This window comes from Herpailurus yagouaroundi, unplaced genomic scaffold, assembly GCF_014898765.1.
Source record: "Herpailurus yagouaroundi ecotype Mexico unplaced genomic scaffold, PumYag 218, whole genome shotgun sequence".
NCBI classification, from domain to species: Eukaryota; Metazoa; Chordata; class Mammalia; order Carnivora; family Felidae; genus Herpailurus; species Herpailurus yagouaroundi.
Genome location: NW_024412449.1, coordinates 7,103,470 through 7,175,558, shown reverse-complemented (window position 1 = coordinate 7,175,558; position 72,089 = coordinate 7,103,470). Strand labels below are relative to the sequence as shown.

General features: G+C 39.8%; 2 protein-coding genes across 3 annotated transcripts in view; one reads left to right on the top strand and one right to left on the bottom strand.

Moving 5' to 3' along the window:
* Positions 1 to 9,160, bottom strand: part of ZNF214 (zinc finger protein 214) — a 16,681-nt gene extending 7,521 nt beyond the window's left edge. Inside the window, exons 1-3 of one of the 2 annotated variants that reach the window (XM_040457005.1) lie at positions 8,908 to 9,160; positions 8,472 to 8,530; positions 7,789 to 7,877 (exon numbers count right to left, since the gene is read on the bottom strand). In XM_040457005.1, coding sequence (XP_040312939.1) covers positions 7,789 to 7,877; positions 8,472 to 8,488 — 106 coding nt within the window. In that variant the 5' untranslated portion in view covers positions 8,489 to 8,530; positions 8,908 to 9,160. The remainder of the gene's footprint in view (positions 1 to 7,788; positions 7,878 to 8,471; positions 8,531 to 8,907) is intronic. The other variant, XM_040457006.1, reaches the window with a different exon arrangement.
* Positions 9,161 to 20,692: 11,532 nt separating this feature from the next.
* Positions 20,693 to 60,784, top strand: NLRP14 (NLR family pyrin domain containing 14). The gene is made up of 11 exons (XM_040457004.1): positions 20,693 to 21,003; positions 21,776 to 21,847; positions 25,541 to 27,134; positions 30,495 to 30,665; positions 33,337 to 33,504; positions 43,732 to 43,902; positions 44,296 to 44,466; positions 46,250 to 46,420; positions 48,548 to 48,718; positions 58,781 to 58,951; positions 60,347 to 60,784. Exons 1-11 carry the CDS (start codon positions 20,712 to 20,714, stop codon positions 60,480 to 60,482), a joined length of 3,288 nt encoding a protein of 1,095 aa, XP_040312938.1. The 5' UTR covers positions 20,693 to 20,711; the 3' UTR covers positions 60,483 to 60,784.
* Positions 60,785 to 72,089: the final 11,305 nt, after the last annotated feature.

The following is a 72,089-nucleotide window of genomic DNA, read 5'->3' as shown; positions in this document are numbered from 1 at the left end:
TAAGAATTAGAAGTAAAAACAAAAAAAAAGTAATTATTTGCATATGTTATTGCAATCTATGTAGAAAAATGAACAGTATTCAAATAACCACAAACTAAATAGAGAGCTCAGCGTAATTGTATCAGCAATCAACTACTAGAAAATAGAGGGTATAGAGGTACCTGGGTGGCTCAGTAGTTTAAGCATCTGACTTCAGCTCAGGTCATGATCTAGCAGTTTGTGAGTTCGAGCCCGCATTGGGCTCTGTGTTGACAGCTTGGAGCCTAGAGCCTGCTTCAGATTCTGTGTCTCCCTCTCTCACTGCCCCTCCCCCGCTCGTGCTGGCTGGTTCTCTCAAAAATAAATAAACGTTAAAAAAAAATAGTATCATTCACAAAAAAGCAAAACAAAAACAAAAAACCACTATCTTAACCAAGAACATAAAGAAATCTTTGAAGAAAATTTTTAAATTCCAATAAACAGAAAGAAGATGATCTAAATAAAGAAGAAGCATACTTCCATGTTCTTGGATGGGCTGAATTAAATTCAATATACCCCCAAATTTCCAGCTGGATTTTTTAAGGAACACAATATACTTTTTCCCCTAAAATTTACAGGGAAGGAAAAGAAGTCTATAAAGACTTAAGTAAACCAAGCAGGAAGACTTGCCCTACCAGATAGTGACATACCACGAAACTACAACATTAAATCAAAACTAAAAAAAGACCAGTAGAACAGCATGGAAGACTCAGAGACTGTGTTTGTTTATATATGAAAACACATTAACAATAAAGATGGCATTAAACATAAAAGAGGAAAGAATGGATTATTTACTATATGGTGTTGTGAAAACTGATTAACTATATGAGAAAACATAAACATGGATTCCAACTTAGTATCATATACAATGTGAACACTAGATAGATTAAAAAAGGGAAATCAATAAAGAAAATTGTGGAACTGAAAAACATTTACTACTATGAAATGAATCCAAGAGCCAGTTCTTTGGAAGAAAAATATTAACAATAAAATAGATAAATTACCAGATTGCTAGCCAAAGGGGGAAAAAAGGAGTGAGCATAAATAGAAAAAAGTTAGAACTAACATTGGGGAAGTAGGAACAGATACAAATTTAACTGAATGTGGGGCGCCTGGGTGGCTCAGTCGGTTAAGTGTCCGACTCTCAGTTTCAGCTCAGGTCATGATCTCACAGTTTCGTGGGTTCGAGCCTTGCATCAGACTCTGTGCTGGCAGTGCACAGCCTGCTTGGGATTCTCTCTCTCTCTCCCTCTCTGCCCCTCCCCCACTCATGCTGTCTCTGTCTCTCTCAAAATAAATAAACTTGAAAACTTAAAATTAACTGAATGTTAGGTGGGCACTTTCTACAGCTCTTTTAAAAATTCATCTTAATAGAAATAGGAAATATATTTTTTTCCTAGAAAACCATTCAACAAGTCCTAAAGAAAAAACCCCTGAACAGATCAGCTATATGAAAGAAATTGCTCAAGTTACCAAAGAACTATAGCCTTCAAAAATAACTGACCCAAATGTTTTCTAACATAAATTCTCTCAAATTTTCAAGGAACAGAATATTCAAAGTTATTAAATTATTCCAAATCATATAGAAAAACTATCAAAACTTTTAAGACATTGAGGAAAACATTGAGAAAGTAAAAGTCAGAAAACTATAGATCTATACTGTGTTACTAATGAATATTGATATAAACTTCAAGGATAAAGTAAAATATAAGGCTAATAAAATCCAGCAACAACTATATTTATAACATACTGCCATGCTGCCAGTATTATCTTATTTTTTTACAGTTTCTCTGGAATTCAGGAATGGCTTGGCTGGGCAGTTCTAATTCAGATCCCTCAGGAGATTGTTGAGTTGTCGACAGGAGCAGCAATTCCTTTTTTTAGAGGCTTGCTTGATTCGGCTGGAGGATTCATTTTCAGGGTGGCTCACTCACAAGGCTGGCAGGCTGGTTGTGACTATTGATGGAAGATCTTAGTTTCTTTGCATTTGTTCACATGGCCTAGGCTACCTCTCAATGTAGAGGCAAGCAAAAGCTGCGTCCTTTCTATGACTTAGCTTTGGAAGTCACATAGCGTCACTTCTGCAGTACTCCACTGCTTGAGGTAATCATAAACCCCAGCCAGATTTGAGAAGAGGGGACACAAATCCTACTTTTTGGTGGTAAGAGTGTAAGTCACATTGTAAGATGAGCATGAAGAGTCCAATATGTTACAGGTGTGGTCATCTTTAGAAAATGCAGACGCAACCTGCTACAATATCAAAGCAAATTGTAGCATGACAGAATGGTGCTTTATTCCAAAAGGTAAACAAAGGAAGGCCCAAATGAAGAAAATATTAACTTTAAACTGTCATAACAATGTTAAATAAGAAAAGCCATATATTTTAATCAGTGCCAAAAAGGTACTTCTTAAAATTCGGTATGGATCCTTCATTTAAAACTACAAACAAATCAAGTTAGCAAAATAAAAATAAAGACATGCAAATATATCTCAAATCCAAAAGTAAAACAAGGCATACCCACTAAGACTGGAAACTTGACAGAGATACTGCAAATTCACTATATTTAAACCACTGATGAAACCACTTCCCAAAGCAAGTAGAGGGTATGGTATATGGGAAACCAAAGAAAATCAACTGAAAATTATTAGTAATTATAAGGGAAGTCAATTCTAATACTAGGTTTGTACCCTAGAAAACAAACACATGTATGCCAGAAGATACATACAACAAGTTTTTCAGTATATCAAAAAGACTGGAAGCAAAACAAAAGGCCCAACAACAGCAGGATGGATAAATAAGTTGTTGGTCATACTGTGAAAGCATACACAACAGTTAAAAAAAACTTTAGGTACATGAATCAACATGGATACACTGTAAAAATCTAACATTATACTAAAGAAGCTATTCACAGAATAGTTATATAGAGTCCATTTATATAAAACTAAAAAAAAATAGGTAAGGAATAATAAACATAACATTTAAGATAGCAGTTGCCTCTCTAGGAAAAGGAGGGAATGAAATTAAAAGTATTTGCTGGTCTAAGAGCCCCTGGGTGGCTCAGTCTTAGGTTAAGCGCGTCTAACTTCGCCTCAGGTCATGATCTCGCGGTTTGTGTGTTCGAGCCCCGCATCGGGTTCTGTGCTGACAGCTCAGAGCCTGGAGACTGTTTCAGATTCTGTGTCTCCCTCTCTCTGCCCCTTCCCCACTTGCACTCTGTTTCTCTGACTCAAAAACAAACAAACATTAAAAAAAATTAAAAGTATTTTCTGGTCTAGATGGTGGGCATTCATGTTATTATATTTTAATTTATACATATATGTTTTAGTATATTCTTTTGCATGTATGAATGCATCACAATAAAAGTTCAAATTAAGTAACCATGTGAAGTTCAGACATATAGTCATTAAAAGTTATTTGTAAAATGACATTTACAATACCAATTAAAAAATAAAATTCCTGGGATGCCTGGCTGACTTAGCTGGTTAAGTGTCTGACTCTTGATTTTAGTTCAGGTCATGATCTCGTGGTTTGTAAGTTTAAGCCCAGCACCAGGCTCTGTGCTAACAGTATAGAGCCTGCTTGGGATTCTGTCTCCCTTTCTCTGCCCCTCCCCTGCTCACAATCTCTCTCTCTCTCTCTCTCTCTCAAAAATAAACAAAAACATTAAAAAAATATAAATTCCTAAAAGCTTAACAAAAATACTTAGAACCTAGATAAATGTAGCTTTTAAATTTAGAAAGCACTCCTCAATCTTAGGTAGGAGAAATAAACATAATTTTGTTCTCATTAAACTTATCTACATTTTCAATGATACTTACAGGTTTGGGGGTGGGTCTGAGAAACTGATTTTCAAATACTTTTGTGGGAGAAAGAAAAACCATTATTAAAAAGAAATGACACCCAAAAAACAAAGAATCCAGTGAAGAAATGGGCAAAAGACATGAACAGACACTTTTCCAAAGAAGACATCCAGATGGCTAAAAGACACATGAAAACATGCTCAACATACTCACCATCAGGGAAATACAAATCAAAACCATAATCAGTTACCACCTCATACCTATCACAGAGGCTAAAACTAACAACTCAGGCAACAACAGATGTTGGCGAGGATGCGGAAAAAGAGGATCCCTTTTGCACTGCTGGTGGGAATGCAAACTGGAACAGCCACTCTGGAGACGAGTGTGGAGGTTCCTCAAAAAATTAAAAACAGAACTACCCTACAACCCAGCAATTGCACTACTAGATATTTAACCAAAGGATACAGTAGTGCTGTTTCGAACCGGCACATGCACCCAAATGTTTATAGCAGCACTATCAACAATAGCCAAAGTATGGAAAGAGTCCAAATGACCATCAATAGATAAATGGATAAAGAAGATGTGGGGTGTGTGTGTGTGTGTGTGTGTGTGTGTGTGTATGTGTATAATGGAATATTACCTGACAATCAAAAAGAATGAAATCTTGCCATTTGCAACTACGTGGATGGAACTAGAGTTTATTGTGCTAAGCAAAATTAGAGAAAGACAAATATCATATGACTTCACTCATATGTGGAATTTAAGATACAAAACATATGAACATAAAGGAAAAGAAGCAAAAGTAATATAAAAACAGGGAGAGGGACAAAACATAAGAGACTCTTTTTTTTTTTTTTTAAACGTTTATTTATTTTTTTGGGACAGAGAGAGACAGAGCATGAACGGGGGAGGGGCAGAGAGAGAGGGAGACACAGAATCAGAAACAGGGTCCAGGCTCTGAGCCATCAGCCCAGAGCCCGACGCGGGGCTCGAACTCACGGACTGCGAGATCGTGACCTGGCTGAAGTCGGACGCTTAACCGACTGCGCCACCCAGGCGCCCCAAGAGACTCTTAAATATAGAGAACAAACTGAGGGTTGCTGGAGGAAGTGTGGGTGGAGGAATGGGCTAAATGGGCAAGGGGCATTAGGGAGTACACTTGTTGGGATGAGCACTGCATATTATATGTAGGGGATGAATCACTGGATTCTACTCCTGAAATCATTATTGCACTATATCATAACTAACTTGGATGTAAAGTAAAAAAAAAAAAAAAAAAAAAAAAAGAATTAAAATAAAAAAATGAGAGGAGACTAACCCAGTGGCATATTAAAACTCTGTAACTCTGTAATTATAACATCATGAGGTTGACAAAGGAATAGACAAGATCAATACAAAAGAATAGAAATCTGGAAGTGGACCCAAATATAGCAGAGAATTCAAACATGATAAAGGTAATATCAAATTTGTGGGGATAAGATGGCTCATATATGGTGCCGGGATATCTGACTAGCCATTGGCCAAAAAAATATATTAAACTAGATTCCCTGCTCAATTCTTATGTTTTAGCGACTAGAAATAGTTGTACATTATATTGTAAATAATAACTAACATAATAGCAACCAATTCTTACTGATTCTATTTGTCCACCACTGTGCTGGGTTTTACATATTTGACCTTATTTAACCTTCTTAACCCTACTAAGTTCTATTTCCCCACTTCAGAGATGAGAAACTGGTTAGGTAATGCAATCTAATTCACATAACTGAGAAGTGGCAGAAGCATGAAACAAGCTTAGATAGTGGACCCAGAGTCTGTATTTTGACCAATATGCTATATTAAAAAAACATACTGAAAGGTTAATATATTCAATATCTAAAACTTATAAGTAACTTTTACTTCCTTTTTTCCCAAAATGGGCTATCTTCCTTCCTTTTATCCTTAAATGAGGAAAAAGAAAGGCTAAATTCCTCTTCATTGCCCATTAAACGCACTATATATATACAGGAACAAAATTAAATACACGTCGATAGCAGAATTGAGAGATGGATCCATGAAACAGGACAGACCCAAAAGTGATCTGTGTGTACAACTGTGTATGTGTGTGTATATGTAATGAAGTTAGTAATCTGGTATATAAACAAGTAGCACTACAACCAATGGAGAAAGTAAACGTTGTAAGAAAAATAAGAAAGTGGGAGGTGGGAAAGAATGTTTAAGTCCTATCATTTCTCACACCAAAATAAATACCTGAAAGGCTTCAGAGTTAAACTTTTAAAATACTTGAAACTATAAGAATATAATTGAGGAAAATGAAAGTAATTATGTATTAGATTTGAGGGTGAAGAAGAGCTCTCAGAGCATAAAATTGTATTAATGAAAAGAAATAAGATTTCACTCTATACAGATTTGAAACTTACATGAACAAATAAGTCCCAAAAGGCAAATGACAAAAGGGAGAAATATAGCAATTAGCAAATGGTTTGTATCTTTTACATACAAAGAATACTTTTCATCAAATAGAAACAAAAAATTCAGTAGGAAAAAAAAGTAATGCATGTCAAGAGGCATACATTATTTATGTCAAAGAAAGAATGCAAATGACCAGTAAATGCATGTAAAAAATGGTCAACCTTTCTAAAGATTAAATGGATGCAATTAAAGGCAAAATCTTAAATACTCAAAACTGGTAAAGGTTCAGAGAGAGAGGATCTTTCATCAAATGGTTACAGAAGTTAATTCATGTAGTATTTCTAAAAAAGAACTTGTTTTTCAAAAGCCTAAAATATAGACATTATATTCTTTGGCTCTGTTATCCTATTTCTCCAAGCATATCTTGAAAGACATAAAGAGAGATACACTTAATAAATTATGTATAAAAATATTTAATAGAAAATGTTTATAAACAGCAAAATATTGAGAATTACTTTAACTTTTCCCCAAAAAAGAAAATTTAAATAAAGTACATATAGCTGGAAGGGAACATATATACCTAGAGTACAGTACACATACCTGGAATGGAATACTAGATAGTCTTAAAAACTCATATTACCAAAAAACATTTGAAAAATGTCAATTATATGTTAAATGAAAAAAATTATACAAAAACTGGCCATCCATAATTCAACAAATATTCAATGAGTGCTTACTCATGCCATGCACAGTTCTATGTACTGAAAATGTTCTCTGCCTTCATGGAGCCTATTTCTCATGTTTAAATTTTTTTTTATATATACTAATCTACATATATGCATGTTAGATTACCTATGTGTCTACTTTTGTACGTATGTGTACATATTAGTGTTTTTACAGGTTAGTATGTATTTGTATCGAATATTAGATAAAAGACTCTAAGTAAATAGATCCAAATGTCAGTAATGGCTGCCTCTGGTTGATGTGCAGGGGACTGAGTGGTGCACAAGAATAAGTAACCAATTAAACATAAATAGCATAGCTTTCCACAATGTGACCTCACCTTATACATGCATGCTTAGGTTCTACTGTAACTAGCTCTGTTTTCTTAGTTTTCCCCTCAATTTCTGCCTGAGACTAATGATCTTCCCATCTAGAATACTACCTTCCTGTTCATGATTTTTTCAAACCTGAGTTTCTATTCCTGTCTTTTAAGTGCCACTCATTCTAACACGTTAATGTTTGCTAACTTGAGAAATTATTATTAACCTCATATGGTTTATCTCCTCAGTGTTCAGAAAAAAATTCTTATATTTCTTGATCTCAGAGCATCAAGAACGGTACAAATTTTACAGTAGACCTGAATGACTGGCTGAATAAATGAGTAAATGTTGGGAAAAGACACCGGGTGGGAATAGGAGGTTTGGAAGTTTCTCAGCCAAATGAGGAACATTTTCTACTCTGGTTCATCCATCCCCACTGCCACTTCCACTATTCCCACCACCTATGGATAATTCCAGGGGTATTTTATAAATAAGAAAAGACATTCCTACTCACCTGGGATCAGACTATGAAGAAAATAGTGAACATTGCTTCCTCCTTTATGCTCCTCTTTTAGGGAAGGGTGGAGCTTTGAGGAGTCTGAGCTGAGGGAGAAGAAAGGAGGAATGAAAGACTGGGCATGCCTTGCAATCATCCCCACATACTAACTGGGTGTGACCCCCAAACCTCCTAGAAAGAGGCCAGAAAGAACACAAGAACGTTTCTGTTCCTTTTCAAGGGCCAGATAGGAGAGTTATGAGAATTGGAACCAGGACTTAATTTCTGAACCTTTAAAAATTTCAAACGTACAATTCTTGTTTGGGCATGAAAACAGAATTTGATCTCACAGTCCCTCCAGGGATGCAGATGCTCTCTAATGTAATTTAACCTCTCTGAGCCCCAAGGCTTTCCTAATTAATTATTAACAAAAATAGTAAAATAATAGAAATAGGGCACATATTTTCTATTCTTAAAGTATTTTTCTTATTTTGTTCAATCAGTAAAGTAGAAAGATAATTCCATTGCTCTTCTCTACTTAATACACAGAAATACTGGATTTACTATCAGAGTTCCTAGAATCTTACAGAATGGTCCCAGATCTAGCGTTCCCTGGACCTCATCAGTCTCTGTCACTAACCACTTGTAGAACTTTGAAAATGACCAAAATTCTAGACCTCCCAGGGCCTCACTTTCCTCACCTGCAAAATGGGGGCATGAGCCTTTGCTACCCGGGTCCTGCCTTGGTGATCACAGGTCCCTGGGGAAAATGATAAACAGTTAAGAGCCCTCTTTCTCTAGAAAGAAAAAAAACGATTCGTGGACGGCCCGAGAGCAGCATAGCTTTCGGCTCTCCCAACGCGCCACGGGCTGCCCGAGTGTTTTTGGATTCAGACACACAAATGGTTCTCAAGGAGAGGGATCTGCTCGCATCAGGGCCACGGATCTGCGTGGCCTCTGCTCCTGCAGCGCAGATGCGCGCGGCCTCCGTTCCACGTCCAGACCCCCGACTCGAGCTCCGCCCCAACACCTTCCAGTCCCAAGCACCCCGGTCCCGGGGTCAAAGCTGCCTCTGTCCTCCTCTCTCCTTCCCCTTAGTCGGTTTTAATTTGGGGAGGGCGACTGTGAAGGACCCACCTACACTGGTGTCTTCGGGATTTCTAAGCCGGGAGCTTCTCGGCCCCACACCCTCCCTTTTCTGCCACTTTTTCTTCAGCCACAGCTCTCCCCGCTTCTGGCTCGGTGCTCCCGACAATCCGCGTCACTAGTGGAACCTCTGAGGGGGCACAGGACCGGCCAAAACAGTCTGTCTACACAAACAATGGCCGCAGCCCCGCTAGACCGAAAAGGAAGCCCCGGGCCTCCAAATAGACACTCGGAGTGTTTCCATGGAGACGGGAGGGGCGGGGCGGGAAAGGAAAGGAAAGCGCCGGAGAACGTGGCTCCTGATTGGACAAAAGGCCCGGGACTCAGTTCGGCGGTCCGTCGCCGGCGTTCGGGCACCGGAGAGCTGAGTTCTCCGAACTCTGAGTGGAGAATAGGACCGAGTCACCGCCCGCCCCCCGCCCCGATGCTAACGAAATAGGGCTACTCTAGGTGCTTTTAGGGACTCTGGAAGGGGGGGGGGGGGGGGGGGGGCTGGGGATTCAGGGAATGGAGCGGCCAGCCTCGAAGAATTCTGGGACCCTCACAACCCGCCAGTGCGGAACTCCCCAACAGGAACCTGGGGAAACCCTTGCTGTCACTTCGCCTTTGGGGGGAAAGAGGTGGTTGCTCCCGCTGTCCTGAGCCCTCGGCAGAATAGGCACCCCACTAGCTCTGGCCCGAGCATTGTCCTTAAACTCCAGGTTGGAGTCGCGCAGCCACAAAGAGGACCTTTTAAATTCCAGGTTATGGTTGCCCAGGACCCGCTTGGCTTCTGCTGTCTCGGTAGAGGGGTCGCGCTTTCCTCCTTCCTCCCTCTTCTCTTTCTGCCAAGTCCCGGGCTCTCTGGAGAGTCCTGGCAGAGAGGAGAAAGACAAGGTGGGGACCAAGGTGGAGCCGTGGGAAGGAGTTCTAGAAAGAGATCCAATCACCTGCTCTTCTATTATCTTGTTCAATGTTCTCTTAGGAAAATATTTTCATTTCCTTAGGCGCTTCTCCTCAAGCTTGGGCTGGATCAGTAGTATTCAAATGTTGGTCAAGGAACGTTTTTTAGGGTAGTCTTTAAAAGCAAGGGACTCGTTGGATTCTATTCTGACCACACCACCCACTCAGGATGTGATCTTGGCTGAATAACAACCTTTTTGTGTCATCATTAAAATAGGCAGCATAATAATTTTTTTTACCGGCTTGTTGTTAGAATTAACTGAGTTAGTGTCGTCAAAATGCTTAAACTGGTCCCTGGCACATAGGAAGTACTCTATAAATGTTAAACTATGTATTTACAGTTCAACGTTTAGCAGAAGTGGGTGGTCCAGGGCCTACCCGTCTGGCCTCCACTAGGAAATGAACACCTGAATTTCTTATGACTCAAGATCACCTTTTGAAAATCATTGTGTGGACCCCCTCTGGCTTACACATTCAGAAGTTATATGGCACAGAGCTTAAGAACTTGGGTTTTGCTGTCTAAAAGAACTGACTTTAAACTCCGTGGTGTTACCCATTAAGTGATGTTGGGCAAGTTATTTAATCTTTCACCCCCAGTTTTCTCATGTGTAAGATGAAAATTTTAATAAGATTTTAGTTAAGATCCTGAATGCATAGACATTGACCAGTAAGAGCGAGCACTGAGGTGGGCTGCTCTCCCACACTGCTTCCAACTGGTAGAGTATTAGTCCTGATTGTTAAGGAATAGTGGGATAATCCATGCAATTTGCTTTTCAGCATTCCTGGCACATAAAAACATCAAATGTTAGCTGGCAATGTCACTCTTTATAGTCTCATTTTTAAAGTGCACTTTTAGGGGCACCCGGGTGGCTCAGTCGGTTAAGGGTTTGACTTTGGCTCAGGTCATGATTTCACAATTCGTGTGTTCAAGCCCTGTGTTGGGCTCTGTACTGACAGCTCAGATCCTGGAGCCTGCTTCAGATTCTGTATCTCCCACTCTCCGCCCTTCCCCTGCTCACACTCTGTGTGTGTGTGTCTCTCTCTCAAAAATAAATAAACATTAAACAATTGAAAAAACAAAAGGATTCAGAGTCTGTATCACTCAGGCCCCCTCCATCTGAAGAAACAGTTCAAGAAAGCATTCTAAACAAATAGCAAATAAAGATGGAAATAAATCAGAAAAATTATGGGAAAGGAAGCAGAGGAATTCATGATGTAAAATAAATATGAACCTAAAGTGACATATAATGCAATATATTATCAACCCATGTGCTTAAGGTGAATGGACTGAATTTTCTTATATAAAGGGAGAGACAGACTGGGTCAAGCAACAAAATCCAGGCATATGCTGTTTACAATAAACACCTGTGAGGTTGGTCGAAAAGCTACCAGGCAAACAAAAAGCAGAAATTTCAGTATTACAGAAAACTAATTGAAATTTCAGAATCAAAGAGATGGATCTTATACATTGATAAAAGGCACAATTTACGAGGAAGCATAATAGTATCAAACCTGCTAAATACATAAGGCAAAAATTTATAAATTCTGAGGACTTGATAAATACAATTCTGTGGGAAAATTCAGCACATTTGTGTCAGAATTAGATCTAGGAGAGAAAAGATAAGGTCCTACAGAAATTGAGTGGTATAATTAAAAATCTTGATTTAAGAGGCGTATAGAAACTTCTATCCCTAGAATAAAGAACATATTTTTGTGTCCATAGAAAATTAACAAAAATGAATTATGAGCTTTGTCGTCCTCATCCATAGATGATGCACGTGCTTTTAATTGCCTTTATTATTTTCCCACCTTATTAGTGCAGTTTTACTAAGAATAGTGTCTCTCCTTCCAGCTGCAGGGGCATGAGGAGACATATTAACATTTTTTCTAAGATGCTTTTTTGCTAGTAGTTATTAAGAAGTTCTGCATTTTCCATTTTATTATTGTGCACTTTAAGACAAAGAAGCCCCAAAAAATTAAACTGTAGCAAAATAGAGAAACAACAAAGCCGAATTATCTTTAATGATAATGCAATAAAGGCAAGTGATGCTCTTCCTCACAAAGGTGGCTTTTCATGACAAGGCTAAACCAAAAGGGAAAAGAAACAAAAAGGGTTGCACTGAAATGTATGACACTGGGGTGCCTGTGTGGCTCAGTCGGTTAAGCATGGGACTCCTGATTTCACCTCAGGCATGATCTCATGGTTTGTGAGTTCGAGCCCCAAATGGGTCTCTGCACTGACAGTGCAGAGCCTGCTTGGGATTCTCTCTTTCCCTCTCTCTATGCTCCACCCACCTCTCAAAATAAATAAATTAACTTTAAAAAAATCTTAAAATGTATGTATATTATACTTAAGCGCTTATGTAAAATTAAATATATCAGGTATATGTAAATTAAATGAAAATGGGGGGAAAAAGTCGAATTCACTTTTACTAAGGCACAGTTTGGGACCCTCAGCTTCCGAAAGTTATTTTAACCATCTCAGGTTATTTTCCATGTAATAAATGTGTTCTATTTAATGGTTTTATAAGCATGTTGGAAATGGTTTTGGAACCCAAACCTGTTAACACTGCTAGCTTCTCCTAAGATGTATGTACTTGCGAACTTTGGATGTTTTATTCCCATCTAGAAAAGGTCCAGAAAACCGTGAGGCACGAAGCAGGTGCTCAGTAATTATATGGTTTACTGGATGGGTGAGTAAAGTGATGCTGCCTATTGGGAGTCATCCTGTCTGGGAAAGGTCATCTGCAGCCAGGGTCCAACTCTCAGACCCCCCTGGCGCACGTGTTCTTGGTTAACCGGAAAGGGAAGGAGTCACGCGCCCGCACGGGTGCTGCGCTCAGAGGACACTAATCAATCGCACACTATTCTCTGGGAGGAGCTGTGCCTACCAGGCGAGTCTGAGGCTCCTGTGGGCGTGGGCGCGTGGGCGCAGTGCCCCCTCCGCCAGCCAATGGGAAAAGCGGTTCACTGGCCCGGTGGAGAAGTGTCCGCGCCTGGCGCAGCCCTCCACGTGTTTGCTCCAGCGCGCAGCTGCGTAGGGACCTCGCGCATAAAAAGTCCGAGTGAGCTCCCATTTCTTATCAAGCAGCAGGTACCTGTTGAGGCGTTTTTTTTTCACTTTTCGCCTTCCCTCTTTGGCTCGTGGCTTTCAGCACAGGGATTTAACTCGCTCTTAACCCCCTCTGTGACCCAAGGTATGGAATGACCCTCCTCTTCCCCGGCGGTGTATTGCCCGTTCTAAACTAGCATGTTAGGTCCTGTGAGGGCCTTTTCAGCGCCCATATTCTTAGGGAAGACAGGGAAGGGAATGGAGACCCCGACCCGTGGTCCAGGAGGAGGAACCATCAGACCCCTCGGGTAGAGAACGCGGTGGGCCTATGGACGCGGGCCGGACCGCCGAGAGAGACCACTTGCCCTTTGCGAGGCCGCGGTCACCCCGACCCCGGTGGGTACGTGGGTAAGGAGTCCGCTTCGGGTGGGGACCTTGTGTGGTCCTTAACTCGCGTGCAGCACCTGTTTTCTTAACAGGTCAGGTGGTAGGATTATGCTCAGTTTCGTCATACCTGGTAAATAAAGGCACTCCTCTCACATCCCATCCCGGGAGCAGGTGTTTAGCCTTCAATCTGGAAATAATCTCCACCTGAGCTCTTGCCATTTTTCCTCTACTTTGTGCCCTCTCTCAGCCCTTCATCCTACTGAAGGTGAAACAGCCCAAAACTTTACAGACCCTGTGCTCCACGCTACCGGTTTCTCTCTCTCCTCCTTACTAGCAAAATTCTAGAAAGAATAGTGCATGCTTGCTCCCTGTACCAGTCACATCTACCCATAGTAGTGAGATTTTAAATAACTCCCAACCCTTGTCACCTAGCAGTGACCTAAAATTGCCCTCTCTACAGTGGTTACCAGTGAGCTCCCACCTGCCAAATTCAAGTGCAGCCGATGGGCATTCATTTCTTCATCTCTTTGGGATTTGACAAATTGATGTTGCCTTCCTTTTACCTTAAGATTTATTTAAGGAATGTATTCTGATTAAAATTGTCACAAATTGTCTTAAACCCAAAACGCAACCATGGTTAATATTTCGGCATAATTTCTTTGTTTTTATGCAGAGGTTTTGTTTGAATTACTTAGATCTAATGCTGATTGTCTTACCATATGCTTTTAACCCAGCACGTGTTGCTTGTTGCTGCACAAAGAGGTCATTTTAAGGACTGAAAAATCAAGTGTGTGCCATATTTTTAATGCATTTGTTTCATTAATCATAATTTTAATTTGACAATTATTTACTTTTTTAAAAAATATCTTTATGCATAAAACTTTATTTCTATAATTGGGATTCTTTCCATTGGAGAATTTCCCAGAGAGAGGTTACTGATTGAAAACTCATGCAGTGTTTTTAAAGTTCTTCCTAGTTGTGGACATGCAGCTTTCCAAGGGTATAGCTATTAACATGCTGACAGTATCAGCTGCAGTTGATTCTCATCATCATGTTGTATTGGTTTTTTAAAGTTAAATATTTTTGCCATTTTGATTGTGAAATGTCATTGGTATGTATTAGTTTTGATATCTGCTTAAGTTTGAACATTTTCTGAAATACTTGTTAGCTATTTACCTCTTTCCCCCCTGTATGAATAGCCCATTAGCAATAATTTGTTTTTACTGCTTTTCTAACCTATTTGTCTTATGTCTTTCTGGTAATATTAACCTTTTTATGTAAAGTATTTCTTTTTTAAGTTTTTTTATTTAGAGAAAGTGCATATGTACCTATGAAAGCAGGGTAGGGGCAGAGAGAGAGAATCCCACGCTGTCAGTGCGGAGCCCTATCTGGGGCTCAGACTCACAAACCTGGAGATCATGACCCGAGCGGAAATCAAGAGTCAGATGCTTAACCAACTGAGCTACCCAGGAACCCCTGAACCTTTTAAAAGTAACCATATTTTAGTGTGAACTGTAGTTCACATAGAAGACAGCATTAAACATAAGTGTGCAGCTTAGTGAGTGATTGCCAAGTGATCACCCATGTAGACCCATAGGAAGCCAAGGAAAAGAACTTACCAGAATCTAAACACCTCGAGGGCCTATCCCTGATCACCAACACCTCCCTAACTGAAGAGGTAGTGTTAGATCTACTTTTATAGGTAGTTACCTCCTTACCCCAGCCTATGTAAAAAGTATGGTTTTAACACCTATACGTGCAACCATAAACAGTATAGTTTTCTTTTTTTGTTGTTTTGATTTTCTTTTTTTTTTTTAATTTTTTTTTAATGTTTATTTATTTTTGAGACAGAGAGAGGCAGAGCATGAACGGGGGAGGGTCAGAGAGAGAGGGTGACACAGAATCGGAAGCAGGCTCCAGGCTCTGGGCCATCATCAGTCCAGAGCCCGACACAGGGCTCGAACTCATGGACCGTGAGGTCGTGACCTGAGCTGAAGTCGGACGCTTAACTGACTGAGCCACCCAGGCGCCCCTAGTTTTGATTTTCTATAAATGGAATTATATGGTACTTAATCTTCTGGGACTGGCTTCATTCATTGATGATATTTGTGAGATTCATCCTAGTGACAGGGAGCTGCATATCATATATGTTCATTGCTGTATAGGATTTCATGGTATGAATTTACCACAGTTTATTTATTGGTTCTATAGATGGGCTCCTGGATCTTTCTAGTACTTGGGAATTACAATCAATGCTGCTGTGGCTATTCTTAAATATCTTTTAGTGTTTGTGCACCCGTGTTTCTGTTGGGTGTATTCTGAGGACAGTAATTATAGGCCATAGGGGATGCAGATCTCTAATTAAAAAAATATAACCATTTTATTTAGAAATAGTTTTAGATTTACAGAAAGAGTTCTTACATACTCCTCACCCAATTTCCCCTATTTTAACGTCTTGTGTTACTATTGTGTATTTGAAACCACTAAGGCAATCAATGACGACAATCAACTAAGTCACACTGAATTCAGATTTCATTACTGTTTCATAGTACTTTTTCTGTTCTTGGGTCTTTTCCAGGATATTGTATTACATATGGTCATCTTGTCTCCTTTGGTCTGTGACAGTTTCTAAGTCTCCCCCCCCCCCCGGGGGGTTTTTTTTTTTTTTTTTTGATAACCTTGACAGTTTTGAGAACTACCGATCAGGTATTTTGTAACATGTCATTTTGGGTTTGTCCGATGTTTGCCTCATGTGTAGACTGGGATTTGGGGTTTAGGGGAGGAATATGACAGTGGTGATGTACCATTTTCCTCACATCATTATCAGTGGTACAAACTATTAACAATGACCTATGACTGATTGTATTAACCTTGATCACCAGGCTGAGACAGTGTTTATCAGGTTTCCCCACTTAGCAAATCACTAAGCGTAGTCCACACTCCTGGGTAGGAGGGGAACGGGGTTAAGATCTACTTCCTGGAGGAGGGAATATCTACATAAAATATTAAATTTTGAATTCTTTAAGAGAGATTTGTCTCTTTCCCTTCATTCATTCATTCATGTATAGCCATATGGACTCCTGGATATTTGCTTTCTACTTTGGGTTATAATAATATAGTATGTTATTTTGGCCAGTGGGAGCTCTTTCCAGTTGGCTTCTATGTCCTTTTGATCTACTCCATCCTTTTTTCCTTTCCTGGCACTATGAGCTCTAGGCTTCTTTTATATATTCCCAGCCCCAACCCTAGAACCTGCAGTTTCTTCAAGGAGCCCTGATTCCTTTTATTGGAGAACAGTATTAGAACCAAGATCTGAGTCTGGGTGCATAGCTACAATTTTAATAGCTCATGTCAACAGTTCTCAAGTGGTTTTACTGATTTACACTCCAACTCTATTTGCTGAATTTCCTATAAAGTTTTTGCTGTTGGGGTGCCTGGGTGGTTCAATTGGTTAAGCACGGGACTCGATTTTGGCTCAGGTCATGATCTCACAATCCTGAGACTGAGCCCCATGTCTGGCTCTGCACTTGGTGTGAAGCCTGCTTGAGATTCTCTCTTTCCCTCTCTCTCTGCCCCTCTCCCACTTGCGTTCTCACTCTCCTTTTTGTTTGTTTTTTCATTTGCCATTTGTATTTGAATTCTTATGGACAAGAGGTTTTAACTTCAACATAGTTAACTGTATCTCCTAATATTCATGCTGGTTCTCAATCATTTCCCTTATTGTGCCCAAGCTGGTAAGTCCCCCTTCTCCTAAGCTATAATGAATATTCTCTGCTATTTTTCCTCCTCTGGTCTGAAGTATTAATGGCTTACTGATTTACTCTAGATTAATTATGTGAAGATGCTAATTAATCTTTTCTGAATGGTTTATCGGTTGTCCTAATAATCTGCACTGGAATGCTTCCCTTTTCAATTACAGTATTCCTTCTATTATACATTAAAATCTTTTGAGATTGTCTTTTCCTGAGTTATCTACTCTGCTTCTTTGATTTGTTTATTATGGTAGCATCCTAGAGAAGGACTGATTGAGTTACATACTCAGCAGTAGAGGGTAAGGCTTTGGAAATGGTTTCAGCTGGGGGCAGTTTGCTGCCCTGAGGACCTTTGGCAATGTCTGAAGACACTTTGTCACAACTATGGGAGATTGAAGGTTCTAATAACATCTAGAGTCCTGCAGTGCTGCTAAACATTATATAGTGCACCTAAGTGTCACTCAGTGAAGAATTATCTAGCCAGAAATGTTAGTAGTGGTGAGATTGAGAAACTCCATTCCTTATGGCAATTCCATAAGGGCAACCAAGAAAGAAAATCAGGCCAGAGTATATGAAAAGGGTGGGAATATCCTATTTTCTAGATGACGTGTCACTTCCCCCAGACCTCATCTCTACTCTTTCTAGAAAAGAATCCATCCTTCCTTTGTGTTCTAGAGTCCTATAAGAGCTCAGAAGATTGCCACTGCATATTTAGAGGTTCCTCTTCCTGTAGCCCAGTGTTCACAGGATCCAGTACCACAGAATATGGCCACACAGAGGCATTTAACCCTGAATCCCCCATGCCTAGAAAAATAGAGTGAAATTAAAAGGAAGGGCTACCTAGTAGAAGGAGAATGACCTTTGTAGTTTGATTGGCTACTTGTCAACTCTTTAACCTGGGCAAGTTTCTTAATTTCTGAGTCCTTGATTCTACAAAATGTGGATAAAAGCCAAACCTTCAGGACTATTTTTAAGAGTAAAGAAAATTTTCATAACCTATACGCTATAGATCCTCAATAAATGTCATTGTTAACATGTGAGGAATGAATATTTTGAACAACAGGCTTTAATTATAAAGAGCAAAAATTTATATCAATAAATTTGCAAATTGAAATCCTCTTAGACCATGGATTCCCATTTTAGTTCAGAACATGTTGGAATTTATGAATGCCTTCACACAAGAGGAGCAACACCAGACAGCATCTGTTTTCCAAACAAAGGAAGACCACAAAACAAGGAAAAAGAACAATTCCTTCAAGAACAGCATAAAACCTTTGGGAAGGAGGCCAAAGTGTATGGTACTTTCTGTCAGAATTGCACATATCTTGTAGGAGTATAAATCCAATAGGATTCAGAACCATCTAGATCTTGGCTCACAGAGACACCTGGAAAGGCAAGAGGAAAAAAAAGTATCAGATTGTGAAAGTTAAGGGGAAAGAGAATACCAAGAAGGTTTTTATTATATGTATGGCACCCTGTAAGTTAGGTGCACACAGTAACTTCTAATCTTTGCAGAGGTAGGTACTGTCATTTTTCTTCTAGACATGAAAGTTGAATCCGAAAATACCTGTTGGGTTTTGTAGCAAGATGGTAATTGGTAGGAGTTATCTCAGTGGAATTCTGGTGGCAAAAGTGAGATCGCAGTGGATTGAGGAGGAATTATAGGTAAAGTATAGAAGACTCTGAAGAAGCTTGAGCGTGAAGATGAAGGGGATGTGGAGTAAAGGGAACATTTGTGTAAGGCTAGACTTGGGCATGTTTAAATGTTAGTGAGAAGGGCTGAGAGGTCAGGGAGACGTTAAGACAGGAGATCACTAATGAATTAAGTCCTTTAACAATTAGAAGCTGATGAGGTTCAGATCACCGGTGGAGCCAAGAGCTCTACAAAAGGAGAAAGAGCCCCTTTGTTACAAAAAGAAAAAGATTGGCCCAGGCACAGTGAAATCTGGAAATTTCTAGGCAGGACCCTAGCGTGTGTTCTGTGCCTCATTTCCCCTCCCCTACCATAGCTTTTCTGTCTTGGAGAAATCTCATTTATCCTTTGAAGTTTCCTCAAATTTACTCTTTTTTTTTTTTTTTTTTTTTTGCTTCTTTAAAAAAAATTATTGTTGGAAACTGTTTTGGTACCATCCTAATCTGTAAACTAGAATATTCTCTGCAGTGCAGACACACACACACACACACACACACACACACACACACACGGTGAGACCCTAAAACAGCTGATGGCTCCCTCATTACTGTAGGATAAAGTCCTGATTTACTATGTAATTTTGAGGTAATTCAATTTTTGCTTAAGAAGTAAAATCCCCTTCTCCATTTTCCCCCATCCTTCTTTTCCAGGCCCATTAGCAAGAATAGGGGTAGGTATTATGGAAGACGGGAAAGATCTAGGTTTTCTGAATTTCTAGGCAATTCTGTCTGTACCACTTACTAGTTCTGACTCTCTAGCCAACTGCTGAAAAGGAGATAAGGCACTTGGAGACCTGGGTTAAGCGATTACCTGCAGGTGCCTGTGCTGAATAAAAAACTGAATAAGGCTCTTAAGTGGCTGATAAATAAGAGGAAAACCGGGCTCAGAAGAGGAGGATTTGATAGTTTTTGAAGAGCTGTCCTAGTGGGAGTGAGAGCATGAAATTGCTCAGTTACCTGGAAGGTATTAGGAGAGACTGGGTTATAGGAGCCTGCGGTTTAAGTGTGAGTAGTCTTTGCTGATAAATGCCAGAGTGGAATATGGTCATGGGAGTTGAGGTATGGGAAATGAGAGAGCACTGTTTTGGGTGGGCTTTAACTTGGAACACACCCAGAGTATGTGTGGTGTTGGGGAGTGGGTGTGAACAGACCCTCATTGGCTGTGTATGGATGTGTGACCAGTGATAATATGACCAGAAGAGGGAGGTGGTGGCATATCTCAACTGTATGAGCTTCAGGAATAATGATACATTGCTGGGGTGCAATAACAGTGTTTCAGGAGCTGAGATCTATGTTGGGTGTTGGTGGGGGAGAGAAGGGATGAGGAGAGTTGCCAGTACTTAGTAGGAGCCTGTTCTGTGCCAGGTGATATATGAACTCTACCTCATTTAATCCATACCATGGTTCTCTGAGGGTGATTCTGATCTTCTCACTTTGCAGGAGAGTAAACTGAGGCTCAGAGAGATGAATTGCCTTTATTTATTTATTTTTTTTTAACATTTATTAATTTTTGAGAGACAGAGCACATAAGCAGGGGAGGGGCAGAGGGGGAGGGAGACACAGAATCGGAAGCGGGCTCCAGGCTCTGAGCTGTCAGCACAGAGCCCGACATGGGGCTCGAACTCCTGAACTGAGTGAGAGATCATGACCTGAGCTGAAATCAGACGCTTAACCGACTGAGCCACCCAGGTGCCCCTGTTTCCTAACAGCTAATAAGTGGTAGGACTGGGAGTAACTCTGGGAAGGTGGAAGAAACATACAGTTGTCTGTGTTAAAGGCATGTTTTTATGACAGCAAATGTGTTCCAGGAGGCACTAGGTCAGTACTGAGCCTAATACACTGGGCTTCAACACATTTGTTGAATTTGTATTTTTATAGGGATTTTGTTTTTCTAATCTTTTCCATCAGTCCTGTTTATTCACATTCTTTTGTTTCCCCCACTGAAGCCTGAGTATTGATCCGTGGACAAGATGACAGATGGGTCATCGTCTTCCTTCTTTCCTGATTTTGGGCTGCTCTTGTATTTGGAGGAGCTAAACAAAGAGGAATTGAATAAATTCAAGTTACTTCTAAAGAATGAGACCATGGAATCCGGGTGCTGCCAGATACCCTGGGCTGAGGTGAAGAAGGCCAAGCGAGAGGACTTGGCTAATTTGATGAACAAATATTATCCGGGGGAACAAGCCTGGGATGTGGCTCTCAAAATCTTTGGCAAGATGAACCTGAAGGATCTGTGTGAGAGAGCAAGAGCAGAGATCAACTGTGAGTGATGCTGGGGACCTATCTGGGGGTGGGAGAAGGATGTGCTTCCTGAGGCCCATTGGGATGATTCTATGAAAGGGACTTGGGGATTGAACCATTGTTGGGTAATTTGAGAAACACTGAAGAGGCAGGAGCATTTTGAGTATTGTTACTCAGCCTGGCTCCTTAATTGGGGGTAATTCATCCATCTTGTACCAATTATGATGATTAAAGGAACTGAGTGATAATAATTGTCCCATCTGGTGTTCCTGTGCCTGAACTGCTGCAGATAGTCCTAGGTTGCACTAAATTTTAAGTAATTTCGAATATGATTTAAAATATTTGCTAACATAGGAGGAATGGGCAAAATTTTGTTAAGGGGCATAAGCCAAGCCAATATTTCTGGTCATTCCTAAGTATGAAATATTATAGACGTCAAAACTTCCTTACTCGTATGCTTTACAAGGCTTTACAGCTACAAAGTGTGTATTCATTATTTTCTAGGAACCTCACCATATCCCGGCGAGGTCAGTGTAGACCAGGCTTAGGCTAGACCACTTGCCCTAACTACAGGATGGAGGGCCTCGCAAGAGGTCCCTGCTACAGTGGTGCTGACACATCACTTCTCCCCCAGCTAAGCTGGTGGAGTCTGAGGCTCTGTTGGCTCTGCTTTTCTTAAGCCCAGATGTCCTAGAATTGGACCACTGACGGCCATTCTGGCCCCTGTTATGGCTGTCAGTAAAGCTCTCCTTGTTTTTGGTGAATCTCACAATCCTGTTGGAACCTGTTGCAGGGACAGCCCATTCCCTGGGACCAGAGGATGCCAGGACACAAGAGGAACAAGATGAGCAGGAGGCAGTGCAGGGTGAGCAGATGTTTGGTTTTTGTTTTGTTGTCAGATTTGGGAGGAGGTTGAGTGTTTGAAATGTGATGGGGGGTTATGCCCCAGGAGACAGTTGTTCACCTCTTCTTAACTTCTAATATACTACCTGTTGATGATTATTCAAAAAGAGTCAACAAAACTGGCTCTCTGACTGAGGTCAAAATCTGGGCCGTGTTAATTCAGGGCCTCAGTGAGCATAGTATTTGGAAACGCCCAGTCAGAAGTTCACAGTCTGATGAAGAAAGGTATATTCGCGTCTCATTTACAAGTTAGTGAGTCCCTGAGTTTGGCAGGGACTATTTGGCTTATCATATCTACTTCCTTCCTTTAGAAATGATGCTGTAATTGAGTTCCAAGAGTGGTGACCAGCTAGTCCATATAGCATGTAGTTTCTAGAACCAGGTCTTCTTAGTCTTCGTTCAATACCATTTCCATCCCCCCTGCTTAGCTTTAAATTCCATGTAGTTGAATTCTAGTTTGTGTAAATGGAATTACAGTAGAAAGAAACTTGATCAAGTAAGAAATCATTCTTAACCCAGCTATGCTGCTTTCTGATGGGCCATGTTATTATTCTTTTTTTTTTTTAATGTTTATTTGAGAGAGAGCAAGCAGGGGGACTGCAGAGAGAGGCAGAGGGAGAATCCCAAGCAGTCTCGATGCTGCCCAGTGTGGGGTGCAAGCCCACAAACCATGAGATCATGACCTGAGTCGAAACCAAGAATTGGACGTTTAACCAACTGAGCCACCCAGGTGCTCCTGAGCCACATTACTTCACTCAAGAAGTAATTGATACCTGCTTTTTTCCAAGCACTAATAAATAAAAAATGCTTCCTGTGTTAAGTGATCTTGAAGATAACTTTTTGCTTTGAGCTTAATTTCTGATTCAGTGTAAGGAAGTTTATTCTTATAGTATTTATTACTGGCCATAAATTTAGGAAATTAGGATTCCTTCTCATAGAAATTAACTGTTAGAAAATTTGGAAGATAGATAAAAGTACCATGAAGAAAGTAAGTCATCCTCATAGGTGCACCTGGATGGCTCAGTCAGTTCAGTGTCCAACTTTGGCTCAGGTCATGATCTCGTGGTTTGTGGGTTTGAGCCCCACATTGGGCTCGCTGCTATCAGCACAGAGCCCTCTTTGGATCCTCTGTCCCCCTCTCTCTCTGCCCATCCCCCACTCACACTTTGTCTCTCAAAAATAAATAAACATTAAAAATTAAGAACCAATCATCCTCATGATCCCAATTTTCTTTTAAGTGTTACTCTTTTTATGGTATAATATTTAGTAGAGTGTATCTGCCTTGCAATACCTACCTTCTTCTGGAGGAGATCTAAGCATAATCTCGTGGGACCTGAATTATGTTAGATGTTTGTACTGAATGCCCTGGTAGAATAAAGAAAAGAATTATTTACGTTTAAAAATAATTGTAGCTTGTGAGATGTACTGTGAATGAAAATATAGCATGTTTTGAGAAAAATGAAAGAGAACTATTCTAGCATTGGGGTTTAGAGACAGCTTCTCTGAACAGTGACATTTAAGATCTAAAGAAGGAATTGGACTTAACTAGGTAAGGGTGAAACTATGTTTTCACTTTGCTTGGACACTTGGGAATATGTTTTTAATTTTAATTCCAGTGTAGTTAATGCACAGTGTTATAGTAGTTTCAGGCATGCAATATAATAATTCAACAATTCTGTACATTACTCAAGTGCTCATCATGATAAGTGTACTCTTAATCCCCATCACTTATTTCACCCATCCCCCCCACCCACCTCTCCTCTGGTAACCATCGGTTCTCTGTAGTTGAGAATCTAGTTTTTGGTTGGTCTCTTTGTTTTTTTTTTTCCTTTTGTCCATTTATTTTGTTTCTTAAATTTCACATGAGTGAGATCATGTGATGTTTGTCTTTCTCTGACTTATTCTGCTTAGCATTATACTCTCTAGCTCCATCCATGTTGTTGCAGATGGCAAGATTTCATCCTTTTTTATGGCTGAGTAATATTCCATCATATGTATATACCACTTTTTATTTATCCATTCATCTATCAGTAAACACTTAGGCTGCTTCCATTTCTTAGCTCTTTTAAGTAATACTGCAATAAACATAGGGGTGCATATATCTTTTTGAATTGGTGTTTTCATATTCTTTGAGTAAATACCCAGTAGTGGGATTACTGGATTGTATAGTAGTTCTATTTTTAACTTTGTGAAGAATCTCCATACTGTTTTCCATAATGGCTGTACCAGTTTGCATTCCCACTAACAGTGCACAAGGGTTCCTTTTTCTCCACATCTTCTCCAACACTTGTTGTTTCTATTGTTGTTGATTTTAGCCATTCTGACAGGTGTGAGGTGATATCTCATTATGGTTTTGATTTGTATTTCCCTGATGATGAGTGATGATGAAAATCTTGTGTCTGTTGGCCGTCTGGGTGTTTTCTTTAGAGAAATGTCTATTCATGTCTTTTGCCCATTTTTAATTGGATTATTTGGGTTTTTTGGCATTGAGTTGTAGAAGTTCTTTAAAAAAATATTTATTGGGGTGCCTGGATGGCTCAGTCGGTTGAGCATCTAACTCTTGATCTTGGCTTAGGTCATGATCTCACGGTTTGTGAATTTAAGCATCATGTCAGGCTCTGTGCTGATAGTGTGGAGCCTGCTTAGGATTCTGTCTCACCTTCTCTCTGCCTATCCCCTGCTTGTGCACACACACTCTCTCTCTCTCTCTCTCAAAATAAATAAATAAACTTAAAAAATTTTTAAAAAGGAATCTCTGCACCCAACATGGGGCTTGAGCTTACAACCCCAAGACCAAGAGTCTCATGTTCTACCAACTGAGCCAGCCAAGCACCCCGGGTTGTAGAAGTTGTTTATATATTTTGAGTACTAACCCTTTATCAGATACATCATTTGCAAATATCTTCTCATTCAGTAGGTTGTCTTTTAGTTTTGTTGATTGTTTCCTTTGCTGTGCAGAAGATTTTTATTTTGCTGTGCAGCAAACCAATGGTTTGCTTTTGTTTCCCTTACCTAAGGAGACACATCTAGAAAAGGGAATATTTTTCTTTTCTTTAAATATTCTTCAGGCTATGTTTCAATGTTCATTATTCTTCATAGTTTACTAAAAGGCAGATTATTTCGATCTATAGATTCAGATATGTCTTCAGGTCTTCCCTGGCTATCACTGTTAATTGACCTGTGTTCTTTTTTCATCTGGATGATGACTGTGCTCTCCACATAAGGCATCTTTTTTTTCCTCTATAGAGGAAGAGTACAAAGAGAACATATTTCTCTTTTTTTGTTTTAAGTAGGCTCCATGCCCAATTTGGGGCTTGAATTCACAACCCCAGGATCAAGAGCTGGAAGCTCTACTGACTGAGGCAGCCAGATGCCCCAAAGAGAACACATTTTTAGAGCAAATCTAATTTTTGCTTTCCACCATATATTCATTCTTGTTTTGTCAGTTTCTTATGCATGTTTTAAATCTATAGCAACATGTTTTAGTTTTACTTATATTCTTACCTAAACCAGCTGCACTTTGATTTGAGTGCACATTATTGCTTGTTCTTGACTTCAAGTCCAGTGTTCTTGATGCTGCAATTGAAAGAATTCGCTTTGATCATGTGTTTCTGTGTTTTTTTTTTTTTTTCCTGCTCCATTCTCACTAACTTAGGTGATGGAACAGAATACAGAGCCCAAGTAACAGAAAAATATTGTATCACGTGGGATAAGAAGTGTTTATTTGGAGAACCTGAAGATTTTCATCCTGGAGTTGCTCAGAAAGATCAAGAACTGTTGGAACATCTGTTTGACGTGGATGTGAAAACCGGTGAGCAGCCACAGACAGTGGTGCTCCAGGGGCCTGCTGGAGTTGGGAAAACAACCTTGGTGAGAAAAGCAGTGGTAGATTGGGCCCAGGGAAATCTCTACCAGCAGAGGTTTAGCTATGTTTTTTATCTCAATGCAAGAGAAATCAACCAGTTGAGAGAACGAAGTTTTGTTCAAATGATATCAAAGGACTGGCCCAGCACAGAAGGCCCCATTGAAAGGATCATGTCCCAGCCCAGCAGTCTCCTTTTTATTATTGATAGTTTTGATGAGCTGAACTTCGCCTTTGAGGAACCTGAATCTGTGCTGTGTGAGGATTGGACCCAGGTACACCCAGTGTCCTTCCTTCTCAGTAGTCTGCTGAGGAAAGTGATGCTCCCTGAGTCATCCTTATTGGTGACAACAAGACTCACAGCTTGTAAGAAACTGAAGCCTCTGTTGAAGAATCCGCATTCTGTAGAGCTGCTAGGTATGTCTAAGGGTGCAAGAGAGGAGTATATTTACCAATGTTTTGAAGACCGGAAGAGAGCTTTGCAAGTATTCAATTCACTAAGAAGCAATGAGATAGTTTTTAGCATGTGTAAAGTCCCCCTAGTGTGCTGGCTTCTTTGTACCTGTCTGGAGCAGCAAATGGAGAAGGGTGGTGACATCACGTTAACCTGCAAAACAACAACAGCTCTGTTTATCTGCTATATCTCTAGCTTGTTCCCACCAGTAGATGGAAACAGTCCTAGTCTACCCAGCCAAATCCAACTGAGCAGCCTGTGCCACTTGGCTGCCAAAGGAGTGTGGACCATGACATCTGTATTTTACAGGGAGAATCTCAGAAAGCATGGCTTATCTAAATCGGATGTGTCAATTTTCCTGGACCTCAATATTCTTCAAAAGGACATGGAGTATGAAAATTGCTACATGTTCACCCACCTGCACGTTCAGGAGTTTCTTGCAGCTATGTTCTATATGTTGCAAGACAGCTGGGGAACCAAGAACAGTTCCTTTCAGTCTTTTGAAGACTTGAAGCTGTTGCTTGAAAGCAACAGTTATAAAGACCCCCATCTGACACAGATGAAATGCTTTTTGTTTGGCCTTTTGAATGAAGATCGAGTAAAACAATTGGAGAAAACTTTTAACTGTAAAATATCACTAGAGATAAAATGGAAGATACTTCGGTGGCTGGAGATGATGGGGAACAGTGAAGATTTTCCAGCGCAGGTGGAATTTCTGGAGTTGTTTTTCTATCTGTATGAGACTCAAGATGAAGCTTATATAAGCCAGGCAATGAGCTATTTCCAAAAGGTTGTCATTAATATTTGTGGGAAAATCCATTTGCTTGTATCTTCATTCTGCCTTAAACACTGCCAATGTTTACGGACCATGAAACTGTCGATAACCATGGTATTTGAGAATATGTTAAACTCAAGCCCCCTAGCTGAAATTTGGTAAGCATGGGAGTGCCCTGTCAGGGAGTGAGGGAAATAGATTTCATTGGTAGGAGGGGAGGAATTGTTGAGCTGAAGTCCCAGAGCCAGGATAACCCTTCAGGCTTGTCCTACCTTGAGGCAAGGAGGGGAAGCACTGAAACCCCTTATTGACCAGTCGTGGCTACTGGTGAGGAAAGGACAAAAATATGCCTGAAGTGGCTCTCTTGGCCTGAGGGCAATGCCAAGAAAGGGGCTTAGCTGAGAGCTATCACCTGTCAACACCCTTAACTAGAAATAATCTTCAGGTCACATCCTAGCACAGAGTTGCATCCAGTATGGTACACGTTTAACTTTTAAAAAGAATGCCCTCCAGAAGAACAAGGGAATGGGAATTTCTTGCTGAAGCTCGTTTATATAGGGCATCTATCTGTTCCTCTATAAGCTGCTGACCTAGCTCACCTTCCCTGTAGCCTAGACATAGGTCAGTCTTTGCTTTGTAGTTCATGAAAGGTCTCAGCCCTTTAATACCTAACTGGAGAGAGTCCGATGTGGGTAAGAAATAGTAGGGGCTGAATGAGTATTTTGAAATAATGAGTGTTTAGAGTTTTATGCCTATTATTTTATCCTCTTCTCTTCCTTGAATTGCCTTTTCTGACTCCATCTATGCCTGGGGGAAGAATTCAACTATGGGATTAGCTCCAGATTTAACTAAACTTGAGGGCAAAGTATGTGGTATATAGTTATCTAGTGCATGGGAAATTTAATCTCTTACCCAGTTCGATGCTGGTCAAAAGCATATTTCAGATTACAAAACTTTGATTCAGAGAAGTTTGCCTGGATAGTAAGTGCACAATTGTCGGTTCAACACACATCAGATAATAGCTAGCATCTGCTTGACCATATGCTGACAGTCTTCTAAGTCCCAGCTCATTTAGGCTCTCAACAATCCTAGTAAAAGCCTACTAGTAAAAACCCTGAGGTATCAAAAGGTATTAATTTGACTGAGGTCCTACATAGGATTGTGAGTCCTTGGTTTTCCAGCTTAACCCACACTGCCTTGTTGCCATTAGGTACAATCACAGAACCATCTCCCTTGTAAGGACATACATTTCATTTCTCCTTAGCTGTGAGAGAGAAAGTTCTAGGCTTGGATGCCATGATCTTTACTGTTCTCGGGGTGTTGTAAGTAATCTCATTCAGTCTGTCTTCTCAATTCTGACTTAGTGGTTCTGTTTAAAGATGTGATTGAACCCAGGGCATTAGAGTGTATTTTATGCCCAAGAGTAAACATTAAGAAGACATTCTGGCCATTATATTGCTAGTCCTCAGGCTACCTTCCCTTCATCTGTGTTCTAGTGTTATATAATACTAGAGTTGGCCTTGTTGCTAAAATAAGAGTCTGAGAAACCCAGTGTTCTAAGAGGCACATTATAGGTGGGTCAGTGTCTTCCACAACAAAACAGTGTTGTAAATTTAATAGCATTGCTATCTGTCTTGTTCACCATTATATCCCATAACATTTCTTTTTTTTTAAATATATATATATATATTTTTTTTTTTTCTTTTTTGGACACAGAGCATGCACATGAGTGGGGGAGGGGCAGAAAGAGAGAAGGAGAGAGAGAATCCCAAGCAGGCTCTGCACTGTCAGCGCAGAACCTGAATCGGGGCCCAAACTCACAAACTGTGAGATTATGAACTGATCTGAAATCAAGTGTCCTACACTTAACCTACTAAGCCACCCACACACCCCTTCCACAGCATTTCCACATAGTAGGCACTTAAATGTTTGAATGAATGATGTATTACCTAGTTTTCTCAAATTTAAGACCTCAGGTGATAACAGAGGCCAGCACTCTGCAATGTTATTCAATCCCATTTTTAAGTAAGGTATGGGGAAACCAAGATTTATTGGGTAGTGAAGGAGATCAGGATATGCCACCCTAAAATATGCCACTTTTCCATTAGAAGTATTCTGAGCTGAAAGCATTTGAGTTCCTGAAACTCCTTACCTGCCTACAAGCAGAGACTCTAAAAAGAACTCGACTGTCATGAATCCCCTCCCTGCAAGCAATTTCTCTAATTTCTTCTTGGAGGCAAGTTGGCACCACACCCAGGTGGATGTTGTCACAAACTATCCTGTCTCTTCTCTGTTCTCTTAAGGGTCCATTTATCTTTCCAACAAGTCCTTTGTTTTTCCACAAGTGCCTTTTCTCCCTCTGCCTTTCCCCCACTAAATTAGCTATATAAACCCAAATAATGCCTACATCTCTGAGTTACTCATCACTGAATTCCTCCCATGTAGGTCCACAATGCACATGCTAATACAATTTGTATGCTTTTCTCTTGTTAATCTGTCTTTTGCCCATCCAATTTAGAGGGCCCCAGCGAGAACCTAGGAGGCCACAGGGAAAAAGATGCTTTTTTTCCCTCTCCTATAGCAGCTATTTGTATAAGGCAACATGCTAGACTTTTATGTATTTTAATATAAATAAAACAGCTACCGATTGTTAGCATTTACAATGGGAAACATTTGTTAAGTATTTTGTATAGATTCTTACTGAATCTTCACAGTAATCCTAAGAAATAGATACTATTATCTTCATTGTTTAAGATGAAGAAACTGAGGCTCGCCTAGGCTAGTGATGTTGCCAGATCAGCCAGTTTAGTGAAAGGCAGAGTTGGGACTCAGGACTGTTTTGTTGTAGAGCTTTTGCTTATAATCATAAGGATGTCCTCTGCTTTATTCCTTACTAACCTTTGTTTATAATGAGTTTGTCAATAGTATGCCTATTAGTTAAATTATACAACAGTTACAAATTTACAGAGTGCCTTTGTGTATGTACTAAATTTGACTATTAAATCCCCACAGTCCTGTGAAGGGAGATAGAATTTCCATTTCGTACATGAAGAGAGCTCAGAGCTCCTAGAACTGATGTGACTTCCCTAAAGTGATGTAGCTAGTCAACGGGAGAACTGGAGCTCAAAACCCGGGCTTCTTAGTCTCCACCCTGTCCCCAGATGTCTCCCTATTACTCCTATTCTTACTCTTTGTAGTCTTATTTTTCTTCTTGATACTGGCTCTTTGGGTATTTGAAGACCTCCGGATTGTCCTTCCTAAGTCTCTTCCTCCAAAGTGAAGTCTCTAGTGTAGTTTTGTGTGTTGAAGAAATATGTTGAGGGGGTGAGAGAGTTACTAGGCAAACAAAGCCTTTGGGGTGCCAAGAGGAAGATTTTCGGGTGGACTGCGCCCACAACAGACCTGCACTGATGTACTCACCATTTCCGGGGTATACTTCCTTTCACCCAACACCATCTTCTGACAGGTGCCCTGGTTGAAACAGATAAATCCATCTTTTCTTTTTCTCAATTATCTAGGCGAAGGGATGGTGGTCATATTACTCATTGCTGGCAAGATCTCTGTTCAGTGCTTCATACAAATGAACACTTGAGAGAATTGGACCTGTGTCATAGCAACCTCAATGAATTAGCCATGAAGACTTTTTATCAGGAACTGAGGCATCCAAGCTGTAAACTACAAAAGCTATTGTAAGTTTGGCATCAGAAAGTCTAATGGAGTTATTCCACCTTCTTTCTTTGTCCCATTGGCTACTACTTATTAGGGGATCCAATAGTAAACAAATATTTAAAATCCACTGTGTAAACTACTTTAAGAACACCACCAGTGGAAACCTCTGGGGATGTGGAAGCATAACTAACTTGTTCTGGGAGTGTAGCAGCTATTGACATGTGTTTTTTGAGGCCCAATAAGGAATTTTGTACGTGAGGAAGGACACAGAGCTAAGGCATTCTAGGCAGCTCAATAGCATTTCCAAAGATAGGTTCTGGAGTACACTACTTTTCTTTTTAATTTCTTTCTCTTGAAGAATAATTTACTTTTTTTTTTTTTTTAATTTTTTTTTTCAACGTTTATTTATTTTTGGGACAGAGAGAGACAGAGCATGAACGGGGGAGGGGCAGAGAGAGAGGGAGACACAGAATCGGAAACGGGCTCCAGGCTCCGAGCCATCAGCCCAGAGCCCGACACGGGGCTCGAACTCGCGGACCGCGAGATCGTGACCTGGCTGAAGTCGGACGCTTAACCGACTGCGCCACCCAGGCGCCCCAAGAATAATTTACATTTAATAAAAGGCACAGATAGTAAGTGTCTAGTAAGCTTGATGATTGCATATACCTATGTAACCAATACCCAAAACAAGCTAGAGAATAATTCCATCACCTCTGGAAGTTTCCTTCTACCCCTTTCTATTAGTTTTCTTACCCTATCCCAGTCTCAAAGGCAACCACTTTCTAAATTTATAACTATAGATTAGCTTTGTCTGTTCTTGTAAATAGTTTTGATTGCTTCATGTAGTATGTACGTGTTGTGTCTGTATTCTTCTGCTCAACAAAATGTTTTAAAAATTTACCTATGTAGTTGTATGTTTTAGTAGCCTGTTTCTTCTTATTGCTGATGTGAGTATTCCATTGTTTGACCTACTGCAGCTCATTCATTCTCTTTTGAATAGACTCCTGTGTTGTTTCCAGTTTTGGGCTATAATGAATAAGGCTGCTATGACTATTCTTGCACGAATTTTGTATGTGTGTGATCTATGTTCTCATCTCTTGGGCTAATATTTAGGAATGGAACTGCCAGTTTACAGATGGATGTTTAACCTGTTAATAAATTGCCAGCCAGCCCTTTAGAGTGGTTGTGCCATTTTGTAGTCCTACTGACAATATATGAAAGTTCCGGCTGCTCCTCATCCTGGCCAACATTTGCTACTTTATTATATCCTAATTTGATTCTACAGACCCTATCATTTTTTTACATTTGCTGGTTTACATGGCTTTCCCCCTTTTGTCTACTGGTTCTACTAAGAGCTGGAACTGATGCTATTTAGTACTGTATTCAATGCCCATCCATGTGCTCAAGGCCTAATTGGTGCTCAGTAATATGTATTGAATACTGAACAAACGATTAGCACTGGAGATTGATGTTCTTTTTTTAGGGGAGGGGGACAGGCTTCTCCTTAAATATTTCCCTTGGAATCTCCATGTTTTCAGTGAGATCTGACCTTAGATTTAAAGTACCAGATTTGGTCTGGTTTTGCACCATAGATGGGGTAGTCAACTGCATAGATGTCATGATTAAGGGGTTCCTGGAAATCCTTTTCATTCACCCCCAGGCATCTCCCCTACATTTTCCTTTTACTGAAAGTCACCAATCTAAAGACCTGAAATTGCTACTGCCTTCTCTGGGGTTAAGTGGCTCCCCCTCTTTTACAGTGCAAGGGTCCCTTAGGGGGTGACACCATGAAAGTAGCTCTTAGTCTTTCTTACCTCAATGTGGTCTTACTTCCTCAAGTCCTTTTTCCTTAACACATGAAATTGTACTTCCAATTTATATTTAGTGAGTGCATTAGGCACTTTTACTGGATGATGATGGTTAATGCTGTAAACAGGTGAAAGTTTTATTTTCCTGTGCTTGGCTAGAAGGGGGGTGAGGGTGAAGGTTAGGTGGTGGGTGAAAGGGAGGAGAGGTGATGTTACACAGGGGTGTTTTGAACAGTTAGTGAGCAGTGTAAGCATATTAGGCATTTGGGACTACCAGAGACACTTACAGAAGAATCAGATATAGCTAACAGTGACTGAATAGCAGATAATAGCTAGGAAGAAAAAGGGGCATATTTAACTTCCTCCCATATTTAGCTTTGGGCTGTCTCTGTACACTTAAAGTCCACAAGATGACAGCGTCTTTTGCAGTGATATGTTTTGTTAATGTTGCACATCAAACAGTTGATATTAATTATGAACTCACCTGGGGTTATTTAAAGGATTAAATGTGAATTAATGCTGTAATGAAGTATTTGGAATATTCCTCATTATTTCTGGTAGTCATACCTAGGATTAAGAGTTCAAAACCTCCTCTTCTGCTTTTCCTGATGTTATTACCTTCTTTTCCTTCAAGGTCAAAAAAAAGTTGAGGATATCAGTTGTCAGGATGTAATGGCTATCTAAGTAGTAACCCAATTATTTTTCTAAGCAACATTCTGAAACTCAGATTTCTGAGAAATCGTGAAATCTGAGAAATCCACAGTAAAATAAGAAACGGCAGGAATATTTAGTTATCTAAGAGTTGGTTTTGAAAAGAAAGTGAGTGCTATAACCAGGATACGAATAATTTTGTAATTACCCCCTGCCTATTTTTATTCTGAAGGATGAGATTTCTTTCTTTCCCTGATGGTTGTCGGGATATTGCTAGTTCCTTGACTCACAACCAGAATCTGATGCATCTCGACCTGAAAGGGAGTGATGTAGGGGACAATGGAGTAAAGTCCTTGTGTGAAGCCTTGAAAAACCCAGAGTGTAAACTACAGAATCTGAGGTAAGTTCTGAGGTTTTTTTTTTGTTGTTGTTGTTATAACTGAGACTTTTGTCTGTCCAAACAGACTTTACAGCCTGGATTTACTATTCATAGGGCCAGCTTAAATCTATTTTCATGATATAGAATGGCAGGAATCCCCAGATTCAGGGTGATTTTCTCCTGACAGGACTTTTAATTGCTTCCATCCCCCCCCACTAAAGACCCCTCATTGTATGGTTCCATGTCAACATTTCCTAAATTAAAAAAAAAAAAAAAAACAGACCCAGAATTTAAAATTATTTATATTTAAGTGCAGCCATATGTGTATTTATTGTATCTTTGAACGCTTACAGAAAAGAATGTACTAATGCTAACTGGGGCCAGTGTTAAACAGGCTCAGTTTTACTTAAGTTTTGATAACAAATCACCCTCCCCTTATAATTGCAACTCGGTGACCAGTACAGAAAGCTGAGGAAGAAGAGCACAGTGACTGTCAACTGTCAAGGTGTTTGTTCATTCTCACACACTGTGGATCCTAGTGCTGGGTCTGATTTTCTCTGAAAGTGAGAGGGTTGGCAATCCTACTAGGTCCCCACATTTGTGTGACTGGTTTCAAGGGAGATATTATTTTCCAGTGAAGGGTTTTTAATTCAGTTTTTGACAAAATAAAGCCAAACCAGAGCAAAATAAAAAATCATTGCAATAAATTTTACCTTAGAAGTTTTTATCCCTGGACTCATTTGAGGGGTGGGGTGGGGTGGGGAAATAAGGCAGAACCTTGATGCATGAAAGGCCAGGATAGGCCTGTATTTGTTAGAAGCAAATTATAATCTATATGTAGAAATCACAAGTAAAATGTGGAACAAGACCTTCTTTTTGACCATAGGCAGGTGAACTATATTAACATTGGGAATTCTTAAGTCTCCCCAGTTGTTGTAGGATGAAATTTACTTGTAGCATATCCAGAAAGTTGTTGGATGCTTCTTGAACATGGGTTGAGTTCAATTGTCGGCAGGCCAGGTTGGGGGTTATTAGTATTACCATCTGTGAAGTAGTTTTAGGACATGGTGAGGAATTTTCAGTAACCTGCAGCTTCTAGTATGGAACCCAAGTGAGAAGTAGGTCATTGGTTCTTCTGTCTACAAGCGAAACATGTTAGTAGCAAAAAGCTGTTAAATGGAAGGAAAGATGTTTTCTTACAGTGGGAGCCATGGGTCCAAGACAAAAATGCCTTGGCCCTTGACAGAGCAGCAGGACTGGGGTAAGATCTTTTTCATCAGCTGAGATTTGAACAATGTTTTCCACTGATAAGCCTTAAGGTAGACCCAGTTACTAGGCTTTCAAATAGGAAACCATCTGTCTGTGTCAACTAGTGGGGCTCCTTATATCAGTAAATAAAATGTTTTGGTGGCAGAAGTCACCAGAGCTTTGTAATAATTGAGCACTGCCTTACGTAGGATTGGATGCTCTCCCATAGTGGGTAACTCCTGGAAGTAATCGATAGTCTTATAGACTTCGTATTAACGCTCTGGAGAAAGTTTCAATTTTACGTTTACTTTAGACCTCATGTCCTAACAGCTGTGGACAGTTGACTGGCTACGGTAGTCTGGTTTAACATTGTCATGCTGAGCTTAACATTGTCAAATTGCATTTTGCTGTTTTACTATTCCCACTGATTCTAGTTGATGTGAGCAGTGAAAGCATTGATAAATCAGTAGACCTCTGCCAGGCTGCCTCACAGAAGATCCCCAATTACTGTAGGAACTTTGCAAATATAAAGTATTTAAGAAAACTTTAAATTCCTGAGAGACTCCTGTCAGCCCTTATATGTGAGCGTACTGGTGGAAAGGTACATACAGTCACTAATTTCATGTGAAGATTTCACTCTACTGTGTACTAAAGGTTCCCCTCCAGAAGGGGGAGAAGTATCTACTCTCCTTGTCCTGATAATTTTTTCCACATTGTGGGCCTGATGATAGGGTAGTTCTTAAAGTATGTTGAGCAAATAAGGGGAAAAACAAAAACCTTGGGCAAACTAATAATGCCTCATTGTGCCCAGAATCCTTTCTTATTTTGCCTGTGCTCTGCAATTGGGGGTTAATAGCAAGGTGAGGGAGCAGTTGATTCCACCAAACAGCCACATGAAGAGTACCAAAACAGTATTAACGTAAAACACTCCCTACATCTTCAAAGATTTTGAATTAGAGAATATTCCGGAAGGGTACCATCTAAAACAGTTGCAAGAACAAACTGATTAGTTGATCAAGATAAGAGGAAGATGGGGCACCCAGGTGGCTCAGTCAGTTAAGCGTGTGACTCTTGACTTCAGCTCAGGTCAAGTTTGTGAGTATGAGCCCCACATCGGGATTGGGATTCTGTCTCCCGCTCTCTGTCCCTCCCCTGCTTGTTCTCTCTCTCTCTCAAATTAAAAAAACAAAACAAAACAAAAAAACAACAAAGAACTTTAAAACAAAACAGATAAGAGGAAGGTGCCTGGGAATAACAACCACAGCCTTGACTGTATTATTAACTAGAATAAAATAGTTTATAAGATAGCATATGGACCAGTGGAAAATTTTTGCTTTTCCAGGAGTTTAGAATCGTTCTAGTGTATTATAATTGTTGACAACCATAAAGAGTTCAAAAGTATAATGGGTCCTCATAAATATGAAAAGACTTTGGAAAAGTGAGAGTGTATATACTTTGAAATCAGAATTTCTGCCACCTGCACAGATGACCCAGCAGGCAGAGACTTGAGTTGGAAACTGAACTACTAGTCCTGTTTTCTCTATTACAAAAACATCTGTTTTAGTCATTAACTTTCATAAACCCTGATATATATCCATAGCCTCATAATCATACCAGACAAGTGCTTTTTTTTTTAAGTTTATTTTTGAGAGAGAGCATGCTGAAGGGGCAGAGAGAGAATCACAAGCAGGCTCTGCACCATCAGCACAGAGCCTGATGCAGGGCTTAAAGTCATGAACCATGAGATCATGACCTGGCCAAAATGGAGAGTTGGATGTTTAACTGAATGAGCTACCTGGGCACCCCCCAAACAGGGTTTTAAATGAAACGTAATTTAAAGATTTAAGCCCTAAGTTCAAACATAAATAGGAATATAAGACAATAATCGATTTTGCCATCTTAATTTGAATAATATGAAGAATAAACTGTAACAAATTGGTAAGAAAGTAATTTATGTTCTTGTTTTGAAGTTTAGCATTTTTAGAAATTTTTAGATAACTAATTTCTAAAATATTCTATTAATCTAAGTTTCCAAAATCAGTAAATTTGGAAACTATATTTAAGTCAACATTAAAGATAGTATAACCACTGCTAAGAATATTGTAACACAGTACACCTCAAAAGTTGATTCAAAAAGCATAATATCTGCAATATTGTCTGATTCCAAGATTTGTAAGATTCCAGTTTATAAATATGTTGGTCATTTATGCAACTCATTTTAATTATGTACTGAGATTTATATTTATATGCTTTAAATATTAATATAAATAATATTTAACCTTCAGGGGAAATGTGAGAGATTTAGAAAGTTCTTTAAGATTTTTTTTTTGGTTAGGGGCGCCTGGGTGGCTCATTTGCTTAAGTGTCTGACTCTTGATTCCAGCTCAGGTAATGTACTCATGGTCCATGGGTTCAAGCCCCATATCTGGGCTCTATACTGACAGCGTGGAGCCTGCTTCGGATTCTGTCTATCCTCTCTGTCCCACCCCTGTTTGTGCTATCTCAAAATAAATAAATTAACTTAAAAAAATTAGTAAATAATAAAGACTTTTTTGTTAAAGAAATACAAAGCCATATGTGATCTTAAATCTATGTTTGCATTTTTATTTCTCACTGTGGTAAATTCAGGAATGAGTCCCAAAACCATCTTTTAAGTTTCAAGTTACAGAACAAATTAAGTTAATCTAATGATTTAGCTTGATTTGTAATAGGTCCATGAAGCCTATCTTGTTCATCCAAAGACCTTCTCTTGCAGTGAACAATTTCTGCAACCATATCCCTTTAGAAACAACTCTTCTGCCGTTTCTCAATTTCTCATGCCTGTCAGAAAAATAGGGGTGCTTGGGTGGCTCAGTTGGTTAAGCATCCAAATCTTGATTTTTGGCTCAGGTCAGGTTTTTGGTTAGTGAGATGAAGCCCCGTGTGGGGCTCCATGCTTTCAGCGCAGAGATTGGGATATTGTCTTCTCCCTCTCTCTCTGCCCCTCCCCCGCTCAGACAGGGAGCTTGTGCACATGCCTGCTCGCTCTTAAAATAAATACAGTAAAAAAAAAAAAAAAAAAAAAAAAAAAGAATCTCGCATTCAAATAAAAAGTTACAAAATTCTCGGGCAACCTAGAGACCGCATAGCAGACATTTTCACAAAAGAACATTCACATAGCTGTTCTGAGGTCCTGGAGGGTTCATCCTCCAGGGCAGCAGACCCTTCTAACTGAGGAAGGGCCACTTTCTCTTGAGCAATGCCTCTTGAGTGGCAATTTTCTAATCCTGTGCTGCCAGAAGCACAAAAGAGCTTATTCCACTGAGCCTCAGCTCCTAGAGAAAACTGGCATCATGCATCAGATAAAGTCCTGCCCTGACTGTGTCTCACACCAGGAGATGCTTATTCTTGACACGTGGATTCCTTCTGAGTGAGCTGCATCAAGGACCACCTAATGGACCTGTACCCAGTCACAGCTGGTCAGAGCCACAGACTGCAATCAATGAGAACAAAAACAATGAGAACAAGTTTATAATTTTCTTGCTTTTTAAAATTTATATCCAGGGGCGCCTGGGTGGCTCGGTCAGTTAAGCGTCTGACTTCAGCTCAGGTCATGATCTCACGGCCCGTGAGTTCAAGCCCCGCGTCGGGCTCTGTGCTGACGGCTCAGAGCCTGGAGCCTGTTTCAGATTCTGTGTCTCCCTCTCTCTCTGCCCCTCCCCTGTTCATGCTCTGTCTCTCTCTGTCTCAAGAAAAATAAATAAATAAACGTTAAAAAAAATAGAATTAATAAAATTTATATCCAAGCTGGTTAACATATATTGTAATAATGATCTTAGGAGTAGAATTTAGTGATTCATCACTTACATGTAACATCCAGTGCTCATTACAAGTGCCCTCCTTAATGCCATCGCCCATTTAGCCCATCTCCCACCCAGCACCCCTCCAGCAACCCTCATTTTCTTTGTGCTTAAGAGTCTCTTATGGTTTGTCTCCCTTTGTTTTTATCTTATTTTTGCTTCCCTTCCTCTGTGTTCATCTGTTTCTTAAATCCTACATATAAGTGAAATCATATAATATTTGTCTTTCTCTGACTTATTTTGCTTAGCGTAATGCACTCTAGTTCCATCCACGTTGTTGCATATGGCAAGATTTCATTCTTTTTGATCACCAAGTAATACTCCATTGTATATACATACCACATCTTATTTATCCATTCATCAATCAGTGGATATTTGGGCTCTTTCCATATTTTGGCTATTGTTGATAGTGCTTCTATAAACATTGGGGTGCGGGTGCCCCTGTGAGTCAACTTTTTTGAATCCTTTGGATAAATACCTAGTAGTGCTATTACTGGGTCATAGGGTAGTTCTATTTTTAATTTTTTGAGGAACCTCCATGCTGTTTTCCAGAGTGGCTGCACCAGTTTACGTTCCCACCAGCAGTGCAAAAGAGTTTCTCCGCATCCTCACCAAATCTATTGTTGCCTGAGTTGTTAATGTTAGCCATTCTGACTGGTATGAGGTAGTATCTCATTGTGCTTTTGATTTGTATTTCCCTGATGATGAGTGGTGTTAAGCATGTTTTCATGTGTCTGTTAGCTATCTAGACGTCTTCTTTGGAAAAGTGTCTATTCATGTCTTTTGCCCATTTCTTCACTGGATTATTTGTTTTTTGGGTGTGGAGTTTGATAAGTTCTTTATAGATTTTGGATACTAACCCTTTATCTGATACGGCGTTTGCAAATATCTTCTCCCATTCTGTTGGTTGCCTTTTAGTTTTGCTGATGGTTTCCTTTGCTGTGCAGAAACTTTTTATCTTGATGAGGTCCCAATAGTTCGTTTTTGCTTTTGTTTACCTTGCCTCCAGAGACACGTCAAGTAATAAGTTGCTGCAGCTGAAGTCAAAGAGGTTATTGCCTGTTTTCTCCTCTAGGATTTTGATGGCTTCCTATCTTATGTTTAGGTCTTTCATCCATTTTGAGTTTATTTTTGTGTATGGTGTAAGAAAGTGGTTCAGGTTCATTCTTCTGCATGTTGCTGTCCAGTTTTCCCTGTACCAATGGCTGAAGAGACTGCCTTTTTTTTCCATTGGATATTCTTTCCTGCTTTGTCAAAAATTAGCTGGCCATACATTTGTGGGTCCATTTCTGGATTCTCTGTTCTGTTCCATTGATAAAAGTATCTGTTTTTGTGCCAGTACCATACTGCCTTGATGATTACAGATCTGTAACAAATATTAAAAATTATAATTTGCTTGGAAATTTTCAGTCAAGGGCCTCCTTGTAGGGGCACTATAGAGAGAGAGAGTTGGGTCAGTTCCCCACCAGAACCCAAATGCAAGTTAATGTGTCTCCTCTGTTTCACTGGCCCATATGTAGGGGTTAGCTTAGAGCCACCGTCGTCGGCGGCGGCTCAGCTTTTGATTTAATTACTGGTGATTGATGTTTTGTATTAACATAACTGAGACAAGACCTTCAAACTCTCAAATACAAGAGACCAGAGTTACATTTTTTTATTTCCTTATGCATGTGAGAGAAGAGGAGAGCCTTGATGATCTTTCTGATTTGACACAATCTGTTCCATGTTTGTAACATTTAGAAATTCAGAAGTAGCAATTTGAATATTACAGGAGTGACACATTATTAAATAAGACACTTGGTCAAAATTATAGACTTACTAGAACTTAAGGGTTGTTTTCACAAGACACAGTAGCAATTTCTAAAGTCCACATGTCTTCTTATAAGACTTCTTTTTTACAATAAAATATTTTCAGACTTGTAATACCATCTGCTTTTCTTTGTAGCTATAAGGGAAAGAGGGAACATTTTCTTATGAGGCTGAGATTTCATTTGTCAGGAATTAGGAAGTCCATAGCTGAAATTCCCTTAGTGCTAAGGGAAAAGAAGAAAGCTTGAGAAGCTCAAACTTGTAATATGGAAAGGATAAGAGCGAAACAGATCATGAACAAAAGAACGTGAGCCGTGTAATATTTACATCCCCAGCTGAAAACCTTTTTTTAGTGTTTACCATTTCTGTTCTTTGCTTCCTGAATGCATTACATTGTGTTTCATTTTTGATCTATGTGTATGTGTGTCTGGAAATTTGCAAGTAGGATATTGCCTGTTTTTATTGGATTATTATCACCCTTCAGGGTTTTTGCCTCCAAATGTGTTTGAATTACCAAATTTAAAAGGATTAAAGCATTTAAAATACCCTTATGTAAGGCATTGCATTTAATGTACCTCTGTCATACAATTTCCAGCATGTTAATTTAATCAGGATTATGGGGGCTACACATTTTACATTTTGAACTCTTTCAGAACTTTTCTGACTTTTTGTCATGGCGATGCACATGAATACAACAATTATTCAAATTTAATTTTATATACTTTTTATCAATGTATATGTGTATTTTTTTTGTTAAACTTTCATTTCTTACTGTATAAAATCTTACATTTCATTCCTTGCATTATTGGCCGTATAATTTTAAATTACCATTTTCATGAAATGTATATGAATGATATATTTTAGGACTTCATTTATATCCCTCGATTGCCCTTACAGATGATTAACTTCTTGTTTATTTATAAAGTTTATTTATTTTGAGAGAGAGAGAGCAGGGTAGGGGCAGAGAGAGAGAGAGAAAAAGAGGATCCCAAGCGTGTTCCACGCTGTCAGTGCACAGCCCGATGTGGGGTGGAACTCACAAACCATGAGATCATGATCTGAGCCGAAATCAGACACTTAACCAACTGAGCCACCCTGGAATCCTGATGATTGACCTCTTACCTGGGTCTGAGGGCTCTATTTTCCTTCTTAGCACTTTGACTTTGGTACATTGCTCTGCAGCATTTGGTGTTCTAAAGTCTGAGGATAACCTGACCCTTGAACCCCTCACCTTCCTGCCCACCTTCCTGGTTCATACGTGTTAGTTTTCTCTCATTGGTGTTGTCCAGGTAGTTTTCCTTACTTTGGCATGAAAGTACCGTTTGATCTGCTAGCAACCTTTTTTTCTGCCCAGGAATTCTTTCTTTCAATTGGATTTTTAAAAATGGGTTTGTTTCTCTTGCTCTTTTTTCAAGAGCATCGCATAGTCATTGGTTGTAGCTCCTTTCCTATATAACTCTTACTTACTTTTTGTCACTTTAATCTTTTTTCATCCTTCCTCCTTGAGGAGTTTCTCACATATTTTCACTGCTTTTGTTCTTTATTGCTTCAAATATGGATTCCAGTTTTCTCCTGTTTTTAAACTCGTTGGACTCTTTATCTTAAACTCGCTCCCTTTCTCAGTGTTACCTCTTCTTAGGATGTGCTCTTGTTCAGAGAATGTGCACCTTATACATTTAAGATGTAAAGCAAGCTTTTCTAAACATTTTCTTCTGTTTCCCCATTTTCTGTTTTTCATACATGTACATATTTTCTGTCCTTTAGTTAAACTTTAACATTTTATCCACAGGCCCCATAATATTAGAATCTTCGTCTGCTAGAAGAGCTGGAACCCAGTGTATGACGCTTCCCTTGTGTCTCTAACTGCCTGCTTGGCTGTTGCTGTAATACCCTTTTGTATCACCCTGTTCAGCCGTAACAAATACCACAGACTGGGTGGTTTAAACAAAGGAAATTTATTTGCACAGTTTTGGAGCCTGGAAGTTGAAGATCAGGGTGCCGGCAGGGTATGTTTCTGATGAGGCTTCGCTCCTAGGCTTGTAGATTGCCGCCTTCTCCTGGTGCCTTCATGTGCCTCTTTCATGCGTGTGCAGTCCTGGTACCTCTTCCCTTCTTATAAGGGCACCGGTCCTTTCGGATTCAGGGTCCCCTCTTAAGACCTCATATAACCTTAATTACTTCCTTAAAGGCCTTGCCCCAAATATAGTCACATTGCAGGCATGGGCTTCAACATCTGAATTTTGGGGAACACAGTTCAGTCCATAACACCTTTTCAGGGCAAGTTGAGGTTTCCAGCCTTAGGTGATCCACTGAGGTCTAATTCTGGATTGAGGAGGGAGCTTCTCTTGTTCTTACCTATATACACCCTTATTCTGATGAAGACAAACAATTCCTGAGGGACTGGGTTGATAAGTGCTTGATTTAAAGGAGTAACTAGAGTGACTCCCAAGTTCCCGGAACACTGGTGTCACCTTCCTCGTCTTACGAAGACCTGGTACCAGGCCCAGGCTTCTCCAAGCACAGGCTGTCTGTAAATAGGAGTCTCTACAAATATGGTCTCTTCATGTACTTCTTCCTTTCTTCTTTTGGTTCCCTTCTTCTTTTGCTTTATTTTTAGAGACTGTTTTATTTCTGATTTACTTTTTATTTAAAAAAAATTTTTTTTTAATCTTTATTTATTTTTGAGAGACAGAGTGAGAGTGGGGGCAGGACAGAGAGAGACACTGAATCTGAAGCAGGCTCCAGGCTCCAAGCTGTCAGCACAGAACCTGACTCAGGACTTGAACTCATGAACTGTGAGATTATGACCTGAGCCGAAGTCAGAGTCTTAACCAACTGAGCCACCCAGGCGCCCCTATTTCTGATTTACTCCTAGTTTTTACTCTTAAGGACTGGGTTCCTCAGAAAACATGGATTGACTCCCATGAATAGGTGAGTTCTTGGTAGACAGCTGTGGGAATCACAGCTTTTCATCCTGACTTCCTGCCCCATGTTTTTCAGAAGTCAGAGTGCAAGGACTCTACACCCTTCAGTCCACCTTCTTCCATGTTGTAGTTGGAGGAAATTCCTCCTAGAGAAAAAAAAAAAAGTATCATATAAAAATACTTCTTTAGGACTTCCATACATATTTTCATAGGGAATTGGGGAGATGGGGATGGAAAAGACAAGCTTTCTGCTCTCCCTAGCTCCCTAGCAGATCCTGTGCTTTAGCTAAATAACTCATTGCAAGTAGGGAAGCTGGTTTTCAGAAGGGGTCACAAAGTCTGGGAGCCCACACAATCTGGCTGGGTGAGTGGTGGTCATAACTCTTCTCTGAGGAGGGTCATCTCTGGTTTCCTGTGTTGTTTTTCAGCTTGGAATCCTGCGATCTAACTACAGTTTGTTGTCTAAATATCTCTAAGGCTCTCCTTAGAAGCCGGAGCCTGGTATTTCTCAATCTGTCGACCAATCACCTATTAGATGACGGAGTCAAGCTGTTGTGTGAGGCCTTAGGACATCCCAAGTGTCACCTAGAGAGACTGTCGTGAGTCTTGTTGGTTTGTTTTCCCTGCAGTCCTTTTGAGCAGTCTTGTGTGACTTAGTTAAGAGCTGTATGGGCAAACTGTTTGGGTCTGGACACCACTTGGCTCATTTGTCAATCCTTGATGAGCTCTACATGAAGTCCTCTTTTGCTTTCTCTCTCATTAGACTTTTAACTGCTGCTTTTCTTCATGAATGCTTATTTTTATTACTATTTTCCTCCTCCTCTCCCTTGTATGTAGCTGCAAGGGCATTTGTAATTTTAGTAGGTTTGAAAGGTTGATTCTATAGTAGAGATATAAGGACTGTAAGTACCAGCTAGTGTCCCTGAGAAGAGGATGAGAAACATGAACTTTGGGATTTGACTGGTCCCTTCCCAACTGTGTTTCTCCTTCAGCTTAGAAAGCTGTGGCCTCACAGTAGCTGGTTGTGAGGATCTTTCTTTGGCTCTCATCAGCAACAAAAGGTTGACACATTTGTGCTTGGCAGACAACATCTTGGGAGATGATGGAGTAAAGCTTGTGAGTGATGCCTTGAAACATCCACAGTGCAATCTCCAGAGCCTTGTGTAAGTGAGCACTAGTTTTCATCCTGCTGATGTATACATTTTGAAATATATTTTAGAAGGGACAGTGTTATAAATACAATCTGTCCCTTGCATTTTCCCTACTGTTATCAATAATGATAATGCAGATGATGAGGATGATGGTATTAATGATTGCCATTTGTTGTGTCCTTACTCTGTGCTGGGCCCTGTGCTAAATTTATTTAATCTGCACAAATGTACCTGTTGGTGTCAAATTGGCCACTGAGTTCTCAGCCCCAGGTGAGAAATGTGAGGCTTAGAAAGATTATATAGTTTGCCTCATGTTCATGAGAACATGGTGGATTCAGGACTAAAGTCTGCCTGTCCAACTCCATATTCTGGGTCTAGAACAGGTAAATGTATATGAACACCACTAAACAGGAATGTAGCATCCCATGGTATGGCTGGATCACAGTGTGATTATTCTGTTCATTGCCCTTAGATGAATTCCCAGATGTGGAATTGATGAGCCAAAATTTTTATTTTGTCAGACGTGGTTACATTTTCTCCAATAGATTGTTCATAATTCCTTGGCAATCTAGAAGCCTGCATTTTAACATCCTCATCGAGTATCTACTGGTTGTTTTTTTTATCAGTATTGATTAGATAATTGAAAATAACTTTAAAAATGATTTGATGTTGAGGGGCGCCTTGCTGCCTCAGCTGGTAGAGCATGTGACTCTTGATCTTGGGGTCATGAGTTCAAGCCCCACCTTGGGCATGGAGCCTTCTTAAAAAAATAATAAAATAAATAAAAATAATTTAATGTTGAGCATCTTTTCAAATGTTTTTGGCCTTTAATATTCTAGGAATTGCCTCTTCATAGGCTCCATTTTCCTCTGGATGTTTTCTGTTATATATGTTATGGTTATTAATATGACATACATTATAGCCATTATTTTTTCTGTTTTGCAGATAATTTACCTAGCATGTTTCTGTATGTTTTCTTGTGGCCATTTTTAGAATACAGAAGTTTAAAATTCTTGTGAAGTCACATTATCTTCCTCCTCATGACTTTTAGAAGTTTTGTCATAATTGGAAATACCTTTATTTAAAAAACCCTACTTATGTCTATTCTTTATGGTTTAATTTTTAACATGTAAGTGTTAAATTATTCCTACTTTGTTATAAGGCTTAAAACTTATTTTCTCCCATATGTCAGGTCTGCTTTCCCAAATGACTTATGGTATAATAGATCTTTTCCCTACTGATTGGAAATGCCACTTTTATTATGTAAAAAAGTACTTTATTATGATTACTCCCCTTCTATTCCATATGCCTACTCCTCTCCATGTAGCTGCTTTTGCAATTAGGTACTGTATTTATGCACAGTGTGAAGAGGTTAACATTTCATTTATAGTAAAGAAGAATTCTGGGGGCGTCTGGGTGGCTCAGTCAGTTGGGCATCTGAGTCGGTTTCAGCTCAGGTCATGATCTCACAGTTCATGAGGTTGAGCCCTGTATCAGGCTCTGCACTGACAACATGGAGCCTGCTTGAGATTCTCTCTCTCTCTTTCAAAATAAATTGTAAAATCTAGCATTTGAAAAGAAAAATTCTGAAGAACATGGATATCTCAAGTGAATATTCTGAAGGATATTCTGAAGAATATCCCAAGTGAGACAGGCAAAGAGGTAATGAGGGAGAGGGTATTTGATCTGAGATGAGTGTTGGCAAGTAGGTGAGGGAGCACAGGATGAAACCTTTGCAAAATCTCTGGGCAGTAAAGCAGTGATTCCATGTGTCCTCATACTGTCCTTCCTATAGGCTGAGGCGTTGCCACTTCACCTCACTGAGCGGTCAACATCTCTCCTCTTCTCTCCTACGCAACAAGAGCCTGACACATCTGGATCTGGGGTCCAACTGGCTACAAGATGATGGAGTAAAGCTTCTGTGCGATGTCTTTCGGCATCCCAGCTGTAACCTTCAGGACCTGGGGTAGGTTTTCTGTGACCTGACCTTCCATGCTTTAACAGATGAGTAAAGAAGGGCTGAGCTGAGTATCTGTCAGAGAAAAGAATACACAGCTGATTTCTCTCTCTCTCCTCCTGCTGGAGACAAGCTGAGGAAGTATGCTCATCAGGTTTTTCTTAGTTACTACAGTAATTGTAATCAACCTGTTGTACGTCACTGAGTCTACTGTGTGTCCTCTGCTCTACATCCCTGAAGCAGAAACTGTGCTCCACTAGTTTTTCTTTCTTCAATTCATGTTTATAATTAGGTCAACTTTTAAACTGGGAAGGGAATTTTAAAAAATATCCAATAATCCAGTCATTCTGTTGTTGTTTATTTAAATGTTTTTATTTATTTTGAAAGCAAGAGAGTGAGAGCAGGGGAGGGGTGGGGGGGGAGGGTGAATCTCAAGCAGGCTCCACACTGTCAGCACAGAGCGTGACATGAGGCTCAATCCCATGACCCTAGGATCATGACCTGAGCTGAAATCAAGAGTCAGACACTCAACTGACTGAGCCACCCTGGTGCCCCATATCTCTACCTTCTTTAGGAAAATATATATGATCTAATTCTCTGAAGTTTCCTTGACTATTATTCAACTAGAAGGCAAAATTTTACTTCATGGAAATTATGTTTAAACCCAATACCTTTTATTTCAGCCACAATTTCTATAATTTCTAAGTGACCTACATACACAAGATGTTTGGTTAGTCCACTTTCTCTCCTTAGCTTTGCTATAAACAGACAAATTTGTGCTTTCGTAGCTACCTTCATAGCTTCTATGCAGGCCATGCCAGTTCTCTCCACCAAAATTTACAACAAATATAAAATACATTCTGAGGGCATTAAAGATTATTACTAAGGTGATGCTCTTGCCTCTGGTAACTTACAAAATGCTGATGGCAGGGAAATGAATATACAGCCAATCATAATATATCCCATTTGTCATAAAGATATGACAGGGATGCCTGGGTGGCTCAGTCATTTAAGCATCTTCACTCTTGATCTTGGCTCAGGTCATGATCTCATGGTTCATGAGTTCAAGCCCTGTGTCAGGCTACACACGGTCAGTGCAGAGCCTGCTTGGGATTCTCTCTCTCTCCCTCTCTCTGTCCTTCCTCTGCTAGCTTGCTCTCTCTCTCAAAATAAATACATTGAAAAAAAAAAATGACAAAAGTCCCAAGGAGCAAGGAGTGGGACAGAGGGTATTGAGTTACCTTAGCCTTGAAAGACGAAGAGGATTTTGTTGTGTGCAGATATCCTTGGCAGAAGGTAGGAAGAGCGAAAAGAAGGGGAATGAAGATAGGTGTGGTAAATTTGGAAAAAAACAAAATAAAAAACAGAAACACAGAGGTGTATGGTTGGCAAATAGGTTAGGGACAAAGTATGGAAAGAGAACGTTTGAGGCCAGGTTGTGAATGCTCTTGAATGCCCTACGAAAGACTGAAAGACATATCTTTTTATATGTAGGCTGCTTCCTCTTGGAAGGTAACACCTTAACATTTTTTTTAAAGTAGTTTTATTTCAAAATTCTATTGGAAACTGAAAGCACAGAAATCTTTGGGTTCCTTGGGTAAACTTAGATCCATTTTTTAGTATTGATAGAAATGTGATGGGGCGCCTGGGTGGCGCAGTCGGTTAAGCGGCCGACTTCAGCCAGGTCACGATCTCGCGGTCCGCGAGTTCGAGCCCCGCGTCAGGCTCTGGCCTGATGGCTCAGAGCCTGGAGCCTGTTTCCGATTCTGTGTCTCCCTCTCTCTCTGCCCCTCCCCCGTTCATGCTCTGTCTCTCTCTGTCCCAAAAATAAATAAACGTTGAAAAAAAAAATTAAAAAAAAAAAAGAAAAAGAAATGTGTTTATACCCTTGATTTGGGAAGCTTGGTGGATAACAGCCTGTTTGTGGGAGAAAGCAGTTTTACCCAATGGGGTTTTTTTTCTCATTAAGAAACCCCGTTGGTTTCTACTGATAATGTTAGACATTCCTGTGTGCGTCTTGGATTGTGGATAGAAAAGAGTCAGGAAAAGGGTTTAGATACCTGGGCTTCTCTCCTAGGAATAAACTAATTAAGCCTCACAACTGAAGGTCTCACTTGTCTCTTATATTTCTTGCAGATTGATGGGCTGTGCACTCACTAGTATGTGTTGTCTGGATTTGGCTTCTGCTATTCTGAACAACCCACACCTGCAGAGCCTGGACCTTGGGAACAATGACCTGCAGGATGATGGAGTCAAAATTCTGTATGAAGCTTTGAGACATCCAAACTGCAATATTCAGAGGCTTGGGTGAGTTCAGTTTTCCATCAGGAAAGTGATACCTATTTGGTAGCTAATGTGGCCAGAAGAAATTTAGTACATGAGAGAGGATGAAGAGTAAATGGGGCTCGAAGGTAAGTTACTCTCAGAAATGAGAATCTGAATTTCAAATATATGCATCAGTGTGTATTATGTGTTGTTAGTATTAAAGCTATAGTTCACATTTCTTTCTGTTCCCTTTAGTGCCTTAGATGGGGTATGTATGAAGTAAAAGGTCCTTGCTTTAAGGTCTTTCATGTTCTGTCATCCTTCAGATATTCTGTCTTTGAATTAATTTTTCTTATTAAATTGAAGATTTTGCTAATTGTCTTCTCTCAAAAAATGCTATCTAGGCTCTTAAGGAACCTGCAATCTAATAAGGTCTTATCCTGTGTTCTGAGTACTTTTTATGTTTAATCATGTATTGTTTAGGTGTTTATTTTCTTTTTGAATCTTGAACTGATATTGACTAGTACATTCTTACATAGCATGAATTATTGACCTTTGGGTCAAGAATTTTGCTCTGTGTGGGAAACCCAAATACTATGATAGGTTTCCCTGACTCTTCCAAGAAAGTGCTATTTTACCTTTGTTTCCGTTAACTATTCATATATTTTTATGACAACAATGATGATGTTGTAATGATTGGATCTGAAATTTAATTTTATCCTGCTTATAACCTAATAAGTTAGCCTATCACTGTTTCATGGATGCTGGCAGGAAACCCAGAGTCCCATTGGAGACAGAGGACTTTATTACTCCTAGCATAGCAGCATATGCACTAGTGTATGTGTGTCAGTTTTCTTTGTCCCCCAAGTCCCACAGGGTGGATATGGATAGCCCAGATGGACATCTGCACATGGAGTGGGTTGCATCCCATGGAGCTTGGGGGACTCACCACTTTATAGCAAGCACGAAGCAAGCCTGCTCTTTGCCCCAGAGGAAGACATCCCTCAAGATTCCACCTAGGAATTGCACACACCCCCTAGGAAGTGGCCATGTAGAGTTGTCAGGGTCTTAAATTTTTGTCAATAAATAGGAGAGCAAAAGACTCACAGAAGAATGTCTCCCAGAAATATCTGCCCCCTTTTTGTGCACAATACAGTCTTGGTTAATTTTCACTAATCTCACCAACAGAGGCTGAGGCCAAATCTGCTCAATTTGTCTCCTACGCCATTTAATTAAGGCCACCATAATTAGGACTCCAAGCATGGGAGGAGGTCAGATTGCAGTATTGATTTCAACTGTGTCCTCAGCATCCTGGACCGGCCAACTGAATGAGATCAAGGGAGGACCAAAAAGTCTTGTTATTCATTATAACTTGTGAAAGGGAGTTTAGGTTGACCTGCTGATCTTGGTATCATTGGCAATAAATATAGGGAACAAAATCTGGCCAAAAGTAGTCCCATACCCAATAAAGAGATATTCAGTGGTCCACACCTCCACACATAAAAAACATATAACCTGAAGGAACACAATTCACTTCAATGTGGGATGTTTTCTATTGATCTGGGTCACCATTACAGTGGTTTGGTTATGTGTCACTGAGTAGTTACAGTGTTAGACATAAATCGTATAACTCAAGGCTGCACTGGCATCAAGAGAAGCTTATGAGTTTGTAACAGACTGAAACAAGGTTTGTACCGGTTGTGTTTGTATACCCTTGACAGAGGTCCAGATCTGGGGGGCTGCCGCTGATGACATCAGGTGCAGCAGAACAGTTAGGACCTGCCGTATCCACGTGGAATTTTCTGTTTCCACGCCATGTGGACAGACTGGGCAGTGGGTCACTTTGCCAGCCATAGCTGCTACTTCAGCAGACCACATAATTTTTCCAGGCAGCTGTGTTGGGTCTAGGGAAGGAAAAGAAATAATGAATTGTTCTTCCCACTCCCAGCACCTCACAGGTTCTGAGATGTTACTTCCCCAGGTATTGGTGTGGCTGTTCTTCCCCACAGTCCTGAAATCAGTGTGTCCCATCTTAGTGCCTGTAACTTTGCCTTTTCTCCAATCATCCCCTGCTCATACCCAGGCTTTCAGTCCAGAGGGATCTGGCAGGAGAAAAAGCATTTTTTATAATATTTCTATAAACCCATTCTGTTCTACATCTTTGCTTGTAGGGGGACTTCTCAAGCAGTATACTCAACCAAACGGTCATTATCCTCATGATCCAAAGGTGACTCCAGGTGTCTGAAGCCAAATTAAGTTTGAACCCCACAGGTCCTTTGTGGCTGGCCTGTCACCTGGAGGGTACACCAGTTAGGCTGGCCTGGAGTTGCTGTTATGGAAAGAAAAGTATCATGCCCAGGAATAATCAAGATGGAATCCTGAAATTTCAAAGGTTTTATATGACTTTCTGTCCCTTTCAATGTAATCATTACTCAGGAAGTGGCCAGACAGAGATGAACCATTTCAGGGGATAGCCATATTTAGTGACCAAATGCCCCACTATACTATGTTGACCAGGAGGTGGTAAGGGAGGTAGGGTCACAGATCTTTGTAATTTCGAAAGATCATTCCAGAGCTCAGTAATATGCCTGTGGATGGTAGGGACCATGGAATGTTCATTGAATACCTTGACTATTGGCTCATTGTTTCTTCAAAATGAGAGATCTAAGTACTATTATCCTTGACTTTTTGTATATCTGGAAATGTCTCAGTTTTCTATGACGTTGAGTGGCAGCTTGGTTGTGTTCATATTTTGGTCATCCTTCCTCTGAGAGTTTTACAGAAAGTCCACTGCCTGCTAGCATTGAATCTAGTTAGAAAAAAGTCTGAAACCAACTGATTCTTCCCTTTTAGTGTCCTTACTGTTAAACATACTTTTTTTTTTTTTTTTTTTTTGGCTTGAATGTCCGTAGAATTGCTCTTTAGGAACAATAATTTGTCCTGTGTAGAATTTTCCTCATTAATATTTTCCTGGGGAAATGGTCTGCCATTTCAATGTGTAGATTGTATTTTTTTTTATAGGGTTTCCTGTGTTTTAATTTCTGCTTATCTAATTTGTTTTCAGGGTCACTAATTACACTTATGTTGTATCTCTTTTGTCTGTCTTTATAATTTTTTTCTAATCTTTTAAAACTCATTTTCCTTTCACTTTTCTCTAACCCATAATTTTAAGTTCATTTTCAGCAGTGATGACCCCCTTTCTGCTTCTTCCAATGTCATCTACAGTCCATAATTTTTATTTTTCTCTTCTTATATTTTATTTATTTATTTATTTATTTTAATTTTTTTTTTCAACGTTTTTTATTTATTTTTGGGACAGAGAGAGACAGAGCATGAACGGGGGAGGGGCAGAGAGAGAGGGAGACACAGAATCGGAAACAGGCTCCAGGCTCTGAGCCATCAGCCCAGAGCCTGACGCGGGACTCGAACTCACAGACCGCGAGATCGTGACCTGGCTGAAGTCGGACGCTTAACTGACTGCGCCACCCAGGCTCCCTCTTCTGATATTTTATTTTTAAATTGTTTTTCAATGTTTTTTAATAATTTTTGGGACAGAGAGAGACAGAGCATGAACGGGGGAGGGGCAGAGAGAGAGGGAGACACAGAATTGGAAACAGGCTCCAGGCTCTGAGCCATCAGCCCAGAGCCCGACGCGGGGCTCGAACTCACAGACTGCGAGATCGTGACCTGGCTGAAGTCGGACGCTTAACTGACTGCGCCACCCAGGCGCCCCCCTCTTCTGATATTTTAAAGATCTGCCTGTATTCATATGTTTTGTTTCTTAAATTTCACATATGAGTGAAATCATATGGTATCTGTCTTTCTCTGACTGACTTATTTTGCTTGGCATATTCTGTAGCTCCATCCACGTTGTTGCAAATGGCAAGATTTCATTCTTTTTTATGGCTGAGTAATATTCCATTGTGTGTTTACACCACATCTTCTCTATCCATTCATCAGTCAGTGGACATCTGTGCTCTTTCCATACTTTGGCTATTGTAGATAATGCTGCTATAAACATCAGGGTGCATATATTTCTTTGAATCCGTATATTTGTGTCCTTTGAGTAAATACCTAGTACGTAGTAAAATTGCTGGATCATTGGGAAAAAAAGAAAACCATAAAACAGATTCTTAACTATAGAAAACAAACTGGGGGTTGCTGGAGGGGAGGTAGGTGGGGGGGTAGATTAAATGGGCAATGGTATTAAGGAGGACACTTGTGATGAGCACTGGGTGTTGTATGTAAGTGATGAATCGCTAAATTCTACACCTGAAACAAATATTATACTGTATGTTAACTAACTGGAATTTGAATAAAAACTTGGGGGAAGAAAAGGAATGTTTATACACAGAAAAAAAAAGATCTACCAAGTCATATTTTAAACATTTTCACTATGAAATATAAAATACATAGAAATAAGTGAATAAAACTATTTAAAAGTTAGGGATTGCCTGGGTGGCTCAGTTGGTTAAGCATCAACTTGATATCAACTTTCATGGTTTCATGAATTCAAGCCCCACATCAGGCTTTGTGCTGACAGCACTGAGCATGCTTGAGATTCTTCCTCTCTCTCTGCCCCTCCCCTGCATTTATTTATTTTTTACTTAATTTGTTATTTATTTTTGAGAAACTAAGTTAAAAAATAAATGCATGCATGAATGCATAAATAAATAAATAAATAAATAAATAAATAAATAAATAAATGTCAAACGTGTGTAATCTCACCCAGGTCAGAAATTGAATTTTCCCAGGAAATTAAATTCCCCTACTCCTCCTTTATAAATCTCTTCCCTCCTCCCTAAGAAGTAAAACTATTATCCTGAATTTTGTGGTCATCATTTATTTATCTGTAGAGTGTGAGTGTATATAGTCCTAAGCAATGTATTGTTAAATTTTGCTAGGTTTTGAACCTTATATATAATCATACTCAGTATATTCTTTTGTATTAGGATTTTTTTTTGCTCATTGTTAGGAATTTGTCATCCAGTCATTTCATGTAGTTGTAGTTAGTTCATTTTTACCACAGTAAAGTATTCTAGTGAATGATGATATCACAAACTATGTAACCATTCTATTGTAGGTGGACGTTTTTCATTTATTTTATGACTAATGCTGCTGATGAATATTTTACTACATGAATTGAGGCACATACGTATATATTTAGGAAAAATAGCTATTTATTACATCATTGGGAATGGGTCTTCAAATTTATTAAATACTGTCAAAAAGATTGTTCTGGGGTGCCTGGGTGGCTCAGTCAGTTAAGCGTCTGACTCTGAGTTTCGGTTCAGGTCATGATCTCGCATTTCATGAGTTTGAGCTCTGCATTGGGCTCTGCACTGCCAATGCAGAGCCTGCCTGGGATTCTGTTCCTCTCCCTTTGCCCTTCCCCAGCTCTCTATCTCTCTCTCAAAATAAATAAATAAACTTAAAAAAAAAAAAAAAGATTGTACTAATTGATTCTGCCCCTAGTAGTGTGTGATAGTTCCTGTTCTCTATTCTTGCCAATTTTGTCTGACTTAATTTTTAAAGTGTTAGTGAATCAGATGTGTGTTTTGGCATTTCTTTGTGGTTTTAATTTAGAATTGTCTGGTTAAAGAGAGGTTCAACACCTTTTGAGATGCTTAATAGCCATTTGGATTTCCTATTTTGTAAAGTTGCTTTTTCACTTATTTTGTTCATTTTTCCATTGGGTGAGCCATTTTCCCCTTTTTGATATGTAGGGTTTTTTGTTTTTTTTTTCCTCCAATATATTCTGGTTACGAGCCATTGTGACTTAGATATATGACAATAACTTGTGCTTTTCTTTTCACTCTTTATGGTGTCTTTTATAGAACTAAAGAACTTAATTGTAACGTCAGATTATTCCTTTATTAGTCCTTTTTGTAATTGGTTAGGAAAATTTTTCCCAACTCTGGGATTATGAAGACATTCTACTATTATTTTCTAAATGTAAAAGGCAGCTTATGAAGCATTTGAAACTTTAATTTAAACATATGGTTAGTAGGGTGCCTGGGTGGCTCAGTTGAGCATCTGATGCTTGATTTTGGCTCAGGTCATAATCTCATGGTGGTGAGACTGAGCTCTGTGCTGGGAGTAGAACCTGCTTGAGATATTCTCTCTCTCTCTCTCTCTCTCTCTCTCTCTTTCTCTCTCTCTCTCTGTCCTCCCATTGGACCCTCCCCAAAGTGTGTGCATGCACGTTCTCTCCACCCCCCACCCCCAAAAATATATGGTTTGAGGTCAATCCAATTTAATATATTTCCTATGTGGAAATATAAGTCAATAAACAAAACTTATTGACTGTTTTTCTTTCCCCACTGTCTGGCAGGGCCATCTTTGTTATAAATCAAGTCTTCATTGGTGCATGGGTCTATTCCTGGGTTCTTCCTTTGCGTTTCCAAACAAAATTTTAAATATCAACTTATCAAGTTAACACACACAGGCATGTGCATCTCCCTATATTCCCATGCCTACCCATATGTTGGCATTTTGATTAGAATTGCATTGAATCTATCGATTATGATAGATCTCCTTAGCTTAGCTCTATCAATAAAGCTTAGTAATTTTTCCTGTGGTAGCCCTTTATTTTGCCGTTTGACTTTATTCCTAAGTACTTGCTATATTGCAATACTATTGTAAATGGGTATTGTTGTTTTTCATTTTGTTTATTCCTTATACATAGAGACACAGTTGGGTTTTGTGTGTTAACTTCATACCCAGTAGCTTGGCACATCCTCTGGTTGATTAGAATTGCTTTATCACTTGGATTTTCTAGGTACACAGTCCTCTCTCTTGGGAATGATAGTTGTCTTTTCCTTTTCTGTTTCTTTTTTCTTTTTATTGCCTTAGTAACTTATAAGATGTGTGATAGAATGTTAATATGTCTTGAGATAGTGGGTTTCCCTATGTTATTTTCATTGTCAAAAGCAAAATTTCAGTGTTTGTCTCATTTATTAATTTAAAAGGTTCCTATCTTTAGTTTGCTAAGAATTTTTCTTCTTTTTAGATTATGAGTATATGTTGAACTTCTATGAAATGTGCCGAATGTGGTCAATAACATGGATTTTATTATATATATTATATCTATTATTATATCAACCTTACTTTTTTGGGCTCAAAACCAACTTGGTCATGATATGTCTTATATACATTGTGCACTTTATTTTGTTGATATGTAAATATTTTAATATCTTTGTTTATAATGGAGATTAGGTTATAATTTTCTTGTATAATCCCTATTAAGTTTTGGCATCCACATTACAGTATTTTAATAAAATGAGTTCAGGAGTGATCCTTCTTTGTTTCCTGGGGAGATTTGTGTAAGATTAGAATTATTTCTTCCTTGAACTTTGTAGAAATTTCTGGTGAAGCTGTATGATCTGGAATTTGCTTTGTGTGAAGATTTGACTTCTGATTCATTTTTAAGATAATTATACATTTATGTATGTTTTATTGAGTAATCTTTGGTAAGATTACTCCTATGATTTTATCCATTTCATCTAAATTTTAAAATTTATTGGCAAGTGTCTAATTTATTATCTGCTCAGCTTCTAATCATCTCCAGTGATTTAGACATCTGTTAATGTCTCCTTTCTTTTCCTGATATTGGCAATTTGAGCTTTTTCTCATTTTACTTTTTAAAGAACACAACATTGATCTAAATTTTTATCTTCTACTTTTGTTGAGTTTGATTCTTCTTAAATTTTTTTCTTTTTTTAAGTTTGTTCATTTATTTTTGTGAGAGCATGCAAGCAGGGGAGGTGCTGAGAGAGAGGGAGAGAGAGAGAATCTCAGGCAGGCTCCGTGCTGCTAGCACAAAGCCCAGTGCTGGGCTCGGACTCATGAAACCATGAGGTCATGACCTGAGCTGAAACCAAGAGTTGGACACTTAACCAACTGAGCCACCCAAGTGCCCCCTTGTCTTTTTAATACCGTTCTTAAATACTTGAATTGAATGTGTAGCTCATAAATATTTCCTCCTTTTCCAACACTTAATTTTTCCTTGAAATCATTGCATTAACTTCATTCTATAATATTATATGCAGCATTTGTTATTTTTGAGTCTAAAATAAATTTAAGTTCCTTATGCTTTTTTCTTCATGGATTATTTTAAACTGTATTCCTTAATTTTCTTTTTTTTTTTTAATTTTGAGAGAGACAGAGTGAGTGGGGAAGGGGCAGAGAGAGAGGGAGAGAGAAAATCCCAAGCAGGTTCTGCACTGCCAGCACAAAGCCCAACATGGGGCTAGAACTCATGAAACCATGAGCTCATGACCTGAGCCAAAACCAAGAGTTGGATGCTTAACCAACTTAGCCACCCAGGCACCCCAGTATTTCTTAATTTTCAAACATATAAGAGGAGTTTCTTATCTTTTTATATTTAATCTCTAGCATTGTGATCTGAGAACATACTGTGTGTGATGGCATTTCTTTGAAATTTGTTGACATTTGCCCTAGTATATAGTCAGTTTTTATATGTCTACCATGCTGTGCTTAAAAAGATGAAGAATTGTTGGCTGCAGTATTGTATATGACTTTCATTAAGATCATTAATTCTGTTATTCAAATCATCTATATTTTTAGTGATTTTTTTCCAGATACTTCAATCACTTGCTGTGAAAAGTATGTTAAAATCTCCATTATAATTGTAGATTTGTGTCTTTCACTTTGTAGTTCTGTTAGTTTTAGTTTTCTCTATATATATTTTTAAGATTTAAAAATTTTTTTCTTTAGAGAGAGTGTGTGAGTGGGGGAGAGAGGTGGAGGGAGGGCAGGAGGGAGGGAGGGAGGGAGGGAGGGAGAGAGAGAGAGAGAGAGAGAGAGAGAGAGAGAGAATCTTAAGGAGGTTCCATGCTCAGCACAGAGCCTGATGCAGGGCTCAGTCCCATGACCCTGAGATCATGACCTGAGCCGAAATCAAGAGTCAGATGCTCAACCAACTGAGCCACTCAGGCACCCCTCTAGATTTTGAGACTATTATTAAGGACTAAAAACAGGATGATTGTTTCCTGATAAATTCTTGATAACCTTTGTCTCCTAGTGTTTTTACCCTACAGTGTACTTTGTATTATGTTTATTTACCTTGTGTCATAAATAATGGGACTGTTGCTCCACCACATTAATGCCAGTTTCATGTGGGCAGTAACTTAAAATTTTTTTAAGTTTGTTTATTTTGAGAGATAGAGTACAAGTTGGGGAGGGAAAAAGGGAGAGGAAGAGAGAGAATCCCAAGCAGGCTCTATACCCAGTGCTGAGCATAACCCGGGGCTCAGTCTCCTGACCGTGAGATCATGACTTGAACTGAAATCAAGAGTTGGACACTTAACCAACTGAGCCACCTAGGTGCCCCTAAATGTTTCTATATACTCAGCACCTATGTAGGCACTCAATGGTGGAATGGCTAGGTAAACATAGGTGAAAATTACAATTGGTTGGGGGCATCATCAGGTGTAGAAAGTTAAGTTTAACATACTACTTCAGTTCATGGTATTATCATTGGTTTATGCAAGGGCCCTCTACTGACTATTGGTTGGTTAGTTGGTTAATTTATCTTTTAATCATTCTTCCCCTGTATAGGCAGCTGGCCTAGTGTGTTTGAAATATGCCATGGAGTTGTGAGTATCCTTGTAAAAGATGTAATGTTGACTTTTGGTGTATGCACTTTTATTTGCATAAAGGCATGGTGTTAGAGACCTTATTATATACCTTGCTTTTAAAATAGTCAATACCATATTTCAAAAGTTTACTTATGTGTCTATATTTTTAATGATGATCAAAGATTCAACTGCTTTGGCTTTCCTTGGTGTGCTTACCTGTTTTGTTTATTCCCTGGACTATAATTTTGAACTTGTAATTTATGATTTAGGAAGAGATAAATTCAGTCAATAAATATCTAGTAATGATGATTATTATAAGTACTTACATTCTTTGAATCTTCCCTAATTGTGCTTGCCTTTTTGTTTGTTTGTTTTTTGTTTCTTGTTTTTTTTTTTTAAAGCTCCTGGAGCCCTCCTGTACTCTCAGCTCACAGATCTCTTACATGCTTGCTCTCTGTCCCGGGGTTAAATGAATTTTAGCATTAGTCTCTCTTCCCTGCAGGTTGGAATATTGTGGTTTGACCTCCCTGTGTTGTCAGGATCTCTCCTCTACTCTTAGAAGGAACCAAAACCTGATAAAAATAAACCTGACACAGAACACTTTAGGGTATGAAGGAATTATGAAGTTATGTGAAGTCCTGAGATCTCCTGAATGTAAACTGAAAGTTCTGGGGTAAGTCTTTGTTGGCTTCTCAGGGCGTAAGTTTACTGGAACAAGGGATTTGGGAAGCTACTTATTCACTGCAGGCCTAAGAATCAACCTGATTGTGGATCTGTGCATATTCTTGAGGCCCTTCTTTTCCTCCCGTAGGACACTGAATTTTAAGAGACATACTGTAGCATACTGGTTAACAGCTGAGAACTCTAAAGCCAGACTACCTGAGTTTGAAATGTAGCCCTGGAACTTACTAGATATTTGAACTTGCACTAGTCTCCAGTCTCTGTGTTTTGATTTCTTTGTCTATAAATGGGTGAAATGATATGTACTCATGGTTTATTATGAGGACTGATCAACTGAGTCAGTATAGGCAGTACAGGTGTCCCTCTGCTATCTGAAGGTAGAGTGTTCCCGTGAAAGCTTTCATAAGCCAAAATGATATAAAGCAAAGAAGCAATTACCATTATTTATATGGAAAAAAATTTGAGCATTCCTGGGCCCCCAAAAACATCCTCTCTTTTAGGCTTTTCTGATACCTTAGGACACATCTTGTTAACACATGCACAAAATAAATGGGTACGAGGCCCAGATGCTCATAGACACAGTTCAGAGCTGTAGCAGCTGGGTGCTGAGGTGCAGCGCAGGCTCTGGGGAAGGAGCTGGGCAGGGCTGCTCTTGCTGCCTGGGTTCATGCTGCCTCCATAATAGCTCATTGCATCCCAAATGCTGAACACTGGTTTTGCTTTTTAACTTTTTTGTGTGGTAAAAGCAAAATCTTTGGACTTCTTTCAGTTATCAAAAACACGTACTGGGGCGCCTGGGTGGCTCAGTCGGTTAAGCGGCCGACTTCGGCTCAGGTCATGATCTCACGGTCAGTGAGTTCAGGCCCCACGTCGGGCTCTGTGCTGACAGCTCAGAGCCTGGAGCCTGTTTCAGATTCTGTGTCTCCCTCTCTCTGACCCTCCCCAGTTCATACTCTGTCTCTCTCTGTCTCAAAAATAAATAAACGTTTAAAAAAAAAAAAAAAAACACGTACTAATGTCGGTCTCTCAAAAAGGTGAAGTGGTACAGCCATGACCTTTGGAAAAGCAAAGGATACCTGTACTTAGAACTGTGCCTAGCATATAACACCTAACTGTTTTCTATGTTAGCGGTTGTCATCATTAGAAGTAGTATTTTGCTTGAGTAGAAAAAGGCTCTTGGAGGATCCACTTCAATTTTAATCTTTTTTTATTTCTACTCTGTGTTCCATTTTCCTTCCTCTGCCACACTCCCTGAGTCTATACCTCACATTCCCCTTGCCCCACTCCCCAGCCATGTTCACTTCTGTCTCTAACAGTTTTTCTCTGAGAAATGAATTCTTCAGTGGGAAAACTGAGTGTGAGAAGAGGTGTTCCCTTATTTTCTTAGGGTGTGCAAAGAGGCGTTTGATGAGGAAGCCCAGAAACTGCTGGAAGCTGTGCGAGTTAGCAATCCACAGCTCATCATTGAGCGGGATTGTAATGATCACAGTGATGAAGATGTTTCCTGGTGGCGGTGTCCCTGATTTGAAGAACCTGATGTACTTTTCAAAAGTAAATGCCTCAGTGTGATGAGGGAATCTTAGCTTTAGATGCTTTATGCCCAGACGTACTGTGTTTGATGTCTGTTAGATGTAGGTGAGTCACTTCTCTGTGAAAGCTCTGTTCTACTTCACATGGGGGTTGAGAAGCTAAAATAAAACGAAAAACCTAAACCTTGGTGAAAGGTATGACATGTTTTTAATTGAATGCAGAGCTCAAGAATTCTGATGTGAGAAGCCTAGAAATGAAAGTGGAGGACGAGCCTAGGGAAGATTATGTTAGAGCACCTGTTTCCCTTTCTCTCCCTCCCACAGATGGCTTACTTCACAGCCTCACCATCTCCGGCTTGCTTTACTGAATGCTTCTCCATGCATGTTCTTGGGACAACTGGCGTCTAAATCACTTGGGTGTTTCTTAAAATGCGGTTTCCTAGAGCCCATATCGGACTTACTGAATCAGAATTATCTAACGGTCCTAGGAACTGGTATTTTAAATAATTTCCCAGGCAACTTTTAGGTATGTTACTATGTGAGAATTGATGGTCTCAGTCAAAATGGGAGTCCACTTCCTCCATGAACATTTTCTGCAGCCTGTTGTAAAGATGTAAATAGATCTAAGATTATTGGGATTAGAGCTAAAAACATGTTCCTCCATTTGACAGAAATCCAACACAGTAACATTTTCTGTGAAAGACTTTTAATTATCTATTGCTATGTGAAAAATCATCCCTAAATTTATTGGCTTAAAGGAGTGACTACTATGTTCTGTCTCATGACTTGGTAGATTTCAGAAAGGGCTCAGCTAAGCATTTTTTATGCTCCACACATCACTTGGAATCCCTTGGTGGTATTCAGCTGGTAGCCAGGTTGTACTGGGGGCTCCAAGGTGACTTCACTCACATGCCTGGTGCCTGGGCAAGGATGGCTGGAAGGTTAGGTTTGACTGGGCACCTCTTCTCTCTAGTCTTAAGGACTTTCCACATGATCTTTCCAGCAGGGAAGATGGAGTTCTCTCATGGGGCTTTAGGGCTTGAAGGGCCAAGTGGAAGCTGCCTGTTTTCTTGAAAGTTAGGCCCAGCACTGACATGAAGTCACTTCTGTCATACTCCATTGGTTGGAACAGTCCAGGCCAGCCCAGATGCAAGGGTAGTCACTTCTTGATGGGCATAGTGTCAGAGAATTTGTGGCCTTCCTTAGTCTACCACAGACTATCAATTTTTTCTCCCTGTCTATAGGAGATAAGAAAGCCTTTTAGGTGGTACAATAGCCCCTTGAGTCAATGTGGCAGAGCTGGAGGTAAGAGTGAACCATGGCAGTTAGAAGGGGGCAAGTGGCAGCCATGGGAAAATTCGCAGGTAGTGCTACTGGGGCTAGTATGTACACCTATGATGCCTAGAGGGAGGTCACTGCTGAGGCTGATTCTCAGTGTTGACAGTCATGCTGGCTAGAGAGAGCTCGCCTGGGGCCATCATAACAAACAAAAGAAAGTCTGCAGTGAACAAGTGGCACTCCCATCACAAGGCAGTCTTGGGTTGCAGTGAGCATCTTATCCTTCGTAGAAAATAAGATTTCTAAGCTTCCCAAGTAAAACTCTAACAAAGGAGTTAATAAATGCTTCTTATCAAGGTGATTTCTATCAAACTTTCAGGCAAAGGAAAATTCCTGTGTTTTTAAAACCATTTCAGAGCATCATTGAGGAGGGTAACTTTACCATTTTCTTTATTAAGCTACAAAACTTTGATAGCAGAGCCTCAAAAAAGATAACACCAGAAGGAAATTCACAGTTGGATGTTACTTATGAATACATATGCAAAGACTAAATATAAATATTGGAAAATTCCAAAATTCACCTTAAAGATACAATGAATGGGGCTCCTGGCTGGCTCATTTGGTAGAGCATGTGACCCTTGATCTCCACCTCATGAGTTTGAGCCCCCCATTGGGTGTAGAGATTATTTAAAAGTAAAAGCTTTAAAAGTATATATATATATATATATATACACACACACATATATATATGTGTGTGTATATATATGTATATATATATATATATATATATATATATACACCACGAATATTATGATTTACAACAGAAGTGCAAGAGAGGACAAATATTAGGAGGAATGTTATAATTTATGGTATCAGTTGGTTGATGGAGAAAGACCAAATAATCACTTCAGTATATTATGTTGATAAGGCATTTAATAACATTCAGTCTTATGTTGTCAGGTACTTTCATAACATGATAAAGAATTTTTACCCTGAACTATAACCGTATATTAGAAGCACTGACATAACTAAATTTTGGAAACACAGCTTGTGTGTCACTGCTATCAGATAACCCATCAGTCAGGATTAGGGTGATGGGAGGCACTTACTGGAGGGTGGAGGGGACTAGGATGGGTGTAGTACAAGTGCAGGGTCAGACACAGTCTCTAAATTTTTGGTATTTGGTTATCATGGGTATTTTGTGTTAATTTTGATTTACAGAATATTCTACGAATTTTTTTTTTTTTTTTTTGAGAGAGGGCTCAAGTGAGTGAGGGGCAGAGAGAGAGAGAAGTGGGGCTCACTTGGGGCTTGTGTTTTTACCTGAAGTGGGTTTGAGCTGACCTAAAACAGGGATGTGGGACTTGAACTCAAGAACTGTGAGACCATGACCTGAGCGAAAGTCAGATACTTAACAACTGAGTCACCCAGGCGCCTTTCCACTAAAATATTTACCTTGATTGAATTTTTCCGTATCTCCTTAAATTTTGTGTATCACCCAAGTCACTGCCCTCATCCTAAGTCGAGCCCTGGAGAAGGAAGGGCTTGAAATTTCAAATAGTATAGTTAAGGAGTCAAAAAGGATAGTCCAAGAATCAAATAGGGTGACCAAAACAAACTTTAGCTTTGTTGGTTCTTTATTTTTTATACTTTAACATTTTTGTATTTTTATTTTTTTTAAGTTTATTTATTATGAGAAAACACATGCACACAAGCAGGGGAGGGGCAGAGAGGAGTTGGGATCCCAAGCAGGCTGCAAGCTGTTAGCACGGAGACTGACACAGGGCTCCACCTCATGAACTGTGAGATCGTGGCCTGAGCCCAAATCAAGAGTCAGATACTTAACCCACTGAGCTGCCTGGGTACCCATGTACATTTTGTATTTTATGTAAATTTATTTTGTAAATTTTTCTGTTAATTTGTTCTGTCAGAATGCTAACTTCTTAAGTTAGATTCTTACTGATTTCTAGCTTTTTTATTACAAGCATTAAGGCTGTACATTTCCCTCAATTTATATTTTAGCTGAATTCCAATGCTTGAATATGGAGTATTTTCATTAGCATTCATGTCCAAATATTTTGACTTACACTGGAATTTTTTTTTCTGTGACCCATATGTCATATAGTGTTACAGCAAGTACTCAGCACCCAGGAAGAGACAAGCAACAGGCACTCGGGGAATCAGAAAAGACTATTTATTTCACACCAGTGCCAGCCCAGCAGAGTCACCTCTGGGCTGAGCATCTGGCTCGGGTTTTACTGATCTTTTATACATAATGTGCTTCCGGGTTGGGTGGGACTAGCATAGTCAAACTACTGGCTGCTGGCTGATACAAGAGGCAAGCAAGATTGCAGAAGCTAAAAGCATGCCAAGGCAGTATCCAACCTTGGACATCTGGCTGGCCCTTTTTATCTGCATTTACCAGCTTTCCTTCTCAATAGAAGTGTGATTATAATTTCTGGACTTAAGGGTTTTTAAAGTTATCTTTTTGTTATTTTTTAACCTAATTGAGTTATGATCAGATAGTGTGTTCTGTTTGAAAATATTTTTTTGAAATTAGTTAAAATAGATTTTATAGCCCATTATATAATCAGTTTTCTATGTGTGCTTGAAAAGAATGTACACCTTCCCATAATTGAGTGCCTGTACATATATATATATACACATATACATCCATTAATCTTTTCATTTTGCAGTTCAAATCTTCCTATACTAATCTTTGTTTAATCTATCAATTATTAAGAATATTTTCTTCTAGAGGCCTCTGGGTAGTTCCGTCGGTTGAGCGTCTGACTCTTGATTTCGGCTCGGGTCATGATCCCAGGGTCATGGGATCAAGCCCTGCGTTGGGCACCATGCTGAGGATGGAGCCTGCTTACCCTCTGCCCCTCTCCCCTGCTGGTGTGCTCGCTTGTTCTCTCAAATTAAAAAATTTAAAAAATATATTTTTTCCTAGTATTAGAAGAATAAGTCTTCTAATATGATGGAATTCCCCACCCCACCCCCCACCCCCCGCCATAGCTTAAACTTTTTGCTTTAGATATTTTGCAGCCGTGGTTATGGGGTAAATGTGATAGAACTATGTCACAGGGGGATTTGAACTCCCCTATTGTCAGCTTAGCAACCAATGAAAAAAGAGTTCTTGTATTCCACTGCTTTGGTTTAAAATGTCTTCCAAAGACTAATTGGTCCAGCATGTATCCAGTGATGCAGTAAAATATCATTTTCAAGAATTTAAAATCATGGTTCTTACTTAAATGCGAAATGAGCACTTGTCCAAAGACTCATCGATGCGGTAGTAAGAGAACCAGTGAGGTGTTGATTTGAAAAGCATTTAAGGAACAAAGGTTTATATATCCACCAGAAATAGCATTTTTAAAAAAAGTTAGAATAACATTTCAAGGGAAATATAAAACTGGTTAATGTCCAACAAGGTAATAAATAACCTTTGGGGTTATCTTTTCAATCTTACAGCAATCATTTGCATTGCTAGCTGACAAGAATTATTTGCATTGCTGTCAGGTTTCTGCATAGAGCCTGTACCCTTAGTTGTGAATCTCTTCATCAAATAGCTAATTGAGAGTCAAAGAAATGAGGCTTATTAAAACATTTAAGAGTTTGAGGGGAAATTAATTTGAACTGTGCAGCACCAGACTGGAAGTGGCAAGGGCTCCAGAAGACAGGAGAAAGTCATTTAATGGGAGAAATGTGAGAGCAATACAAAGAAATTATTTGGGTACAGTGGAAGTATTACATTCCTTATTTGGAAAAGCCTCGGTTAGGCTATTTGAGGTTGGTTGTCCTTAGGTTTCCATTTAACCTTGAGGCTGTTACAGGCTTATATTTTGATTTGCTTGGATAGGTGTCATGATACCACAATGCCAGTTGTATTCAATCATAAAGTTAACATAATTATGAAGCAGGTTCAGAATTCCAAACTCCATGACCTTTCACTCTGATTAATTGGGCTTCTTACACGGCACACAAAGCAATGCACAAAACAAGTTCTAGAGCAAACAAGATAGACCAGCGGGTAGGAAGTTAACCAAATGGGAAGCCAGTGTATACTTATGTCCTCAGCCCCATGGGAGTCAGCTCTCAGCACTTAACTGCTTATTATGTTCAAGCAATGAAGGATCTCTGTTCTCTTCAGAGATACGTCAGGGAGAGCCTTCAGCAGCTGCTGCCTTTTTGAAATGACCAGACATGAGGAGGTCACTGTTTGGAGAGTCTGACAGTTTGCTGCAAAAATCCTACCTTTTTAAAGGTGTTTAGTCAGTCTTGGGCCCCTGCAAACTTCCTCTGTTTCTGCTGGTTATAAGTTCTGAATGTGTCATCACCCGGTGCTGGTCTTGGCAATATCTGGTCTCAACTGAAATGCCCTAACTGCTTGGGTCATTGCTTAATACAGGCCATTGCTTGATAAGAGAGATGCCATCTTGCTCTCCCTAACCTGCTGCTAACATATTAGATCCACCTCAGTCTAATGGCACTGATGTGAGAAACAAAGGCAGAAGGAAATAGCAGATAAAATTAAATTTCCTTACAACCTGCAGCCCATTGACAAATACTTGAGGCCTGCAGAGTATAACATTTCTCCAGGAACTCCCTACTGTCTTAATGTTAATGCTCTGCTAGAGGGAATAAACAACCTTAGATTGACAATAGCTAGGTCTTCAGTATCCTGGGACTCTTCTTTAGCATAAGAAAATCCCTTTAGAAATTTCCCCTTCACTTTACCTCCCCCAACTCCCATATATAATCAGTCACTCCTTACAACCCTAGTGCAACTTTTTCTGTCCATGGGTCCTGTCTGAGTGCTTTCATAAAATCACCTTTTTGCACCAAAGATGTCTCAAGAATTCTTTCTTGGCCATTGGCTCTGGACCCCTACCACCACGCCAAAACTCCCTTAGCCACCTTGTTTAATGTAACAGAAATACACAGCCCTAGAAAATCAGATAATTCCCAGCCTGGTAGACCATGCCTAGCACTGCAATGAAAGGATACCCAGTAATCCCTTTTGCCTACTTTAAGATTTTGGATAATTTTTCTTTATAAATTTTTTTATTATGTTTATTTTGAGAGAGCGAGCGAGAGAGACAGAGTGCCAGTGGAGGAGGGACTGAGAGGGAGACACAGAATCTGAAGCAAGGCAGCAAGGCTTTAGGCTCTGAGCTGTCAGCACAAAGTCCTACGCAGGGCAAACCCGTGAGTGTGAGATCATGACCTGAGTTGAAGTCGGATGCTCAACCGACTGAGCCACCCAGGCGCCCCTTGGATAAGTTTTCTTAATGCTCACCTTTAATAACAGTGGATCTCATGGTCCATGAGTTCGAGCCCCATGTTGAGCTCTGTGCTGACAGCTCAGAGCCTGGAGCCTGCTTTGGATTCTTTGTCTCCCTCTCTGCCCTCCCCTGCTCATGCTCTGTCTCTCTCCCTCAAAAATAAATGAACATTAAACAAAAAAAATAGTGGATCTCCACTGTGATGATTTGGCTACCAACGACTGATTTTTGGTTGTTTTAACTTAGGGTTGCAACTGGTATCAAGTGGTTTTCCAAATGTCAAGTGATCCTGGGATCAAAAGAGTTTAGTCCTGTTACTACCAGTTGCAAGCTCTGTAATGTTGGCAGATACTTACTATTTTCATACTTTGAGTTATCTGTAAAATGGAGGCTAAAAATATTGGTCTAATGACCTTGAATATTAGCCTACGAGGGAATGAACTTTAAGGTGAGGGAAGTAGGAGAAGGCAGGACAACTGTCTTTACCCAACTGTGCTACTGTGATTTATGATAAATACTGTTATGCCCAGAATTCGTGATCCCCAAAGACCACTAGGGAGCCGAGTCCAATGCAAAAGCAAAGAGCCTTTATTCGAGCTAGCTCGAGCTCAATCCCCTACCTGCACCGACGCAGCGGTGAGATACCAGGGAAAGAGAGCGAGTTTCAAAAGGACAAAGGTTTTATTGGGGCCTGGGGGCAGTTGGTGAGGTAATGGCTGTGGCTTCAGCCGATTGGCTGGGGAAGGGTCCTGGGGAAGGGTCCGAGTCCTGTTAGGCAGGTGAGGGGGGGTTACTCAAGGGGAGGAGGTGTGGTCAAGGTTGAAGGACACAGAACAAGATGGAGTTGGCTGGCGTAGGCCCGCCCTTTCAAATACATTCTTGTCTTCAAGTTTCCTGGCTCACAGCTCCCAAAACCCTTGGAATTTCCTAAACCAGAAGAGCAATGGGAACATCTTTTGTTATAATATTTGGTCTTTTGTCCTCAGTTCCTGAAATTGCCTCAGAGCCAAAAGGTGAAACAGGTGTCTTTTATCCAACTACAAGAATTTATGTTAATAAGGTGATCTCTGGAAATCTCCTGAGGATGATGGGCTGGTTGCCAGGGGAATCAATCAGGATTTGAGGGTTGGAGTTTTCAGTAATAGCTCAACTGCATGGGGGAGTGTTGGAGGTTGAATCACCAATAGCGAAATAGCCAGTGATTCCATCAGTCATGCCTATGTAATGGAGCGTCCATAAAAACCCAAGAGAATGTTTGAAGAACTTCCAGGATGGTGAAGCCAAATGTGTCAACCTCCTAGTCCCCAAACTTCATGGGACCAGAAGCTCCTGCTCTTAGGGACCTTGCTCCCTAAGAGCAGACTCCATTGGGCTGTTCATAGATCACTTGTATTGTATGTAATAGACCAGTAATGGTAAGTGTGATGTCTAAATGGGGTGTCTCTTGTTTGAATGGAGGCCCCCAAATGTGGGATGGCAATTTATAGAAGCTGGTGGCGCAGGAGGTGAAAGAATTAACCTGAGGCAGAACAAAGATTTACTCAATACACCGCAAGGGATAGGTGGGCAGGGACAGCAAAGGAAAAGCCCTCTGCAAGAAGGCAGTGGGTGGGGGCTGTTTTTAAAGGGGGGAGATGAGATATGGGGATGTATGGAATCTTCCCTTTTTTTGGTAACTGCCTGGTTTTAAGTAGACCATTGGTTTAATTAGGGCCTTTGGATATTTTTGAGGTGGGTTGCCTGATGAGACTGTCTGTATTCAGCCAGGTGGTCTCTTTGGGCCCTTTCCGTACACCATCACTCTAGCCTGTTTGCCTAAAAGTGACCTATATGATAAGTATACTGGTTTCCTGAGTCTATGAGCCACTCTAACGAGTTAATCGAACCCACGGAGGGGCCTTGGTGTTACCAAAGATCTGTCACAGCCACTTGCTCGGGAAAGAATGGGTGAGCCCTGGCATGCTGCCATGGCCAACTCCTCCCTTCCAGGGAATCCCAAGGGGGCTGCACAAATGGAAAGCATAGCTTATGGCTGGGTGTGCCAACACTGTTGCCAAACAAATTCTGATAAGAGTCATAAGAGAAGCCAATAACTCAAGAGATAGGAGAGCTTTATTTTGGGTGACAGCAGATGGGAGCTCAAGCCTTAACAACTGACCTCTCCAACAGCAAGATGGACACTTAGAGCTTTGTTGAGAGAGGTTGGGGGGGGGGGTTATGTGCAAAAGAACGGGCAGAGGACATGTGATCACGGGTGGGGGTCGGTATATGTTCAGCCCATGATCATGGGCAGGGAAGGGGTATGTTTTTTCAGGTATTTGGTTACTATCCAGGCTCTTCTGGTCTGGCTGTTGGCATGTTCCAGTTATCATCCATGCCTCAGGAAAATGCAATAAGAAATAACCATTGGAGGTCTATAGTTGAGCAAGAGGGGTCACTGACAGACTGATTTATCTATAGCCAGTCTGATGCACAGGTTAACAACCTGGACTTTCAATTAGCATCTGATGTGGGGGTAGTCTTGTGGGACTCCATCCTTAACTGATGGGATCTGTTGCTATCTCTAGGTAGTGTTTGTATTGAGTGAATTTGTAGGATATCCAGTCAGTGTCTGAGGAGAATTATTTGGTGGTGTGGGGAAAAACACATGCTACCTTATGAAGTGTAGAACAAAGGCAAAAGAAGAAAAAGTTCCTTACAACTTACAACCCATTGACAAGTTCTTGAGACAGGCAGAGTGACCCTCCTTTAGGAATTCAACCTCCTCGCTGTTAATACCCTTAGCTTAACATTATCCTGACCCCTCCAGGATCCTGTAAATCTACTTTAACATGTAAAAATTCCTTTGGAGGGGCACCTGGTTGGGTTAGTCTGGTAGGCATTGACTCTTGATTTCCACTCAGGTCATGCATGATCTTAAGGTTTGTGGGTTCTGGCCCCAAGTTGGGCTGCACTAACAGTGAGGAGCCTGCTTGGTATGCCCTGTCTCCCTCTTTCTCTGCCCCTCCCTTGCTCGCGCTGTCTCTCAAAAATAAAAAATTCCTTTGGAAACTTGTTTTATCTCTACCCCCCAACGTATATGTTAGCAATCATCCTTCAAGCATATAGTTCACTGATATACTTGTGAAGGATCTCATGTCTAAGGTTTTACTAGATAGGAATAAATGACCTTTTCCTAATAATAGCACCTCAAGTTTCTGGAAACCTTGCTTCCAAATTCCTTAGAGACTTGTGCTGTCCCTTGAAGTTATATAGGTATATAATCAGTTATCCATCACAACCCCTGTGCAGCTGTTTCTGCCCACAGGTCCTGTCTTTGTGCTTTAATGGGACCACCTTTTTTGTACTGAAGACCTCTCAAGAATTCTTTTTTGACCTTTCACTCCCGAAACCCAACATTTTCATATCACCTTATGTTGTCAATACACTTCTTTAAGAGTGAAAGAGAAAAATTATAAGAAAACCAGGTTAAAAATATTTCTTCTTTCTAGTCTTAGTACAGTTTATTTTAGGTCATCATTTCCTGTTTTGTCTCCTGGCTTGTGTTCTCCTCTGTCCTCCGCACCACTTTCAAACTAGTTCTCTTTAAAAGCAAAACAGAAAACTATATTCAAGTCTTTTCCCTCTTCTTCCGCCTCTGATAGTTTACATTCGGCTTTATCTCTTGACCTCCAAACACAGTGTAAACCATTGACAATTAACATTACTTTCAAACGTAATTCTGTGTTCAGCTTATCATTTTGTCTCTTTTTTTGCACATGATGTTCCCTCTAATTTTTTCCTCTTCACTCTTCAGTCTTCACTCCTTTATTTTTTGATCATAGATACTCTTCCAGAAGATAAGTTACCTTTAAGAGCAGATTAAAGGGTGGAAATTAGCAGAATTCCTTTATAGAAATAGAAGGAAGAAAGACTATGAATTCACATATTGTTAATAATTTTTGTCTTTCAGATGTAATTAGTTGTTTAATTAAACATCCCTCTTTCCTATTTGTCTTCACCTCAGAATCTCCAACACCCAGTACAGTGCCTGCACGATAGTGGGTGCCCAATAAATATTTGTTGAATGAATGAATAAGTGAATTATGTGAGAGTTGGGCCAAATTCTCCTTATTTAAAAGGCAGCATAATTTGGTTCCTCTTTCCTCTCACTAAAGAACCTAGTGATTTCTTCTCAATTCTTTGTCCCAAGTTTTTCACCACTGGTCCTTTGCATTGGTGATCCTGTCTGTCCACTGTGCTCTTCCACTCTTCAACGCACCTAACTCTGGACCATCCTTTACACTGAAGTTTATTTATTATTGTTTTTTTTAATTTAAATCCAAGTTAGTTAACATAGTGTAATAATGATTTCAGGGATATTTAGTGATTCATCATTTACATATAACATCCAGTGCTCATCCCAGCAAGTGCCCTCCTTAATACCCATCACCCATTTAGCCCATACCCCCACCCATCACCCTGTCAGCAACCCTGTTAGTTGTCTGTATTTAAGAGTCTCTTATGGTTTGTCTCCCTCTTTGTTTTTATCTTATTTTTGCTTCTCTTCCCCTATGTTCATCTGTTTTCTTAAATTCCATATATGAGTGAAAACATATATTTGTCTTTCTCTGCCTGGCTTATTTCACTTAGCATAATACCCTATAGTTCAATCCACGTTGTTGCAAATGGCAAGATTTCATTCTTTCTAATCTCTGAGTAATGTTCCATTGTATATATACACACCACATCTTCTTTATCCATTCATCAGTCGGACATTTGGGCTCTTTCCATACTTTGGCTATTGTTGATAGTGCCGCTATAAACATTGGGAAGCATGTGTCCCTTTGAAACAGCATACCTGGATCTCTTGGATAAATACCAAGTAGTGAAGTTGCTGGGTTGTAGGGTAGTTCTATTTTTAATTTTTTGAGGAACCTCCATACTGTTTTTCAGTTACACTGCAGTTTAAATATCACTTGTCAGAAAGGTTGGGCACTATAATCGGAAGTACCACTGCTTGCCCCCCTTTTCTAACAAAGCATTGATGTTTCTT

Bases quoted from the DNA above. Each gene is read 5' to 3' on its own strand.
- NLRP14 (XM_040457004.1), top strand. From the start codon at position 20,712: ATGACAGATGGGTCATCGTCTTCCTTCTTTCCTGATTTTGGGCTGCTC. The intron at 33,505-43,731 runs GTAAGTTCTGAG...GTTGTTTTTCAG, and splicing joins TGTAAACTACAGAATCTGAG to CTTGGAATCCTGCGATCTAA. The intron at 48,719-58,780 runs GTGAGTTCAGTT...TCTTCCCTGCAG, and splicing joins TGCAATATTCAGAGGCTTGG to GTTGGAATATTGTGGTTTGA.